Source organism: Periplaneta americana, chromosome 17, assembly GCF_040183065.1.
Source record: "Periplaneta americana isolate PAMFEO1 chromosome 17, P.americana_PAMFEO1_priV1, whole genome shotgun sequence".
NCBI classification, from domain to species: domain Eukaryota; kingdom Metazoa; phylum Arthropoda; class Insecta; order Blattodea; family Blattidae; genus Periplaneta; species Periplaneta americana.
Window position 1 is genome coordinate 5,598,767 of NC_091133.1, and position 72,089 is coordinate 5,670,855.

The window sequence follows — 72,089 nt, forward strand, 5'->3', positions numbered from 1 at the left end:
TCCCATAGGAGATGGAATCAGAGCTGGAATGAGAGGTGGCATCGGATCTATCATGGGAGCAGGGTTCGGATCTCCCATGGGAACTGATATGAGATGTGGTATGGGAGATGGCATTGGATCTCGCATTGAAATTGACATCGGACCTATCATGGGCGCTGGCATGAGGGGTGGGATGGAAGCTGGGATCGGATCTGCTATTGGAGATGGGCTTGGACCTGGTGTGAGAGGGGGCATGGAATCTGTCATCGGAGCTGGGTTCGGATTTCCCATGGGAGCAGATATGAGATGTGGCATGGAATCTGGCTTCGGATATCGCCTGGGAGCTAATATGAGATGTGGCATGGGGCATGGCATCGGATCTAGTATGGGAGCTAGTTTCAGATGTAGCATGAGAGTTCACATCGGCTCTCACATCGGATCTGGCATGGGAGCTGTCATCTATACTGGTATGGAAGTTTGCACTGGAGAAGGCTTCAAATCCGACATCGCCAGTGGCACCAGTGCAGGCTGCGAAGCTGCCATCGGAGACAGCATCGAAGATACCGGAACTGATATCGGAGTCTGTTTCTGACTGGAGCGGTAGGATAGGTGGCAATGCCCTGCAGATTTCTTCGAACTCTGCGAGAAACAAAATAAACTTGATCGTTAAGCATGTGCCATTGCATTCATAGGATTTCTGTGAATGGCATATTAATAGGGTGAGGATTCTTATGCAACTGTATATTTTTACTGTCCATTTACAAGTCGTAGAAAACCATTGTAAAGGCCTACCTGCATTGAATGACTGTAATGACGAATATTTAAAATTAATTGTATAGATTTCAGACGTTCCTGTACATAATCGACTATTGAGCATGTAATGTATTTTATGGCATAACGGGCCAAATTAGCATATTTTGTAAAAACAATAATATTCTAAATTGTTTCTCAGCACATAATTTTTTCTCTTAATTGTACTGTTTGGTAGAAAATTTCTTGCATATGCAGTGTGGGTGTGGGAAACCAAAACAACCACACTATGCTTTTCTTCCTTTATGCCACTGTCGGTAAGCACGTCTAGCCGCGAAACCAGGTGGCCCAGGTTCGATTCCCGGTCGGGGCAAGTTACCTGTTTGAGGTTTTTCCGGGGTTCTCCCTTAACCCAATATGAGCAAATGCTGAGTAACTTTCGGTGTTGGACCCCGGACTCATTTCACCGGCATTATCACCTTAATCTCATTCAGACGCTAAATAACCTAAGATGTTGATAAAGCGTCGTAAAATAACCAACTAAAATAAAAAAAAAATTATGCCACTGCACAAACTGCACAACAAGAAGCATTCCCAAACATCTCTACCTGCCTTACTTCTTCATCATCATGATCATCAAAGGAGTCTATACCTGTGGAGTAAAAATCAGCGCGTCTGACAAGGTGGCCCAGGTTCGAATCCCGGTCGGGACAAGTTACCTGGTTGAGGTTTTTGCCGGGGATTTCCCTCAATCGAATTCGAGCAAATGCTGGGCAACTTTCGGTGCTGGACCCCCCCGACTCATTTCACTGGCATTACCACCTTTCATTTCATTCAGACGCTAAACAACCTAGATGTTGATACAGGGTCGTAAAATAACCCAATAAAATAAAAATAAAATCAAAGGACGGAGCAGAGTGACTGTTCTTAAAAGTTTACTGATTATTTACTATAGTCTGTTTATGTTGAAGCAGAAACGGTGCCTCCAGAAGTACACAACTGGCGCGTATCTGCAATGTCCGTACAGTTGTATCAAAAGAATGCGTACACTGTGGTGTACATGACGGCTGTGAATTTGTACTCTTATAAAACACTGCATTGTACTTACGTGTAAAGTAAATACAACGTAGTCTGTGCATTGCAGTGGACATATGCGGAGATTGTCGAAAGTGAAAGTTCCGCGTCTCTCACTTAAACAAAAATTATATCGTGAAAAACTCCTTTCGACATCGCAAGACTAATAGGTGCATACGAATAATATATTATATCAGGAATATCAATATCAGTGTCTGATATATTTCTTTCACTGTTTGATCTGGAGGACTGTTCGTTTTTACAGCAACACATCTCGCTCACCACACATGATTGACAAACCATGATTTTTTGCTAACAAATTCTGAAGATTCTCGTTCACTTTTTTCGTAACTTCTCCGGCTTTGGTTTCCTTAACTTCGATAGATACTTCTTCCACTATTTTTATAGCCTTTGGCATGTGTAAATCAGAACAAAGTTATGGTTTTCGATAAGTGAGGCATTCAGAAGTCAACATGATTAACTCCACTTTTGGTTATTTCAGAGTTTCTAGGTTGGCAATGTATTAAATTGACCATATTTTCAGTGGTCCAAGTGATTAATTCCATATTTCAGTAAAAAGCCCACAGAATGCAATATTCTTCTTGACTACAACACAGAATCAATTGTGTGTATTCAACTTTAACCTTGAATATCTCAAAATCTTTGGAAAAGGAGTTAATCATGTTGACTTCTGAATGCCTCAAGTGAAAAAAAGCTATTCTGTATGAAATCTAAACTGCTCGCAAGATCGACTGAAATGAGAGATTTTGCTATTTCAATTGCATGTGCCTCTGTAGAATCTAAACTATTGATCACTTTCACAATTTGAACATATTATGTGGCATAATAGAAGGCAGCATGCAGCCAATACCCCATCTTGGTATTATGGGGTTTGGTGAAATGGGAAGGTGTTTTCAGAAACATTTACTTCACATTGCCTATAAAGCTATCGACATCACTATAAGAGCAATTACTTCCACCACCCTATGGAGTCCATGTGCTATGCATGTTAGGTGAACCAAATGTCCTTGGTCGCCGTTATCATATAGGGCGCAGCATCTGTGACTAAAAGAAGTACATTATTATACCTGATATCAGTAGGCCACAAAATATCCATGGCATTAGAAAATATAGTTATCATTGTTGTGTGGTTCATCTTTTCCATCGTCTCACATGTTAGTAAATACTGTATTTCTTTCCAGTAGAGTTAGGTATAAGTGTTCTTACAATTACATTCACGACGAACCTCCCTGTCACATCTGTTATTTGATCCATACTAACGTATATTTTGTTTCTAATTTTGTTCATAACATCCTTGTACAAAGAGGGAAATAATTTTTCCGTAATGTTGACTCGCTGGGAATATAGTCGCTTTGGTAGTGAATGGTTCTATTCCACAGAGAGCAAGTTTCGAGATAAAGTGATTTGAAATTTTTGTGCAATCAGAAAAACTACATTATTTAACATTGTGAGAGTAAATTTGAAATTGAAATGGATTTGATGTTCTCATACAATTAAGAAAAATGCTATACTATGTTTCATTTAATTAAAATATTTTAATATCAAACTTATATTTTATAATGTGGCTTAGAATCTTTCACCATATTTATTAATTAGGGATTATCTAACTTAAATTGATGAAATGACATAACCCAAATCTGATAATATGAGACAAAAGTATTGTAGATGATGCTAAAGACATGTATCTTATTTAAAATATTATCAATTACGGAAAAATCAGTGTATTTAATCCTTTCTAGCATCAATTTTTATTTGCAGCACAATGCAAAAAACCGTTCTAAGTGTTATTATTTAAGGGATCCTCAACCTCATTTAAGGCCCAAAAATAAATTAATGTCAAATATCTTCAGAAATGTTTCCAAATTAAGAATTTACACTTAAACTTACTATATTTTTTAAATTCGGATAAACTGCTTTTGAAAAAGTCATGTACACAGGCGTGAAAGGGTTAATACTACATTGAACAAATGATACAAAGCATTAATTATATATAAGTCATCTTCTTCTGATGACGTCACTGTATCTGAGCAGAGTATACTGTTATCACTAGTAAGAAAATCTGTTTCTCTTCGTTTAGGTATCTTTTGTCACTGTGATGGTTCGAAATTCTAGGTCACTCAATCTTTCTAGAAAAATATGCGGGTTGAATTTCCTTTTCTGCATTGCAACTATTTTACCTTCAACCAGTTTAGTGTATCTCCATCCTCATACTTGTTCTTATTAGTTATCAGTCCAGCAGAGAAGCTCTTAAAATCAAAGAAATCAGCGAAGTCCATTTCAACTACCCTAAAGAAAGGGTTTCATATTTTGGCTGTTCGTACCATCTATCTGGGGTAAAAATAACAGTCTTGTCTCTACCTTCAATGGCAGAATAGATACTATCACATTCCATTTCAGAATGACAGACTCCATAAATTATTGGTTAATCACGTTGATAGGTAACATTATTACAGCAAGCTGAAACATAGTCACATTTATATGGCTACGGTTCTGTCCTGATGCTGTGTCCAAATAGATAGTCGCTTCTTGTACTGCTGGATGAAGATTTCTTATTAAAGTTTCCCAAAGACACATTGCTATTTCTTAGGACCTTCATGCCACATAAAATTTACAGCCTCAGAGTTGCCCAAATTATATGTAGTGAAATTAAAAGTTTTCAATTTCTGTATGTAATATAGTTTTCCAATATTCAACGCTGGTGGTGTGACAAGAATTTCTTACACATACATTGTGAAACAGGAAATGAATTTTCAGATTTAACTCTTCTTTTATTAGCTGTTTTATATACACTTGCTTCCTGTTTCCTAGCCACATCCAGATCCATATTATTCTTGAAGTTCTTGTTATCCTGCCTCATCTTTGTTATTAAAAGCATACAGAAATCACATTGATCCTTTTTCGGCTTGTGGAAACCATAATTAAATACAGTGGTGATTTTTTTTATAATAACTGGCCTTCTCAGGAGTTATGCCAAGTCCTGCACAGTATTCTTTATAGTCACTGTATAGCCTGTTTTCGGATAAGCCAGAAGCAAGGTACTTCATTTTAGTAGAACTTCGACAGTAATGTGAATGATACTACTGGTAATGGCTATATTATGAGACCTTATTATGTTTTTCGCACTCTCTATTTTCCTGTATGGTAGGCGTTTCTTGCCCCTTTATCTGTCTCTACTGTACCAGTATTTGTAATTTATTTTGAACATTACATTTCCATTTTGTCGAATTTCGTTCCTTTTCTTAGTTAAATTGCTGTCCTCTGTTACATCTTCATTCCTCTCGCTTATCTGATTTTTCTCAACTTGTTCTGTTATCTTCTGTCCATCAGACTGTACTGGTGATTCTAAATTATCTTCAGAAGTTGTCTCTTCATCATCCCCTTCTGGATGGTATGGCCGATCATTGTCACTTATATCCCCAAATAATTCATCACTACTGTTTTCAAAGTCTGGATTTATGTCAGTTTTACTAGAAGTTGATTTTGATGGCTCAGTACACAAAAAATAATCAAACAATGGTGCCACAAGTCTAAATTCCTAAGCTTCCAGAAATTAAAAACAAGATAATTTAAGCATTTTATGTGGTTTAAGCCTCTTCACAATTCACAACCTTTCGAGCATCCCTGTTCAAATGAAATTGTGAGTGGATGTAAGACACTTGCAGGTGGATTAAGACCCTTCACAACCGTACAAACATTCCAGTTCCAATGGAACTGTGAATGGATTAAGACACTTAAGTCTATTCACAACTACGTAATTGTGGTATAGGGCTTTTCACAAAATTCAAATATCTCCTTATTTTTTAAATTAATCACATATTACCTTTAACAAATGTAAAATTTAGACTTCTTAGACTCCATAAATGGTTTTAAGTCGAAAATAAAAATTTTGTGGGTTAGGCCCCTTCACCACCAAAGCGACGATATGTTGCTTTGTATATTTACGTAGAAAGTCTAAAATAATGTGGATTGTCTAATTTTACAATGGAATATTTGCACCGATCATCATAGCATACAAGTCGTTGCAAAATGTCGCATTTAAATTTGCATCTGATGTCGATGGATTCTCTTGCATATATTCCCTGCGATATCTGCTGTTGCAGTGCCTTTCTAATTGCCATTTTTCGTAGCTCTTAACATCACTTTACATATATTACACGTAATTATTTCTCCTTCACTGCTGAAGATATTATCTCCGAACTGGTGTACAAGACGTTCACTTTTTTCACTTTGCGCATATTTTTCCTTAGGCATTCTGACAGTTTATACATAACAACACCAATACCACACACTTGTTTCTAACTGCTCTGTTTAACTATAGGCCCACTACTATGCGTAGTTCATCAGATACGTCGTATTTCCAAATAATAACTCCGCATTTGCTTTTACTAATAGTATCATATGCCACCTGTTTGCAAAGCGGAACGTTATGTTCCTACTACATACTGTATAATTCTTTACCCACTGTCTGTACCTAGGGAACAAGTGCCGAGGCTTTCTGCTCTGCATCAGTAACGTGAAGTCACGGAACCTGTTCACTCTGATCCGCCCTCTGATCATTGATCATCATCATCATCCATACATCCCTGAGTGGCGCAGTTGGTATAGCGCTGGCCTTCTGTGCCCGAGGTTGCGTGTTCGGTCTCAGCCCAGGTTGATGGCATTTAAGCGTGTTTAAATGCGACAGGCTCATGTCACTAGATTTAGTGGCATGTAAAAGAACTTCTGCGGGACAAAATTCCGGCACACCGGCGACTCTGATATAACCTCGGCAGTTGCGAGCGTCGTTAAATAAACCATAATTTTAAATTTTTAAATTTGCCATACAAGTATTAGGCCATGTAGCCTACTACGATCTCATAATAAAGAGGAATTTTCTCCCTAACTCTTTCCAGAACGTCCCAAAGATCTCTCCCCATGGAGTTGATACTGAAGCATGGCGTTTGAGATTCTGTGGGATCTCATACATCACAAATAACTCATCCAGTTGTCCTGATATTTCTGTTTGAAATGGAATACTGATTCCACACCGAGTTCTTTCATTACTTTATCGTTGCGTTTATGGTCCTATTTTGTACATAATGCTGTTCTTCGCCCTCGGTAACGTAGTTCGTATAGCGCTGGCCTCCTATGCTCGAGGTTGCGGGTTCGATCCTGGCCCACGTCGATGGCATTTAAGTTTGTTTAAATGCAATTTACTGGCATGTAAAAGAACTCCTGTGGGACAAAATTCTGGCACATAGGCGACGCTGATATAACCTCTGCAGTTGCGAGCATTAGATAAACTATAATAATAATAATAATAATAATAATAATAATAATAATAATAATTATATTATTATTATTATTATTATTATTATTATTATTATTATTATTATTATCATGCTGTTCTTCGCATAAACTCATTTAGTTGGCTCTTATTCTGCTTTCATCCATTTGCCTTAATGTCCATGCCGCACTCCTCCTACCATAACAGAGTACAAGGTTTGTGAAAGTCATATTCTAACACATTTCTGTATCAGGGAAGATTTAATTACCCAGTTTATTATTCTCATAGTTTTAGAAAATTTTACAATTTTGCTCATTATATCCAAATCATTATCAAATAACAATTTGTAGCTAAGATATGTAAAATAATTAACTCTTTCTAAAATTTTGCATTCTAAGCATATTTTATTAGGGACAGAGTATTTTTTCCAGAAGGTCCTAACTTTGTTTTTATTCCTGCATTTATTTTCATGTTATATATTTTTGCAACGATATTTAAATTATGTACTGGGTATTGTAGGCTAAATCATTTTCTATAGGTGCTATTAAAACTAGTTCATCTGCAAATATCAATGAACCTATTTTTAAATTTCTGTTTATCTACAACTGACCATGTTGCATTTGTCTCCATTCCTGAAGAATTTCATTCATATGCATTATAAAGAGAAGAAAGGAGAGACCGCAACCCTGTTTAAATCCTGTGTTAATTTAGAGCCATTCTGAGGTTCTATTATTAATTTTAACTTAAATTTAATCTGTCCTACCTGACTTAAAAATCTCATAACCATCTTTTCTCTGTTTCACTTATTCTCAGTTGGCATTTTTTTTTGTGAAGTTTATTTATAAACAATTTAATCTGGTCACATCACATGTGTAGGCAGTGGCGGCTCGTGAACTTGTGGATTGGGAGAGCTGCAGTAGATTTCGGTACATACAAATTTCACTTCTTGATACCATTACTAATAAATATAGGACAAAAATAAATGCACTACATATCGAAAAACCAAAACTTCCTGACTTAGTTGAGAGATGTCTATGGGACCATTTGCTAATCCCAAAGAAAAACTAATACCATCGATTTCAGTCTGAATTTCAGATCGGCAGACACTCGACTTACAATCTACCAGTTCATTCTGAATTGTCTTAGAATAACCTTAAACAGTGGCATGTTCCAAATGATTTTTGTGAGGCTCGTTTAGATTACTCACGAATTGTAGCAACCCACGAAACACATCAGGGTTCTTCGAATGGTTTTTTTTCATGTCCCCTAAGGGGAAGTTCATATTGGCCACAAAATTTGATACAATCAATTTTTTTAAATAATTTCACGATTTTTTATCACTTCTTGATTATGTTTGAAAATGTTTGTTCTGTTCGTTTCATTTAATACACAGCAGTATGAGTTGCGTAACATAGCCAATGAAACAACATTTTTCAGGTGAGACTGCGAAGATTCGTGCATTTTGCTTTTTAGGGGCAAATGTCCTAAATCTGTCACACCACTCCTAGTCCATGCAGTATCACCATCGAAGAGGAGGCAAGGAAAACAAAATACAGGTTTTTTTTGTTCACATCCACGTAACCACAAATGCTTAGCGTAGATTTCATTGTTATACATCCTAACATATATGCACTATTTCGGCTGGATGAGGCTTAAGTAAGATTTAAGTCGGGTAACGGACGACCCTTTAATTTCACTTCATTACATCAATATTCTCCGCAAGGGAAAAATAAAATTAATATTCTGTAAGTCACACACACTCATGCTTGCACATTTGCACAGGCTAAGGAGCGGTATTAAGACGTCACACCAAAGCAACACTCAGATATACTGATGGTCAACAATTTTCTAAAACTGGAAAAGCAGTCTCTTTCGTATTTTACGTGCTATATCAAAAGGATTCTACTCGTGCAATCATTTTGAGTTAAGGCAAATATTAGGTTCTGCTGGAGGCTGGATATATACGTAATAATAAGGTAAAAGAGAACATTAATTTCGTTATATTAACTCGATAATATTCTACAAAAATAAGTATGTGAAAAGAAAATAATAATTTTGTCATTAAGTTTCAAGGGAACAGAGAATCCATTGACACAGCATTACAATAGCGGTGTGGGAGGAGAGGAAAGATCCCTTGTTGCCTGGCTCTGCAAACACTGCAGCGAAATATGGGTTTTAAACAGCGGCAGTTTCCCTCTGCCTCACCTCCCTTCACCTCTCTACCCCCTGACCAAGCAAGACACACTCTCTATGAGCTAACCACCCTGCAGATCCCAGGACTACTTTGAATGCAGTGTCAATTCCAATACAGTCAACGCGCAAAAAGATTATGCATAAGATAATAGTACATATTCCCGGTCAGATGAAACATAAAGCAATTTACCAATAAAATCTGTAACAATTCTTCTAAAAATTAAAATAAATATTATTTTTATTTTCCTGTCAAAGCAGCGAGTGCTGCAGCTCCGCAGCTTTATAGACGAGCCGCCCCTGTGTGTAGGTTCTTAGGATATATCTGTAGGCCGTGGAGTTTTGTTCTGACTCTGTTTTATTGTCATGTGTTATAGATGGCTTATGCTAATGTAACTGATTTCGATTTTGTTCCAATGTTTATGGTATTGGTGACTAAGGAGTTCATGAATCATGGTATGTAAATTTTCAATGCAGCATGTGCTTTCTTGACTGAAGGATACCATGAAAAACCTCAATCACATTGGCAGACCACGGGTTTGAACCCGAGATCTTCCGAATACGAGTCTTAAATACTACTGTTTGAGCCAAGTCACTCGTCACTAAATCTTTCATCCAGTATTCACACGCGAAAATTTCGGTACACTGTACTGGAATGTGGCGCTTTTTAGATCGTAATAATGGTGAGGTTAAGCCTTGCTCCAAAACATGACTGCATTTCTTTCTGGAATTGGTAAACCCTCATAAACTCCCATCTTCTCCTCAACCCTTAGGCATGTGGCAGAAATACAATATAACAGTGACTTTAAGAATTTGCAATTGAGCTAAGTGTTTATCCCTTACTCGTTCTTGCAGTTAAATGGTGAAGAGAGTGAGGGAAGGCCGTCATGTTTTGGAGTAAAGTATAAATGTGGAGTGTCGTTTCAAATCGTATTAAATGCAGAAAAACAAATTTTACAGGAAACGTAAAAAAAGTTTCACGGCTAAGATAAGGGAAAAATTTTTAATATCTTAATGTCACATTTTAGACATTGTGAAATGACACCAAATGTGATAAACACTGACACTGATTGTTTAATCTAATGCATGATATTGCCAATTTAAGTTTGCACTTAATACGTTTTGCACCGACACTGTGTATTTAATACGTTTTGAAGCGATTTTGACACATAATACGATTTGCATCTATAAAACCACGCTGAATTGTGCCCTGTCATTTGTCAGTTTTTTCTGTGGTTCTTACAGCAGCATACTACGTAGGTCGATACATCAATAGTTTTTATTGCTTTCTGCTGGAAAATAATGATAAGGAACGGCGAGTTTCTTACTTGCAACCTTTCGAACGAAGCTGTCTAAAGAGACATACTTTGGTTCGTGCGGCCACCCAGGTCGATCTCTAACTCACATTGAATATAAATTTTAAATAATTATGGCATCTACAGAGTGAGCACAAAGTTCCGTTATCCCCTTAAATATCTGAAAAACCTCAAATATGCACACTATTGATGTAATTCTGGTCATAATTCAAACATGCAAACAAAATAACCACTGCACACTAATTGTGTATACCTAAGTATCTAAAGAGTCAGTATGTTCCCCATTATTCTCATGACATAAAATAATATGGAGTAATGGGACTTTTTGCCCATCCTGTATACTTTATTCTTCAATCCTTATACCGGTATATCAGTATTTTATTAAGCTCTATAACAAAATTATGAAATATGGTGTGAACACTTGTATTAATTACTGCAATATCTAAGTAAGCTTTAATATCAAAATTACAATATTACATATTTTTGTAAGCTTTATAATAAAATTATAAAAAATATGTTGTAAAGATTTGTATTAAAATACAGTATTACAATATTTAAAGTAAGTAAGCTTTGTAACAAAATTATGAAATGTGGCGTGAACACTGGAAAATGTATTAATCAATGCTTTAGATTGCACACACAATTTCATTAACATTTTAAATTCTACCTATACGTGATTCTTCATGCAAACAATCAGATTTTTCATTCTCATTGTTTTAACTTTCACTAATCTGATTTGTATTACTAAAATTATCATACAATTTCACTGAATCAACCTCTTTCCAATTTTCTCCGATTGTACTATTGAGTTGGTTTCGCAAATCAGATTTTTTGGCATTACTGACTGATCTCAAGGTGGTGACTTTCGGAGGTACTTTGACAAGATCCATGAACATACCACGTTTCATCACACAAGCACATGATTTAGATGGATCGTCACATCGGTATGTAGGTTCCATTTTGAAAGTGACATTCACTTTCCCATTCTTCTCGCATTTCTTTAGCATTATTCTTTTCACTTCTTTTATGCCACTGAAGTTATGAAATTCATTTGCCAAGAGCTTGAAACCCCTGACATGCCAATCTGTGCCTAAATATTTTACTGTCCCCACTGTTTCATATATCACCTTATACTCCTCAGGAGTAAGAATTTCATTCTTCTTACGCAAAATCTTTTCTAGTAGCCCAAAGACTCTGTTAGCTGATAGAAAAGAATGGCCTCTTACCGGAAAAACTAACAGATTTTCAGAAACCTGAGGACGTGGTTTTCTTTGGAGCCAAAGACCAAGAGCATGTACAAAATGCATGCTATTTTGTCCACCACATTCATCGGCGAACAGCCTAATACATTTGGTGAACTGTCGAAATTAAATTCACTGTTAAATGTAGTGGCACAAGATTCCACTTCAATAGCGCCCACCCAGCCTGTGCTTCATTTCATGTAAAGAAACTTAGCCTCTGTGAAGCTTTTTCAGTTACACATAGGATATAGAAAGCTGATTGTCTTGAATAATAAACTTCACTTATGCAGAGTTTCGAGAGTGGTTGCTGTTGCTGTAAGTCGAAACAAAATGACTGTGTCTCATTAGGTTCTGTTCTCATAATTTTATGGAACGTATTGGCACGAAGCTTATGTGCGCCTAAATCGACTACTCTTTTTCAGTGTATCATCGCAGTTTCTTATTGGGAGCAGCATGGGTGCGCAATAACTGCATTCACCATTGGCCGGTGTACAAAATCCTATAGCCTATTGAATTCTGTTCCGAGAAATATTTGGAAGAAAAAAAAAACAATCTTTTTACTCTTAAGTCTGGTATTAACACTTTAATTGTACATTTTGAAGAGCTGTGTAATATTTAATTCGGAAGCCAAATAAAGTCTCTGACTTTTACTTCTATTGTAATGTGAATCCCTTGCTCTTTCTTATAGTAGGTTATTTTACGACGCTCTATCAACTTCTGAGGTTATTTAGCGTCTGAATGAAGTAAAGGTGATAATGCCGGTGAAATGAGTCCGAGGTCCAGCACCGATAGTTATCCAGGATTTGCTCATATGGGGTTGAGGGGAAAACCCCGGAAAAAAACCTCAACTAAGTAACTTGCCCCGAACGGGAATCAAACCCGGGCAACCTGGTTTCGCGGCCAGACGTGCTCACCGTTACTCCACAAGTGTGGACCACTTGCTCTTAATTTAGAGATAAATTACACTACTTCCCTCTTCTTAGCTACATATAGTGCTCTCTTTCGGGTACCACCTCTCCTCTCTCTGATTCCCTTACTGCTCTTAATAGATATTGCTAGTGTACATACCTTGATAATCACAATGTCATAAAACAGTGGGAAACTCGATAATGGTAGGAAGATACAGCACGCTGGCCAAAGCTGTCCATTTAAGATTTTAACTAATGGAAGTTGTACATAAAACGATTTGATCCGACACATCATTGGAGTTGTACATAATACGATTTGATCCAACACATAATTTTCATCATAGAAAAAAGCCGGGAAAGAATACGAATTTCTCCAATATGAGATCAGGGTTTTAAAGAATACCGTCTCAGCTATGCGAAACCACTTCAAACTAAATTTCGACCGAGGATGTATTTAATACTATTTGAAACGACATGCCACAAATGTAAAGTTGTCGCCTTTACATGCACTGAAGATATTTGCGAGCAAAGGAGGTAGAACATCACGCCCAAATTTCCTCCCATAACTAGTGAGAAGAAAATAACTAGGGGATTGTAAATAGACAGAATAATTAAATAACATTACTTCATAATATGAATACACTACTTGAGGTTGTTCCACTAATTTATCTTCATAGACCTATAATAAAGTCAGGCCTTCTCTCTTTCTGCGATGCATAGTGGTCTGTACTGTATAAAATTCCTAATAATAAGTGTGCATTATGATAACTTGAAATTACAATATTAAAACTTTTGCTTATGGACATGCTTGTTCAGCTTCGTAGTAAACGTCATAAGCTTAACACATCGCAACTCCAGTAATCACACGTGCAGATACGTTGATATATCCAGTGGCGTCATTCTAATTTTTTAACAACCGGTTCTCTGCGCTAATGACCGCAAATTTAAAAATATTAAATAACATAACAATAAACAGCTAAAAATAAAGGCAAACTGCAATTCAACATGTTCTTGCATAACAAAACTGCGTGCATAATTTAAAATGCTGACTCACGTCACGAAGAAGGGGAGTAGACTTCTGACACTACATCTGTGCGCTCGGCCGACGTCAGAGCGGCAGAGAGTTGCCTCGCTACAACTCACTACAGAAATATATCATATCATTACAGCATCATACAGGAACATAATTTTATTTTTACTTCAATTTGTATTGTACCTGAGTTTTTTAATGTACTTCATTCCCACCCCCTCTATTAGTAAACTTCCAACCGTTATCAACATAGAACCAAGCGCATACAATCAAAGTCGCTTTACGGTCATAGTAAACACAAACAGTACTGAGTTAGTGAGTATAGTACGTTCCAGAAATATGTTCGCGTTTTCCAGTGACGAAAGAGCTTTCAATATTGAATCATATTTTCGCACAGGTACTGTCGTCCGTTTGCCTACGTCGCATCCCGGTTTCCCCCACCCACTTCTGCTCGCCCCTCTGTAGAGACTAGTGGCTGGGCTGTCTTAGCTATTTTCTGAAAACATTAATTTCTGTTAGGAATTGGACGTCTACGCAATATTGTACAACTATTTAAAATAACTTAAATAAAAGGGCCTCGTTAATTAATTAACTGTCACGTGATTTCCCTCCTTACTACGACCCTGCGACAACACCATTTGGACGGACAGTAAATAGTATGTCTGAGTAATGTTATCTTTTCTGATCGGGCAGAAGTGAAGATTGAATTTACAGTACGTTAGGTAGGGGAGATGGAGGCAGGTTGGCTATCGTCGAGGCACGTTGGCACAACAGTTTATTTAGGTAGTTATGCAATGGATTGCAGCACCACGCAGGCAATATGATCCCTGCTTTATAAAGCACATTCCACGGAAGCGTCAGACTTTTGTGGCAAGCGGTAGAAGAAGGAAGCTGTAAAGTTGTTTTTTCAGCAAGATAAATAAATTTTCACCATCTCGTGATTATTTTTTTACAGGTTACAAATGTAATATTAGGTGAACTTTAAATACATCGTTGGAAAGTACTTTTAATTTGTTCTGTTTCGTGCTAATTTCATTTCGATCATTCATTATTCTAATTCGTAATTTTTAACCCAAATCAAATATCTACACCAGTGGCAAGTTGGCACAGTTGTTAGGGGGCAGATTGTTACGGTGTTTAACCTACCCCGCTGTGTTACTTGAAATGATTATATAAATTATACAATAGATAATTTACTTATTCATACAATTTGTAATTATATAAGTTCAATTTAATTGATTGTAAATATAAAAAATATATGTTCATTGCAGTGAATGAGAAAATGAGGACTTTAAAAAAACTGACAGCGCAATTACTTCTACTGATAATGTGATGATGCCACGAGCTGTCAGTGCTGTAAAGTCAGAAAACGCTCGTATGAAAATTATAAAACTCGCTTGCGCTCGTTTCATAAACATACTCGCGTCTTAATTACTACCATTATAGGCTCGTTGCATTATGTACTATTAGTTTTGTCTTATAGCTGCGACGCCCAAAACATAGACCGATGATGCACCAGGGCGTCGCGACGCACAGTTTGAGAATCCCTGCCCTAAAAGATAAATGTCGCTTCCCTCTTGTTGTTTCTAGAAATTCACCCTACATAATTTTTATACATCCGAAACCTCTATAATTTTTAAGCAAAAACAAGTAACCTTAGAAACTGTAACAGGAACTATTAACAATATGCACATACAGTAGAGTATGTCAAAATATGATATGCGAATATACAAATGAAACAAAGTAGTTGTAGCCTATGCCAGAAAAAGTATATCTAAAAGGTTGTGTCAAATTAAAGTAGATGAAAAATAAATAAGCCAAATACTTGTATGCAGTGTTGCCACGACCTACTCACAAAAATCAGGAGAAAATCACCGAAAAAAACAGGAGATTACAGTAGATTAAATAAACATGAATTTCCTCTTTGTATTATATTAATTACAAAACAGTGTACTGTAAGAAAGATGATTCTGTTGTATTACTATATAGCACATCCCTAACCAATGAAATGGAACAATTTTGCTAAATGAGGGGGTCAGAAGCAAAGGAATATAAGTGCACTTAAGTTATTTGTGAGAAAATGTGGTTGAAAGTACTTAAGATTTCGTAAATTCCGTGAAATTTTTTATTTCAATTTTAGTGTGTGATGTGATTAAAACATATATCTCTTTGCCACTAAAATTGTAAATATTTTAGCTTGCCCTGGATGCACTTAACTCATGTTTTTAGAAATGTCACTTGTATACCTTTGCTTCTCACTATTCAATTTTGTTTTTACACAGCAATGTCTTACTGACAATGTTTCGCATTAAAATGTATTAATCAGGAATTTTTCGTGTATTTACAAAAGATTTTCAATACGACGAGATTTATTTTAAAGGTGATATTAAATACAGTACTGCATTAGCTGCCACTATAACAGATGAAAAATTATGCCCTTTCCTGCTTTTGCATAACTACCCTTTAAATTGTTCATCATTTTCCCACTCTGATTTATAATATTCTGGGTGTATTTACTTTTCTTTCTTGCTGGGACACTTTCACTCATTTTAAAAGATCACTGTGCAAGATATGTAACACAAAAATGCCATTACCTACACTTCGCTCTCTCACTGTTTCACGTGCACACAATCAGAAACAAACTTCACTGCTGAATACGTTTTGTTCTTCCTCTGTTCCCCGGGTCCCCAAAACAATAATGAAATAACTTAATTCTGTCGTCGCTTTGCAAAAGGGGATACGTCCAAAATAACAAAGTGCTGGAAAATCTCAACTAAATAATCATAACACACTTAAAATATTAAAATGTTCATGGATCCTGAATGTATGTATCCATAGTGATCTAATTAGAAAAAAAAATATTATATATATATATATATATATATAACTTAACTTATAGTTTTTGCGATTTTTCAACACTTTGTTATTTTCGACATGTCTCATTTTGCGAATTGACGACAGTTATCACATGCTTACGTTGCATGAAGATTATATACTTGTGTTTGTGTGCGTGCGTGCGTGCATCCTTTCGTGGTAAGGTTTCAAACATTCGTTCTCTATGATTCTGTAATATTATGGAGAGACCCATAACTCTGAGCCATGTGTATAGAACATGGTCTTTATCTGCTGTGTGCTGCTATCATAATCCGTCGCTGGACTCCAGGCGAGGGAGACGAAAACATAGACTTGTGTATAAGATGCAAAAATAAGACATGATGACAATATATGTGTACTAAAGTAATGAGTTGAAAATCTGGGCGTAGAACTAGGTGACTGCAGCATGCCAAAAGGCAGGAGAAATTCGGACTTTTGACAAAAAGTCAGTAGAGCAGTAGATTCAATGAAAAACAAGAAATCTTCTGCTAAATCAGTAGGTATGGCAACACTGCTTGTATGTGAAATAGGTTTTGTGTCAAATTACTTTATGTCAAATAAAAGTAGGTGAAGTGCAGTATGTCAATCCACCCGGAACCGAATGACACCACTGGATATTCGCTACCGATAAGAATTCAAGTCTCCGAACTTGTGCACAGTGTCTGTGGATATCCAGAGTACTGCAATCCTTTACGCCGGAAATGCCGACAAATCAGCTATTTTTATTCCAGCGCATGCTATTTGCCATATACAGATATATACGGAATGAATGTAGCCTAAATCATAATGAAATTCTTTTAATTTTAAGTGCCATGGACACTGACCTAAATTGAGTTTTACTTTAAATGTTCCTATCTCAAGCGTGTTGAAATGGAATACCAATTGCGGCCGAATAGTTGATTGCGCTACTCTGGATATCTACGGACTCTGCTTGTGCATAGCTGAAAGCGCCACTAGTTCAGAATGTAAACAATTACTTACCACTGTCAGTGAATTCTCTGTCTAGGAAGCAATGAAACAGGTAAGTCTCCAGGAACAACAGCTTCCTCCACTCCTCCGTGCGGACTAACTCATCTTCCCACTTGGCGAACCGTCTGCTGGTTTTCTTGAAGTAGTAGCTCTTTGTGGTCTGAGAGGCAGCGTCTACCAGATTCGGATTTCTATTTCGTCGCACTGAAAGGTAGTGTAATTCTGAGTTGAAATTTTCGTAATACACTGATTGCTAACTATGAAGAGTCTACGTCAAGATTAATTTTTTGGTCCTACAGAATTTATCTGTTATGATAACAATGATTGCTAGAGGAGAAAAATTTGCTCTGGCGTCGGGGATCGAATCCAGGTCCTTGGTTCTACATATCAAGTGGAAAAATCTTCGAATGTTCCTAGTCATACACTGTAATAAAATGTACACAGACATAGAATATGTTGAAAACCAAGCTCTCAGACTCATTACTGGTGGAATCAAAACAACTCCAATAGATTCTATGAGATTCCTCACTAATAATAACAGCATCAAAATGACAATAGAAGAAAAAGCACTGATTCAATATGAAAAACTTATCAGATTACCAGGAAACAATTGGCATTCATACAGTCCTCTCTGTAGATTGAAAACTCAAAAAAGTTTCATATCCATTGTTCAAGAATTAAAACAGAAAATCAATATCCCGAATTTAAAAGAAAACCTACAAATTAAACCAAACCCTTTAACTCTATTAAATATAGAATATAATCTAAATTTAACAGAAGAAATACTTAAATCCGAAGTAAACATTGAAATACTAAAACAATCGTCTTTAGAGACAATTAATATTAGGTACCCTCCACAAAACTGGCTTCATTTATATACCGACGGATCCTTGATCTCCAGAGAACAAGGTGCCAGTGCAGGTGTTACGTGCTGTCTCTTCTCACTTTATAGATCTCTTGGATATGGAACAACAAGTTTTGATGGTGAAATCATTGCTATAAGTGAATTTCTCAGGAACCTTCCATGCCACATTAATAAATTTAGGAATGCAGTTATATTGTCAGACTCCAAAGCAGCTATTCTATCAATCGTCTCTAAACACACTCCTTCATCTCAAACAGCAGATATAACTAAAATGCTCTCTCAATTAATATCACTCAATAAAAGAACTGTATTCCAATGGATACCATCCCATTGTGGAATCCTGGGGAACGAGAATGCAGATGCTTTAGCAAAGAAGGGCAGCACTGCTACTTACAGACCTGTTACTAAATCTACGTATTACTCTGTGAAGAGATTTATTAAACCTACATACTTAGACTTCAACAAACAAAATTTGATAACTCAATCCCAAGGGAAAAAATGGAACTCCCTGCATCAAAATCCACAGTTAATTCCCGATTTACCACGAAAATCGTCTGTAGCTGCATTTAGACTGGCAATAGGCCATGATTGTTTGGCCAAACACCTGCATAGAATTGGAATATATCAGTCCCCTAACTGCCCATTGTGCAACTCAAACCAAGAAATGGATTCGGAACACCTCAAAATCTGTGCTTCAGTGGCTGGTCATGATAATATCTTTGAAAAATATTGGAGCGCAAGAGGTCAAATGACTTTATTGCCAAACACCTGTCATTAGAAAACAACAACATAAAATGTACAGAGGAGAACAGTAAATTTTATATGTTGCTCATGTTTATTATTATTATATAGGATGCAGTAGCGGCTGGTGGTCAAAATAATAAGTGTGCTACAATCTCTATATCGGCCTACTGCACACACTTATATGTATTTATCTCAATTTGAGACTCGCCTAGTGACGAAATATGAAGTCCATGAGACGATCCTTCCTACTGCAGAACTTGTCAATTATCCTGGAGTTAAATTCCTCCATCTTGGACATCATACTCTTTTCTATTGACACTACTGCAAGAGCAGTGTGGCGATCCTGGGGCATAGTGTTCCTTAAAAACGTTTTTATGCGTTTTAAGCAAGAAAAACATCTTTCTGGCTCAGCAGTGGTCATTGGTTTTGTAACCAAAATATTTAATAATAATAATAATAATAATAATAATAATAATAATAATAATAATAATAATAGTGGTATATTTTAACTGGCAGAGTTAACAACTTCGTTACTTCACAGAATGGATCCTGTGAATTGTTGGAGGCTATGTTATGTATTGTAACAATTGAACAGCTGCATCTATATTTCGGAAGTCGGGTCTTCCATATAGAACTCCTAGTTGTATCTTTAACACTCTTTTGTTCAGTACAGTATAGCTATTGACAGCAACTTCAAGTTCGCGTTCAGGAAAATTATGCGAAAAATTGTCAAAAAATTTGCTGTTTAACAATTTTGTTGCATCTAGGTAGGTTAAAGACTGAAACGATAAGTAGTTTGCTGAATTATATTGTCACATAATTCCTTGGCTTCAATTTTCTGGACCGACTGATTCAGGAGGAACCTCAAAAACCAGGTAGATGGCAGCAGCGGTCGGACACTTGAATTGCCAAACACATTGTACATAGTTCCGAGTTCTTCCATAAACAAGCATTCTTTCATGCAAATCTAGTCTTACAGGTGAAGCTCCCTGTAAAGCAGATTTGAATAATTTCAAGGGAAAAATTGTTCCGGAACAATTTTTCCCTTGAAATTATTCAAATCTGCTTTACAGGGAGCTTCACCTGAAAGACTATACATTACTGTGTACGTTAACAGAAAACCACAATTCCAAGTCACACAGAGATTGTGTGCACTCGTTGTGGGTCTCTGGCGTTTCGTCAGCCCACGCGAGTTGTGTGGATATAAAGGGAATGGTTGAGATGGTGTCGGGTAGAGTTCCCGGGTAGCTCAGTGGTAGAGCGCTGGTACGTTCAACCAGAGGTCCCGGGATCGATACCCGGCCCCGGAACAATTTTTCCCTTGAAATTATTCAAGCATTCTTTCGTTACGCTTTACTTTTGTAATCTCCAAGCTGTGTTGTGCTGAAGCTGACTACAGCATTTCCCCGCGTAAAAATAGCCAATAAGAGCAGTGATTTCAGCTTCGCACATGCGCATTTGTTGTCTACATTCTCATGTAGACCTTTGAGTAGCACAACGTATCCCCTGAGGCACCAAAGAGCGAAGAGTGAAGACTAAACACTCTATAACGCGTCGTGAACATAACCACTGGAAATTGTCAAATGGCAGATCAAATACTATGGTATTGTAAATACATTATTTGAGCAAAAATTATCATTGTACTGTAGCACATGAGGACGGGCCGCCACTGATAGAATGTTTCCGAGGTGATGTTACAAACTTTGTTGCGAAGGGCACATGTATCAATTTGAGATAAGGAACCATGGTCCGGAAATGACTGAGTCGAAAGTTATAAGCAAAAATAGTTGTGTGGAAATGGAATTGTAATTTGGCACCACGTGTCCTCCTGCCTTTCACCTTTGGAACAATCGTGGAAAGATGGTATGGGCAGGATGTCTCCTACGTGGGTACTTGTCCCGATACTATCTGTGAGCTTGTCTACTGTTCTCATAGGCTCATCCGTATTCGAAAATCAGGTCTGCTTATTCCGCTCTCGTGTACTCCATTTCCCTAGGACTGATCGACTGGACACTGCAACTTGTACACATACACTGCTGTCTACAGACGTGCATATCAGGACCGACCATGTCCGTTACACATTATGCTATCTGCATTGCTTTAGTGTAGTTTCCTGTCCCAATTCGCTCAGACAGGGCACTGAATGAAATACTGTAAGTAGACAAAGTAAATAACGTTGAATAGTGAAAAAGGGTTAAGAGAAGTGAACAAGTGACAACATGAAATTAGTACTAACTTTTGAACGTTAGAACAGTAAATGAATATGAGAGAAAGATAGGAGAAAAGGCCAAAGAACAAATAGGACAAATAATTCAATGTGATAATTTATAGAGAAAAACTGAAATTGAGATTTTAGTGAATAGTAGTTAGAGAAAAAGGGGGTTTGAAAGACGTATATAATATTGGATATATTAGGATTAATGAACAAAAAGAGAATAGCAAATGAAATGTAGGGGAAATACTGAAGGGGAGATTGAACAAGTAATGAAAAAGATACATTGTGTAATTGGGAGAATTTGTGTAGACGCATACTGCAAATAATGTGTTTCTGTAATATGTTAATGATGACACCGGATACAGAAATGTGAGGTACACCATTACATGTAAAGAAGTGCTGTGACGAAATATATCATATCATATCATAAACAACGTTGTATGTGTAAGATGTACAGATAAATACATATAAATAAGGTGTGCAGAGGAATAGAATTATTTCATTTTCACACAACTATTTTTGCTTGTAACTTTCGACTCGGTCACTTACGGACCAGGGTTCCTTATCTCAAATTGATACATGTGCCCTTCGCCATCATCCCTGAAAGTTTGTAACACCACTTCGGAAACGCTCTGTATATATGCTATAAAATTACGTGTTTCAATCTACCATAATATTATCAACATGTTGTTCCAGCCAGATCTAGCAGATCTGACAGTACGGTACCTCTGTACTGAAAGCGGAATTTGTTGGCACTGAAATCGGGTCGCTTAGCCACGTGCAATTTCCTAAGTTTCGAGCTTTGTTTATTGTTTTAAACCATGAATTTAAATACAAAAAAAGCTCATTCTTCCTTCCTTTCATACACTTCATTTTCATCTGAATTTACTTAGAAAATGTGGGAGAGAGTACCGGTATTTCGGTTTAATGAATAGGAAATTTGAAATAAAAATATTAAAATTTTGCCCTGAAGGTACTATTGGTAGCCGTAACTGAATGTTTACGATAAATATAGTTGACTTACTATCATAGGCGGCTCCTCAGGGCAGGCAGGGTAGGCTAAGCCTACCTCAACACATTTAGAAAAACCTAAAAGTGGATATTTATTAACTACCCCAACACATTTGGAAAACCTGATATAATTATATACTCTTGTCTAGGTGCTTAGATATTCTTCAATTAACTATGAATGGGATTTTTTGAGGGTTAGTTGGACGTTGCTTACTACTGGCAGTTCGATTTATGCGACAAGAATACACTGGACAGATCACGATGCGTCAGAAGGTAGGCAGAAGCGAAGTTAGCCGACCTTCCACGTAACTTCAAAGCTGGCCCTGGAGTAAGCATTAAAAGAGATCGCTATTCTAAATGCTTTCTTAGCGCATGCGTTCTATGCTTAAGCCAGCGCGCTAGAATTCTGCCTGCCCTAACGAGAACCCACGAGCATTATCGAACATCTACGATTTGCGAAATTTCTGTTTGAAAGTTTCACGAGTTGGAACGTAGATTGTTACGAGTAGTATAACAGTTTTTAAACAGTGTGTTTTAAAAGATGTTTTTTTTTTGACAGTGTATTTTAGAAAATGTGTTTTTTGCACGTACGTACTGTATATTAATGTTACGTATATTTGGTGATTTATAGTTAATGTAAGTGATAACAATAATATTATATTATGACTGATATAATAAGTAAACTGTTACGTTGTCCGTTTTCGCGTCGTAATGACATTGAAAAGAGAAGTATTTTGGACAATGGACGACCCACTCCTGCATTAAGCTCTATTGTTCATAAAGTCAGTGCTAAAGGTGCAAGAAAATTTAATCCTTCATGGTATGAAACACTATGAAATGGAAATATAAAAATTGGAGGTTTATCTTTCGAAAAGGTGGAAAAATTCAAATATCTTGGAGCAACAGTAACAAATATAAATGATACTCGGGAGGAAATTAAACACAGAATAAATATGGGAAATGCCTGTTATTATTCGGTTGAGAAGCTTTTGTCATCCAGTCTGCTGTCAAAAAATCAGAAAGTTAGAATTTATAAAACAGTTATATTACCGGTTGTTCTGTATGGTAGTGAAACTTGGACTCTCACTTTGAGACAGGAACATAGGTTAAAGGTGTTTGAGAATAAGGTTCTTAGGAAAATATTTGGGGCTAAGAGGGATGAAGTTACAGGAGAATGGAGAAAGTTACATAACGCAGAACTGCACGCATTGTATTCTTCACCTGACATAATTAGGAACATTAAATCCAGACGTTTGAAATGGGCAGGGCATGTAGCACATATGGGCGAATCCAGAAATGCATATAGTGTGTTAGTTGGGAGGCCGGAGGAAAAAAGACATTTGGGGAGGTCGAGACGTAGATGGGAGGATAATATTAATATGGATTTGAGGGAGGTGGGGTATGATGATAGAGACTGGATTAATCTTGCACAGTGTAGGGACCGATGGCGGGCTTACGTGAGGGCGGCAATAAACCTGCGGATTCTTTAAAAGCCATTTGTAAGTAAGTAAGTATGGTATGAAATACATAAATGGCTAACAGGAAGTGAAGTTAAAGCTAAGCTGTAGGTGATCACGTTTGTTATTGTAATCTAAAGAAGGTACTTGGAATCAGATCATATTTGTAACTCGGCAAGTCTAAAGAGACTTGAAAAGAATTTGAATCCAATTTCGGAAATGTTGTCTGAACAACAAGGGTTGCAAGACAACAGTATAACAATAAACTAGAAAAAACCGACAAATTATGAGACGGCTCATTGATGTAACAGTATTGTTATGTAAGCAAGAGTTAAGTTTTCGGGGGGCATGATGAAAGCGAGCTGTCATTGAATCGCGGGAATTACATAAAAATGTTCTGTAAATTTTGCCTATTCTGTACATTTGACTACGAGCCGCCACTGCTTACTATAGTCACTGTGAACAGAGCTCAACTCTTCACTATTATTCGGAATATTACCTTCATCATCTCTACGAGCATCTATGACGGCGTTCCTGTACATGATCTTCGCCCTCTCCAGAGCCATCTTGATGTCAAGCTGGCTCTTGTTCGGCATAATTCCTGTCAAGCAATGCAAACATTGAACAACATAACTAAATTGCACACTTTGAAGTTTGTTTTCTCAAACATCTTACTTTGTTCGTATTACTTTGACCTTATAAGACATTTTAAAATCCACCCGTAGCCAGTAGCCAAGCCTATATAAATCATGAATGTTTATTTAATTGACTTACAAATCAGTGCATTGTGATGGAGGATATATTTTTTTATAATTACCGTATTTACTCATCTAATTTCCTCCCCTCGTAATTCCCCCCTCTAGATTTTTCATATATAATATTATAAGATAAAATATATTTCTCGCGCAATTTTCCCCTCTGATACAATGTGAATTACCTAGGCCTACAATTTTTGGACACCCTTATGAAGATTTCAGATACAGCACAACGGAATTCGTGGAAAACCCATGGTCGAATCCATCTCCTTTTACAGACCCCTAATGGTACCTCAATTTCCGTCACCTGCGCATCTGTCGATATTTGGTCAGTCAGTCAGACTACGGTTAGGTATCATTGTGCATAGGTTACAATGTTATTGTGTCACAGCTCCAGTGTAGTTAATCTCAACTATGGGGAGAAAGTTGTCAGGGATGAGTCCGAAGTCGGCCACAAGATGCCGGCAATGTAACCAAGACACAGCTTACAGGACGAAAAAATCGCAAAACTTTAATAATTCGTTTAATTAATTACCAAAATTGTCACTGATTACAGTTATTCAGTACTAAAATTATTTAAGCTTATTACATTAGACCAGGCCTGCACAAACAGCGCTCAACGAGCGGGAGCGGGAGAGTCGTGTTTACCGCTCGCCGAAACGGAGAGGAAGATAGGCTACGTCAGAATGACATAGACTTGCTATAGGTAGAAGAGAGGGAAACGACCACTCAGTTATCTTGTGGAGTGCAGTGTGTAGGCCTATTCTCGGTAACTGTTTCACGTTGCTTACCTACTGCTACAGTACAGTATGGAGGAATCTAAAAGACGGAACATAACATTTAACGATTTACAGCTCGAACTTATTGATCTTCAATGTGACCTAAGGGCTAAAGATCGTTTGAATAATATTACTAGCCTTTTGATTTTACAAGACTAAACATTAACAATAATATCCACGACTACACAGGCTGGCTGTGAAAATGATTGCTATTTGCGGCTCAATATTTATATATTTTGTGAGCAACTGTTTTCTATAATCAACTTTAATAAAGGCAGGCATCGAACATCTGTAACTGATGTTTCATTACGATCAGTAGGCTACTATTCCTTTCAGCTGCCAATAGCATAAAACCTCGTTTTGATGTACTGATAAATAAAAATATAACAAAATGATATTGTACATTTAAGTAGCTATAAAATTTATATTATTTCTGTAAAATAAATATTTCTTTATTAATTAATAATAGTCCAAGATAGTTTTGCAAACACTGAACGGGAATTCATTTCATAAGCACTGGTAACAGTACTTCCTTTTCTGTATATCTTGTACGAGATCACCACTTCTTCCAGTCCACTCTTACACAGAGCGCAGCTAATATCTGCATTCCACTCATTAGCTGTGAGCCGGCTCGGAGAGCCCAAACGTTGTGCAGGCCTGCATTAGACTTTCAACAGTGCACTATTTGTTTGATGTTATTTATGACCAGTTTACCCCTAATATTTTTATAGTCATCGCATAACTTCCCCCTCCCCCGAATTTTCACTCCTAAGCCTTGAAAAAAAAAAGGGAGAAATTACGCGAGTAAATATGGTATTTATAATTAGGGCTCGGAAGATAATGGCCTAAAAATCACAGGAAAATGGCTTATAAAATGACCTTAACTTAGTGAAAATGTGACATCAAAATTTAAGAAAACAACCAAGATTTTAATAATAATAGTAATAATAGTAATAATAATAATGATAATAATGATAACAATAACAATAATAATAGCAATAATAATGGTACGTAGAATCTAGGGTTTGAAGGATCGCCGGTTTTCTTGAAAATTAAAAAACTCCTCTCTACTTCAACTGACGTCATGGGCATATACTTGAAGTGACCAAAGTCCGCTGGTGAAAAATATTCATCAAAAACACTGAAGTCAATGTTTTTACCTTGCAGAACTTTCTCGACTTTAGACATTGACTGGTATCCAATGTTGTTTTCCAATACTTTTTTTTCATTTTCTCTCTAACTTCTTGTCAAATTTTTCTTACTCACTGTTGCAAGTGTTCTTCAAAGCCTTTAATCTTTTTAACAGCTGAATGAATGCTCCCATCTCTTTTCTCTAGCCATGGTAATGTTTTTGCTAAAATTGAAAAGTTACCATTGATTTATGACACATCCCTTAATTTGAGGATCAGCCAGCAAGTCTTGAGAAACTTCTATAGAAACAGCACTTTCTCTATCAATGCTGTCTTCACTTGTAAGATACAAAATGCTGACTGCGAGCACTGCAGCTGCAGTACTTGTACTGTTGCGTTGAATCGGGGCAATCACGTTACACATACCATCAGGAGTTAAGATTTTTCCTGCATGGTGCAATCTGCATTAGGTTTTGGAATGTAGGCTATGATTACATCGTAAAAAAAAGTCCGTTCAAAAGAACAAATATAACAAAAAGTAGAACATTTCCTATAAAATGACCTATAAACAATAATATACCAAAAAAATGCAAATAAACTCAAAATGAAATTATGCTATATTGGTTTGTGTTGGAGTGAAATGAATTTATATTGCATCCTTCATTGTCTGTGATATCTCAGAAAAAATATATTTCATCAATTTCTGAGCCCTATTTATCACTCATCAACTCACCACTATTTTCCCACCTCACTTCTGATATTCCCATCACATCCACTCTGTTTTTTCTCATTGCTTCCTTCATGTTTTCCAACTTACCTGGCAGCGGTGTAGTATCCAGATAACTCGGTGCAGTATTCGGTCTTCTCTCCCACGTTGCAGTCGTCGATCTTCTTTCCAACGGTGCGCTCTTCAATCTTCCTTTCTTCTCTGTGTTGTGATACGTCATGACATGACCTTGCCCAGTATCCCCCACCCGGACATCCGATTGGGGGGATAGTTTACGTCCGGAATTTTTCACCAGACAAGATCTCATCATGCAATTCTTTTATCTTATTCTTCTTGGGATGTAGAAAATGCGGAAGCTTCCCATTGCTTTCCGCACACCACTCTCTCTTTCGCATCTTAAAAGATCCCAGGGGGCCCCAGCGTGGCGGTGAGGAGAGTGGATTTGACTAATTAGGCCCACCGGACTTCACCGAAATTCACCACAAGGGTTAAATATCAGTTTCATCAGGGTTTTTGACCCGATCAGAGACTGGGAAATCCCAATTAGCCTTTGCCCCCCTTACTGAGTCTAAAGCATTATAAAGTTCATCAATGTAAAAAGATAACTAAGATACTTATCGAGCATGACACAAGAAAGTTAGTCTTCCAGGATGATTAAAGATTAAAGTTGTCATTAAAATACTATATATGTAAAATTAACGTTATAGGAGAATGAGAGAACTAATGGCTTCATTGTCAAAGCCAAGCATTTGATAACAACAACAACAACAACATTATTAGTAGACTGCGGGAGTGCGGGCCCTAAAACGGCGATTACAGTTGACTATGCAGACGGGTATAGAGTATGACGTAGGTAAGTCTCTCTCGCCTTTCGTCGTACTGTTCCGTGCATCGAATCCGAAACATTCAGAGTGTGTTTAGCAGTCATACTAAAGAATTGCTTGTGTGAAATGACACATATTGATGGCCCAGAACCAGACTGTTCCAAGTCCATTTTACTATTTTTTTTTTCAGGAGAGTTATTTTAAGCTCCTGACATTCAAAGCTTCATGAGACAATTTGGAATAGCTTCATAGCAACCTTATGGAGAGGAATATTTACAATTTTGTTCGATTCATATATGCAGACAAAGAACACGATGCCTTAGAAGGCAAACATTGAACAAATCTAATCTTTCAGGTAAGGCTCCCTGTAAAGCAGATTTGAGTAATTTCAAGGGAAAAATTGTTCCGGGGCCGGGTATCGATCCCGGGACCTCTGGTTGAACGTACCAGCGCTCTGCCAACTGAGCTACCCGGAAACTCCACCCGACATCGTCTCAACTTTTCCCTTTATATCCACACAACTCGCGTGGGCTGACAAAATGCCAGAGACCCACATCGAGTGCACACAAACTCTGTGTGACTGAAATTGTGGCTTTCTGTTAACGTACACAAGCATTGACTTTACAGGAAGCTTTACCTGAAAGATTAGATTTGCATAATATATACGTCACTGTGTACGTTAAAATAAATTAAATAAATTAAATAAATAAATCAATATGTAATTAAGTAAATAAATAAATTACATAAATAAAATAATATATACATAAATAAGTAATTGAATGAATATATAAATAAATTAATTAATAAATTAGCAAATTAGTAAATAAATAAATTATAAACAAATAAAAAATAAGTAAATAAATAAATTAAAAATTTAATAAAATATATATAAATATATAAATGAATAAATAAGTTAGTAAATAAATAAGAAATAAATAAATAAATAATTTAATTAATTAAAATTAAATAAATAAATACTTAAATAAGTAAATAAAAATATAAATAAATAAATAAATAACAAAGTAAATACATACACAAGTAAATGAATAAATGAAAATTAATAAATATATAGAAATAGATAAATAAATAAATAAATAAATGCACTCTTAATGAGATGGTCGTCGTTCCTCACCCCCGTATTCACCAGATTTGGCCACCAGCGACTTTTTTTTTTTGTTTCCGAAGATGAAATTGAAGCTACACGGTCACCGTTTTAGCACTGTGGAGGAGATCCAACGCGAATCGCAGAAGGTGCTTGACAGGCTTCAAGAACGCGACTTCCAGGAGGCATTCCAAAAATGGCAGGCACGCTGGGATCAGTATATGTTGCTGCCCAAGAGGACTACCTTGAAGGTGATGGCAGCCACATTAAATGAGGTAGTTTTATTTCCACTTATGGGACAGGTCTCGGAATTTAATGATTATACCTCTTATCACCGTTAATGTAGGCAGACTGCTTGTTGGAGTACAACTTACTGGCAGCAGGCAGCTCTTCTTTCAGTCATTATTGTCCTCACTCGATTTATAATGATACTTGGAGAAAAGTAGTTCCCTGCTGCATTGAAGTGAACAGGTCAGACAGCTTAAAAAATATATGAGGCCTAATATTTCTCATCAGTTTAATAATACAACTCCCGTGTTACTGAGATATCATACACGACTTTGCGAAAACCAAATGATAATAACTAAATATTTTCTTATAATTACTTACTTACTTACGGCTTTTAAGGAACCCGAAGGTTCATTGCCGCCCTCACATAAGCCCGCCAGCGGTCCCTGTCCTGTGCAAGATTAATCCAGTCTCTATCATCATACCCCACCTCCCTCAAATCCATTTTAATATTATCCTCCCATCTACGTCTCGGCCTCCCTAAAGGTCTTTTTCCCTCCGGTCTCCCAACTAACACTCTATATGCATTTCTGGATTCGCCCATACGTGCTACATGCCCTGCCCATCTCAAACGTCTGGATTTAATGTTCCTAATTATGTCAGGTGAACAATACAATGCGTGCAGTTCTGTGTTGTGTAACTTTCTCCATTCTCCTGTAACTTCATCCCTCTTAGCCCCAAATATTTTCCTAAGAACCTTATTCTCAAACACCCTTAACCTATGTTCCTCTCTCAAAGTGAGAGTCCAAGTTTCACAACCATACAGAACAACCGGTAATATAACTGTTTTATAAATTCTAACTTTCAGATTTTTGGACAGCAGACTGGATGATAAGAGCTTCTCAACCGAATAATAACAGGCATTTCCCATATTTATTCTGCGTTTAATTTCCTCCCGAGTGTCATTTATATTTGTTACTGTTGCTCCAAGATATTTCAATTTTTCCACCCCTTCGAAGGATAAATCTCCAATTTTTATATTTCCATTTCGTACAATATTCTGGTCACGAGACATAATCATATACTTATTCTTTTCGGGACTTACTTCCAAACCGATCGCTTTACTTGCTTCAAGTAAAATTTCCGTGTTTTCCCTAATCGTTTGTGTATTTTCTCCTAACATATTCACGTCATCCGCATAGACAAGAAGCTGATGTAACCCGTTCAATTCCAAACCCTGCCTGTTATCCTGAACTTTCCTAACGGCATATTCTAGAGCGAAGTTAAAAAGTAAAGGAGATAGTGCAGTGAATTGGAAAAGCATCAGATAGAAACTGACCTATATGGACTCTGCTGTATGTTTCACTGAGACACATTTTAATTAATCGAACTAGTTTCTTGGGAATACCAAATTCAATAAGAAAATCATATAATACTTATAATTATTAACTATAAAAGCGGATTATTTTATAAGTAGTCTTTAGGTCTACAGCGGATTGAGACATTGCCACACATAAAAAATACAGTTCAAACTTGACGCCATTGTGAAAATTTAGAAACGTTATTACTGTGAAATTATATAAATTGTTAAATATAAGAAGTTAGAGTTTATACAAATTATACTACATTAACTTTTTAAAATCAAAGTGTATTGATTAAATAGTGTATATTAAATTGTTTAATTTCTTTATTACTAGTTTCACAATCGAAGTTTCATCACTGCGTATTGGAGCAGTAATAAACTGTTCATATTTTCCTACACACATCTTGTTTAATTGGTACGTTTATTTAAATTAAACGTGGCATTAGCAAACAAAAAGTGAACATATGTTTATTATTGTACCGTAATCTTAAAAAGGATGTTTGATAAATGTATTTCTGTAACACTGAGTAAGAATTAAGTACCAACTAATTGGTTATGCACCGTAACTCTGCAGTGCTCGGGAAAAGTGACACGAGTCAGTTTTCACAAACCTTTGATAATTTATTGACAACTTACGGAACATCTGCTAGCTTGGAAAAAATATATATAAGTATTTCTCCCATTACAATAATTCATACAGAAAAAAATCAAATCGACATAAACCAGTGTAACTTGTCAATAAAGTATCAGAAAAGGTTTGTGGAAACTGACTTATGTCACTTTTCCCAAGCACTGCAGAACTGATGAAGTAACTATTAATTCACAAACTAATAACTAAGTAATAAAACTGGTTACTAACTACAAACTTTACAGTTTATAGCATGTAGATGAAATGTCCAGATCTACGACAATGGCAGTGTCCTAGGTAAGCCAGCTATTGTCTATTACTAAAGATGTTTTATCAGTAGTGTTATTGAACTTTGGCTCTTATGTTAGTGCTAACGTTCTCAATAGGCCTATACAACAACAACAACAACAACAATAATAATAATAATAATAATAATAATAATAATAATAATAATAATGGATTTATTTAATCTGGCAGAGTTAAGGCCATAAGGCCTTCTCTTACACTCAACCAGGATTAAAACTTGCTTACCTAATTGAACATAAAACTGGATCAGAATTAAGTAATTACATACTGATACAATTTAGGTACATAATGAGATCAAAAGAGATAGTTACATAAAAATTTACCTCATAAAATAAAAATAAACATAGTGGAATACATATTAATGTTGTTAGAATCAAATACGAATCACATAAAAACAGAAGCCGATAATTCAATAAAAAATGTACACATAGAAATAAAAATAAGTTGATGGTCATATGTACAGTGAAAGGTGTGTCGTCGAACTGAGGTATCCCATGTTGTGACATTAATTAAATTTACTCACCGAATGGTACATTTCCACGGTCCAGAGAAGGAAGTTGGGGTGCTTGTGGCCACACTTGATGGACATAGCCATTCCCAACTCACAGATGTATAGATGTGAGTGAAAACTGAGAAAGTGTGCACTGTTAATCTCAGTTTCAGACGAAAGCAAATTGTCAACATCACACTCCCACCACTTGGAGGTCCGGCGTTCGAACACTGAAGTCCGCTATCCTGCCAGAGATTCACATTGTCTTCATTTCTACAAGGTAAATAAATGCTTGGCTATAACTTTAAAATAGAACACGACCGCTTTCTTCCAAAGTCTCTCCTATTCACATAACAATTTTACACATTTTGTTAAAAATGAGGATAGGATTAGTTCCACCCTTGTGACAGTTACAGAAGCTGACATTTCTATATTTAATAACGCTTTTAACGTACAAGTGTAATATACAATTGGATAGCTCACAAGCAAACGTTCTGATGGGGGCAGATAAAAAAGTAATGTTTTTCTTCCACCATGTTAACAATGTCAAAAGAAGTGCTTATACAAAATTTGGGCACTCGACCGCAATTACGAGTCCGTCCAGAAAGTGATTTTCCCTAGGGCAGTTTATAGAAAAAAAAGCACAATTGTCTGGAAATATTTATTAAAACAGATAGAGCTATTGTTGCGCTATTTGTTAACACATCCCCCAGTGGAACTGAGACATTTGTCATACCATAGGATCAATTTTTGTGTTGTAGAAGTCAGCCGCCTCAGATCGGAACCAGCGTTTGACTGCGTCTGCACCTCTCTCTGTCGATCCCATGATATGAGAAATGTCTCAATTCCGATGGAAAATATGTTGAAAAATAGCTAAACAACTGCTGTGTCTGTTTCAATAAATTTGTCCATGAAATTGTGTTTTTTTTCTGTTAACGACCCTTGGCGAACTTATTTTTACGGCCCTCGTAATTGCGGTCTAGTGGCCAAAATTTGTATAAGCACTTCTTTTGACATTATTAACATGGCTGAAGAAAAAACTAATAATTTTTTTATATGCCCCCATCAGAACGTTTGCTTGTCAGCGGTAAAATGTTGCAAAAGATATTTTTATATCCTATTGCAACGTTTTAATATAAACTCTGTTGGTGAAAAATGGAAGTACAACCTTCAATACAGCTTGCAGAATCTAGGAGGTTTATAGGTTATGAGAAAACGTCACAACGCTAAGCATCAACAGCGTTGCCAATTTAGCCCTTTTCGGGCTAGATCTAGACTTTTGTACTGCGCTTTTGGTCGTGCGATTATTTAATTAAATTTATTAGTTCTCTGTCAGTCCATTCTCAAACTTCCTCACTGAAGTAGGCAGATAGAACCGATATTTAGTGTATTGAATGTAGCGAAAAACAAACCAAGAAATAGAATGCATCTTCCTTTGCTATTTCCATTTCTCTCAACACGGTATGGATTAAAAAGAAGTGACAGCAATTGTTACACATATAATTAAGTTACCAGATAATGTTATTGACCGCATAGGAACGAGTGTTGTGTATCAAAGTGGCGATAAAGACTGTGAAAGTGGATCCTCAAGACAGATTGAAACAGTAGACGAAGAGGAGGAAGACAACTGCTTGGCGATATAAACATTTTGGGTGGAATGACACGGTTAGAGAAGCATTAATTGAAGCTATATTATTACTTTTAGTAGCTTATTTTACGACGCTTTATCAACATCTTAGGTTATTTAACTTCTGAATGAGATGAAGATGATAATGCCGGTGAAATGAGTCCGGGGTCCAGCACTGAAAGTTACCTAGCATTTGCTCATATTTGGTTGAAAAAAACCTCAACCAGGTAACTTGCTCCGACCGGGAATCGAACCCGGGCCACCTGGTTTCGCGGCCAAACGCGCTAACAGTTACTCCACAGGTGTGGACTATATATATGTACAATGAATTCAAACTTTATTTATGTCCCCTTGAGAAATCCACTCGCTTTCTATCATATTAACACGAACGTTTTGTTCAATAGTAATATTGTGAAGTCACACACAGTTTAAGGGCAACGAAACTGACGCAGAAAAACATACAGGCGACTCCACGAAATGCAATGTTAGCAGATGAACACACAAGACGCTTCCCGATTGTCAACGCACGCACGCACACACACGCACGTGTATGTGGTGCAGCGAGCGTGAGAAAGATAGACAAGAACAGATTTCTCTTTCCATGTGCAGGTCCATCTAGCTTCATTTCCTTACATTGCGAATTTTATTTTCCAACCCCAATTCAGTCTTTACTTTCTTGAAGGATGACTGAAAATCACATTTTCTGTTTCTGCTTTTTACTAATTCAACACTTGTTCTCTACGTCTTGTCTCTAATATAAGGTATATGTACACCTTTACATACAAAAATGTTTGTTTTGTAAACTTTTGCTCTGTAAAATTTTTATACAATTGAGAATGGTACCAGAAAGAGAATGAAGTGAACAGATCCCTTGAAATTATGTCTAAATTGTTTTTAAAAATTATTTTGTTTATGCTTTTGACATGCAACTTGAAACATGATAGCTCATGCAGTTTTTAAGATAGAGCCACAGTTTTTTTTCACTGTTTTATAGCTAAAAGTATTCTTTAGTGCCTGACATAGAGCTATTTTTTATTTTTATTTACATTAATTAAATATTACCATATATGTAATTTACAATAATATTTTATGTTCCATAAATCATGTAAAAATCCATAGATAATTATTAATTATATTAATGTTATTTTACTCATTGTCAGGCACTAGGGGACATTTCAAGCTTGCAAATGACACCAATATCTTCTTGGTATCAGCATATTTGGCTGAGATATCATGTTTGAAAGAATTAAATATTCTAAAATTACTATTTACAGGAAATGAGTCACAAACTTTGAGAGCCTAGAAGACTCCATCTCGTTTTTCCAGAAATTGTTAAAGTTATATTTCTTAAAATTTTCACTAATCTCCCAACTATTATACATATGTGCAGTATGTGGATAAGCTTAATACAGTCTGCAAAAATGTATGGTGGGGTTTCATGGGATTACTCCAATATGCTTTTATTTAATTCAGTAAGTCGGTCTCGGTAGCGCAGTTGGTATAGCGCTGGCCTTATGTGCTTGAGGTTGCGGGTTCGATCCCGGCCCAGATCGATGGCTTATGTTAGTAGATTTACTTGCATGTAAAAGAACTCCCCTGGGACAAAATTCCGGCACACCGACGACGCTGATATAATCTCGGCAGTTGCGAACGTCGTTAAATAACATACTTTTGTTTTAAATTTAGTAACTCAGAAAGATTGCCTTCTTCTGTTGTTCGCTCTGTCAGTATAGTAAATTGATTACTTCTCTTGCTTTTGCCTTGCTAATTCACAAACTAAAAACGATTGTGTTCATGTATTTCTATCTAATACCATTGTTGTTGTTGTCGTTGTCATAATAAAGCCATTGTAGTTAAATTAATCATTTTTACTTAGAAGGAACGGGAGTACCTCGAGAAAACCCCTCTGCAACGTCTGCTTTGTCCACCACAAATTCTATCATGATCTCCCGGGGGTCGAACACAGGTCGCTAGGATGGAAGACCAGTCCGCTGGTGGCGTAGGCGCGGCGATTGACAAGGGAGCACACTCTACCTGAAATTTTGGAGATGCTGAGATACATAAAAAATAAAGATAACCTGTAAATATTATCTACAAATTTCAACTGAAATACTTACGGAAACAAGTTGTGTAAAATATCGCTGATTGAAGTTGAGGAGCCTTCTTTCCAGGGCTACGACTCCACTCTAGCTCCGCCTTCTGTTCGTCTCGACCCTCGTACAGCTTGAAGTTAAACCAGCTGCAAATTTGTTATTGTGAGAGATGTAGTCGTAAAAAAATTAATACTAAGCCTCTTCACGAAAAGTGTATTATGAATATAATAAATAAATAAATATTATTATTATTATTATTATTATTATTATTATTACTACTACTACTATTATTATTTGTTAGTGATTTACTAATCCATACTTACACTAAGTCGAGTAAGACAATTTAATATTTTCATTCATTCAGCCTTTCATAGTTGTCTGCGCAAAGACAGGTCTTTCACCCCAAATCCAGCTTCCTTCAGTCTTTCCTATTTTCTGCCTTCCTCTTCTCTCCGCATATGATCCACATAATATCTTAATGTCGTCTATCATCTGATATCTTCTTCTGCCCCGAAATTTTCTCCCGTTCACCATTCCTTCCAGTACATCCTTCAGTAGTCAGTTTCTTTTCAGCCAGTGACCCAGTCAATTCCTTTTTCTCTTCCTGATCAGTTTCAGCATCATTTTTTCTTCACTCACTCTTTCCAACACAGCTTTATTTCTTATTCTGTCTGTCCATTTCATACGCTCTATTCTCTCCATATCCAAATTTCAAGTGTTTCTAGTCGGTTCTCTTCACTTCCTCGTAATGTCCATGCTTCTGCCTCATACAATGCCACACTTCATACAAACACTTCACTAATCTCTTCCTTAGTTCTTTTTCCAGAGGTCTGCAGAAGATGGTCCTTTTTCTATTAAAAGCTTCCTTTGCCATTGCTGTTCTCGTTTTCACTTCCTGGCAGCTCATGTTACTGTTTATAGTACACCCCAAGTATTTGAAGCTGCCCACTTGCTCTACTGCCTCATTGAGAATTCGCAAGATTACCTTCTTTATTTTTCTTCCAATGACCATGCTCTTCGTCTTATTTGCATTAATCTTCATTCCATTCTGCTCACAGCTGTCATTTACCTTCAGTAGCATATCCCTTAGTATCAGCTCCTCTTCTGCTAAAAATGCTGTATCATCAGTAAATCTTACGCACTTTATTCATCTTCCTCCTACTATCACTCCTCCCATGTTCTGAAAACAGTTCTTCACTAAATCCTCCAGTATATGTTGAACAGGGTAGGTGATAAAGAGCATCCTTGATGTACTCCTCTCCCTATTTCACTTCTTTCAATTACTATTTTAAGAAGTAAAAATAAAGAAACAGGGCGCTCACAGGTTGCAGAGAAAAGTACCGGGGCGGCGCTTCATCGCACCCTGACTGCGCCCCTGCAGTTATTGTATAACGTTGTTACACTTGTATTGTGGTTGGTAAATCACGGAGTGGTTGAAACACAAATTAATCGTGCACCAAGCACACCGAATTAAGGCATTTCAACACTCTTCTCGCCCACAATGCTTACACTGCTTGTTAGAACAAAATTCTGTGGGGATTTGAAACACCGTTCGTTGCTCTGGTAGCCTATGTGTTTTGTTCACCGGCAAAAATCCTGTAAATCGCTTTCCATAATCGGACACACGACCGACCTGTTTGTAGCATCGTCAAATCCGTCTCGAAAACTGTACCTGCAATGACGGAAGAGTTTTGCCGTTCCCTTGGGTCACACACGCCTCTTTCAACATAGTGCTTCTATATACATTGTGGCTTTTTGCTAAGTTCTATTCTCTGTTTTTAAGTTATATTATAGTTTTAACTTCTGTTTTTAACTTTATATGCCAAGTGTTCACTTATTATAACATGTTCTATTCGACCTACACGACCTGAAGATGCCAATCAAAATTGGCGAAAACGTTTGTTTTTAAATCTGTTTAAATGTTGTTATAACTTGTTTTATTGTGTTTTCATGTTAAGTATTGACTGAATAGAACTCATTTATCATTTAACATTGAACTTAACCAATATGCCTTTGAAATTATTTATTGCGCTTACGTCCAAGTTAAGTCTGAAATATTTAGTTAATAAGTCTAACACAACGAAACAAGTGCCACTTCCATTTTCATAATTTTCCTCTTCCACACCATAGAAAACAATTTTATTTCTTCTGCTTTCAATTTCCCATCTTTTCACTATTGCTTTTAACACAACCTGCTCTTGAATAACCTCTTTTAACTTATTTTCCACTTCATTATACCTATTAACTAGTGTATCTAAGTCATTTGAAACTTTTTTTAGTAGGACACTTGCTTTCTGTCTGTCTTCTCTCGTTTCCTTCATGTAGTTTATACATCCTCTTTGAAACACTTCATCACTGTTGTCTCTTCCTTCCCTAGAGCCTGGCCCAGGGTTTAACTCCACATTTCCAATAATTAATAGGATTGATAAAACAGACGCGCTCAGAAATATATTGTATCTATCTATCACTACAGCGTTTTCACATTTTGTATGCCTGTGGTAATGCCCTGCATTATAGCCTCTCATCCGCGCTCTGTAGGAAACTAGGTCGTCACCCATAACTTCTTCACACACGCTAACCTACTTATAGACACTGTTTACCACTCGACCGCTCTCTACGACTGCACTTTGTGAACTGGCATTCGAATATAAGACTATTTCTTTTTTTCAATGAGGTGTTTCATGAGCATCCCTTGCCCATTTTATTAATACGGCAGTTGATTTGTTAATTCTTTTCAATGGAAAAGCCCGGTCAAAAATATATGTAACAATGTTTATAAATGTGTCTGCCTTTTTCTCAATGTCACTTTCGTTTAATACTTCATTCCAATTATCCTTAGATAATAAGAAGTTAAATTGTTCAATATTTTCAGCATTATAAATCCTTTCCATATGCAAATTTTTTCATTTAGATTATTTTTGTTTGTTTTGGTATAGTTACATGTAACAGGACTGCATTATGGTGAGATAATCCTAGATCTATGTTCTCTGTGTTAAATCGATTTATTACTAAATAAAAAGAAAGAAATGGCGAAAGAAGAGATGCAGCTCTTTGCTTGTTTCATTCTTGAACTGAAACAACCCAGAACTCACCACGTGGAGGTGGCTGCATGTCGAGTTCCGCCCTGCCCATCCCAACCTCCCTACCTTGTGGGCAAGTCAATTTCATTATTCATTCTTTGTTCTTTCAATTATGTTCATACTCTTCGACTTGAATCAGTATTTAGATTTCCACTTCATATCTTTTTTGTCTCAATTTATGAAAATCACATTATTAAGATATTCCAGTACAATATAATCAATTACTGTATATCAGTGCAACAAGATATATGAAAAAATGCTCGATGTCATTCTTGTCGTCTGTCATTTTTTTCCCTTTTAGCTAAAGTGTAGGATAACTTTCGGTATGATGAATAATATTTTGTGACAAGAATTTAGTAACTTCTATTTCTTGTTTCTCTATTTTATGGCTTTCTCTCTTTCTTCCATTTCTTCTCAATTTTTTTATACGTATTGAAGTTTCTCTCTTTCTGCTCTTGAAATACTGTAAATAAATAACATTTTAATTGGAAATTGTAAAGAAATATGGAAACAAACATGTCAGTATCCACTGTCAATATTTCTAGCAATTTTTTTTCCATTTCAATAACGATTTATTCTCATAGGACGTCAAGTGTGTATCCGGGTAGGAGAGGATCAATGGTTGCCAGCAGCAAGTCTCTCAAATTCCTTTGCCAACGATCCGCCTACTGGACTAGGATCTATACCTTTCCCATCGAAGGCAACTGCTGAAAGTAGGACGCCGTTAAACGTAAAGTAAAGTATTATTTCGAAATGGTGAATTTTCCACCACACCTGAAGAGACGTTGAAGCACCTCCACATTTTCTGCGAATTTTTCAGCAAATTCTTTTCTCGGCATGTGTCTTAACTATCTGAATTTTGAAGACTTCCCAAAATATATGCTTCCCTTCACATGCTGAAGTTATTACATTTATATGATATATAATTTTATAGATTTCTTCCGTCTGCCTTAGAGGTGTACATTTTTACTATTTATTTTTGTTACATTTCAAACATGATATTTTCTTTCATTTAAAGGAAGCTTTACGTTATTTAATGTTCTCGGACATTGTCTTAATACACTTTATTGTCCTTTTTCACACCACTGTTGTTCTTATTACTGATCCAGGTCTTCGTACTGTACAAGATGGCCCTCATCATAATAATATCAGGAGTTATTTTCAGAGTCTGTTATATTGAGGCGATGACGATGTCTTTCCACGCTGTTCTCACTATTTGAGGATATGAATAAGGCGACTGAGTCTCTTCTTGTTTTACGACTAACTTCCATCCAGAGTTCACTTGCCCTCTCTGTTAAGTCACATTTTAGTTGCACATCATTGCAGTGTAGTCCAGCTTCGGTTTTGTTACACGTTTAATAAAGTATTGTGAATTTTTTGTTTCAGCACAAGAATCGCAATTTTCAATTGCAAACATAAAAATTCGAACGATTATTCAGTGATAGATGTTCTTTCTTAAATAACTGGAATGATGCAAATTTTCGAAAATTAATATTCTGATGTATATTTTGTATCTAAAATTTTTACATTATTGTAATGTAAAAGGCTATTGAATATTGTAGACGATATAACAAAATTTATTGTTATTTTAAAAATTACGATTTTATCCTTCATCATGGTGTTGCAATATCAAAGTTTAAAGTTTTCTTTGCGATGGTGTATGCCAAGAAATGATGAACTATTTTCAACGTTGTATATATTGTGAAGTGTATGTCTTTGTAGGGTACAATTTTAATTCTGTTTCATACTTTAATTTCCGTTATTACATCCATATAATATTTCTTCAGTAAAATAAATGCTCTCGAATACGAGATTATTAAATTTGTATAATATGTAATGAGATTTCTTCAAATCATTGCTCAAAATTTAGAGAAACAAATGTTTTATGTTATAAAATTGTAGTGACAGATGTTCTACTATTCGGTGAAATAATTTAGAGAACCAAATTGTAGACCATTATTTGAAGTTAGCTGTGCATTTTACTATGGATTATCCATGTGAAAATGAAAGGATTAGATCATGTTCTTTATCGATAATACAGTCGCATCCAAAGAAACTACAGACTATACCGAATTCGACGATTTAATTTTAATTTAATAACATCTTATCATTAAGTACATATGGTAAAATTAAATAGTACATACTACAACTGACGTATTAAATTTGAATATATATACAGAATACAGAAATATAATTACAACAGTAGAAATAGAAATGTAGCTAATATAGATGTAAATGTAACGCATGCGTAATAGGTACCAACTACTTCTAATCTAACGATCTCTATCGGTCAAGATATTCCGAGAGTGTTATACCAGGTGGCCCATCTGCGCCGTTTTAGAAACTATTATTGAAAACCCATCAAACAGAAGAGCACGAAACGAGTTTTGCATTACAGGAGCAATGTCTTCATGAAATCAATGTGATGGCGATTGTCGCTGGTTTCTATCCATGGCTAAATATACTGAAAGGGATTTATAGCTTGTAATTATTGTTATTATTATTATTGTTATTATTATTACTATTATTATTATTATTATTATTATTATTATTATTATTATTATTAACATCACTTTCAAATCACTGCCAGTAAACCCTACGAGCTACAGCTGCATTTTGCAGTGTTTCACCAAAGAGTAAAACAATGTCTGTGTACCAGGAATACTGCAGTTATCATTCATTAGTAGCAAAACAGGAACAAAGTAAATGAAGCGGTTTCATAACCCTGTTATTACTGTAGTTGTGCTTGATGTTTCAAACAGTGGACACTCGAGTCAAACACTTGCATTTGTTTTGGGATCCGTTCTCTAAGCCTCTAGGCAACTATTTAGCGTTTAATACCCGAAGGGAAGTGTAGCTCAGCAAAAGACGGCGCAGATGGATCACCTGGTAGCTATGCCACACTAGCGTTGAAATGAACAATGCTGTACATACGAAATTAGCCAAAATTGAAGTCAAGTGGTCACTTAAACAAACTTACATTGCAAGACACTTCTTTCGACGTCGCAAAAAGTGTTAGAAGCTTAAGAATAACATGAAATGTCAGTGATGATTTTACATGATGAATTAGTCTGAAGTGTCGATCGAAAGGTAGAAATGAAATAATCCACCATAACTATGAATTGTACAGTTGGCTGACAAATAAATATCACATCACATCGCATCACATCACCATGATAAATAAATAAATAAAGAAGCGAACAAACAAACAAACACACAAAAAACCAAACAAACAAATTAATAAATAGATTAATATATAAATTAATTAATTTAATAATACATAAATTAATAAATTATTACATTAATATAAATAAATAAATTAATGAATGAATTAATTAATCAGTATGTATATTAATAAATTAATAATATAATAAATAATTTAATAAATTAAAAAAATAATCAAATAATAAATAAATAAATAAAAAATTAATTAATATAAATATATATATATATATTAGTAAATAAATAAATAAATAAAATAGTAAATTAATAAATGAAATTATTAATTAAAAAATTTCGAAATGGATAATTAAATAAATAAATAATTTAATAAATTAATAAATTAATTAATAAGTAAATTAATAACAAAAAATATAAAGTAAATAAATAAATAAAATAAATAAATATATTCATTAATAAATTTATAAATTACTAAATAAATAAATAGATTAATAAAGTAATAAGTTAATAAATAAGTAAACAAATAAATTCATAAATAAATTAATAAATAGCTAAATAAATTAATATATATATATATAAATAAATCTAATAATATAAGTAAATAAATAAATAAATAAGCAAATTAAATAATTAATTAATTAATTAATTAACAAATAAATAAATCAACAAATATATATATATATATGTAAAGAAATATATTAATTAATTCATAAATCAATACATAAATAAATTAATAAATTATTCAATAAGTAAATAAATAATTCCGTAAGTAAATAAATAAATAAAAAATTAATTAAATAAGTAATTAATTAATTAAATATATAAATATGTAGGTAAATAAATATGTAAATAAATAAGTAAATAAGTAAATAAAAACATAAGTAAATAAATAAAGGAATAATTTAATAAATTCTTATAAATATTAATAAATATATATATTAGTAAATAGATAAATAAATAAGTAAGTAAATAAATAAATAAGGATGTAAATAAATAAATTATAAAATATAAATAAATAAAAAGATAATTAATAAATTAATTAACAAAACGTTAATAAATGAATAAATATGTAAATAAATAAATAAGTAAATAAATAAATAAGTAAATAAATAAATGAAAGTATATAAATAAATACATATGTATATAAATAAATATATAAATAAGTGAATAAATAAATAAATAATTTAATTAATTAATAGAGTAAAAAATTAATAAATGCATTAATACATTAATAAATAGATAAATAAGTAAATAAATCTAGTAATAAATAAATAAATTAATTAATTAATACATTAAGAAGTAAATAAATAAATAAGAAAGTAAATAAATAAATAAGAAATTAATAAGTATATAAATAAAATATAAATTAAGAAATAAATAAATTAATTAAGGAATAATTGAAGAAATCAATCATTAAATATACATAAATAAATAAGGAAATAAATAAATATTAAAAAATATATAAATATAAATATATGAATCAATAAATAAATTAATAAATTAATAAATTAATAAATAGATAGATAAATTTATAAATACATAAATTAGTAAATAAATAAATTAATAAATGAATAAGTGAATACATTAATAAGTAAATAAATAAATAGATAAAGAAACAAATATCTAAATAAATAAATACATAAAAAATTAATTAATTAATTAATTCATAAATAAATTAATTCATAAATTAATAAGGATATAATTAAGTAAACAGATAAAGAGATAAAAAATAAATAAATAAATAAATAAATAAATAAATAAGTAAATTAATATGAAAATAAGTAAATAAATAAAGAAATAATTTAATAAATAATTAAATATATCAATTCATAAATATATAAAGTAGTAAATCAATAAATAAATAATTAAATAAATAAATAAGGTAGTAAATAGATTAATTAAAACATAAATTAATTAATTAATTAATTAAATGTTAATAAATACATAAATAAATAAGGAAATATATGAAAATAAATAAATATATCAAAATAAATAATGAAATATATAAATAAATAAACAATTTAATTAAGTAATCAATTAATAAAATAATAAATTAATAAATACAATAATAAACTATTAAATAGTTAAGTAAACAAATTAATAAATTTTTAAATTAATATATTGAGAAGTATATAAATAATCAAATAAATAAATAAATGAATAAATGCACAAATAAATAAATAAAGAAATTAATAAAGATATTTAAAAAATAATTAAGTAAATATAAATACATATATAAAATAAATATAAATATATAACTATATAAATTAATTAACTAATAAATTAGTTAATATATTGATAACTTAATAAATAGATAAATAAATAAATACAAAATTTGTAAATAAATTAATTAATAACTTAATAAATGATTAAATTAATAAATCAATGTGTAAGTAAAATAAATAAATAAGGAAACAAATAAGAAAATAAATAAATAAATAATTAAGTAAATAAATAAATATTAAATAAGTAAATAAATAAATATTAAATAAGTATATAAATATAAATATATAAACAAATTAATAAATAAATTAATAATTTAATTAATAAAATAATTAATAACTTAATAAATGCATGGGTAAATTTATAAATAAATAGTTAAATATATTAGTAAATAAATAAATGAATAAATGAATAAATTAACTAATAAATAAGTAAGTGAATAATGAAATAGTTAATAAATAAAAATAAATAAATAAACAAATAATTAAATAAATAAATAAATAAATATATCAATAAATAAACTAATCAATTGATTCATAAATAAATAAATTAATTAATAAATAAGGAAAAAATAAGGAAACAAATAAGTAAATAAATAAATAGACAGAAATAAATAAATAAATGAAATAGATAAATAAGTAAATAAATTGTAAAGAAATAAAAAATAATTTAATGAATAAGTATATAAATAAATACATATATATTTAAATTAGTAAATAAATAACTAAAAAATAAGGAAGTAATTAAATTATTTAAAAACATAAATAAATAAATTGATTAATAATGTAATAAAAATTGATAAATAGATATATAAATGTGTAAATAAATAATAAATATATGAAAATAAATAAATATAAATGAATAAGTAAATAAATTCATTAATTAAGCAATAAATTAATAAAATAATACATTAATAAATACATTAATAAATTAATGAATAGATAAGAATATAAATTAATTAATAAATAAATTAATTAATACATTAAGAAGAAATACATAAATAATCAAATGAATAAATAAATGATAACAGTGAATAAATCCATAAATAAATAAATAACAAATAAATAAATTAAGACATTTGTAAATAATATTAAAAAGTATATACAAATATATATAAGTAAATAAATAAATATAAAATAAATAAATAAATATATAATTATACAAAATAATTAAGTAATCAAATAAGTAAAAAAGTAGATCAAAAAGAAATAAAATACATAAGTAAATATGTATATATGAATAAATAAAGAAACAAATGTGTAAATAAATTATTATATAAATTAATAAATACTTAAATAAACACATAATAAAATAATTATGTAATTAATATATAACTAAATAAATAAATTAATTTGTAAATAAATAAAGAAGTAAATAAGTACATAAATAAGTATGTAAATAAATAAATAAGTAATAAGTAAATAAAGAAATCAAAAAAATTAATTAATTAATTAATATTTATATAAATTAATAAATTATAGAATTAAGAAATAAATAAATAAATTCATAAATATATTAATAAATAAATACTTAAGTAAAGCAATAAATAAATATAAAATAAATTAATTAATTAATTTATTGCTATAAATAAATAAATAAGTAAATAAATCAGTAAATAAAGAATTAGTAAATAGAACAAGAAATCAGTTAATAAATAAATAAATATATACATATATATAAAAATATATAAATTAGTAAATAAAAATAAATAAGTTAGTAAATAAATAAATAAGGAAGTAAATAAATAAATTAAAAAACATAATAAATAAATAAGTAAATTAAGAAGTTAATAAATTATTAAATATATAAACAAATAAGAAAATAAATAATTAAGTAAATAAATAAATGAGTATATATATAAATGAATATATAAATAAGTAAATATATAAGTAAATAAATAAATAATTTAATTAATTCATTAAGTAATAAATTAATAAATGCATTAATACATGAATAAATAGATAAATAAGTAAATGAATCAATTAATCAAGATCAACTCATTTTGAAACATTACAAACAATTCAAAACATTCATACAATCAATTGACTTTAACACATTATAAACACGAATACAAATAAGTACAACACATTGTATACATGAATCCAAACAAGCATACAATTATAAGATTTTAAATTGTGGATCTGTGATGTACAATTCAAATATGACTCCGTCTATTGCAATAGTGTATTGTTAAATGACTGTGAACATGTATGTAACGTAAAAATAGCATATAAATATATTAAAACACATGTACAACATTGTCTTGTAATGTATGTAAGCATAAGCCTTATATTTGGCTAGCTTATCAGCCATTGTACAGAGTAGAAAATTTTATTTAAATTTGTGATTTGTAATGTATAATATTTTAATTGTGAATTTGTAAGGTGCAATTTAAATTGTGGATTTGTAATGTATAATATTTTAAATTGTGAATTTGTAAGGTACAATTTAAATTGTGGATTTGTAATGCATATTTTGAAATTTTGGATTTGTAATGAATAATATTTTAAATTGTGACTTTGTAAGGTACAATTTAAATTGTGGATTTGTAATGCATATTTTTAAATTTTGGATTTGTAATGTATATTTTAAATTATGAATTGTAGGGTACAATTCAAATTGTGGATTTGTAATGTATAATATTTAAATTGTGAAATTCTAAGGTACAATTTAAATTGTGGATTTGTAATACATATTTTTAAATTAGTTGATTTGTAATGTATAAATTAAATTGTGGATTTGTAATGCATATTTTAAATTTGTGGATTTGTAATGTATAATATTTTAAATTGTGAATTTGTAAGGTACAATTTAAATTGTGGATTTGTAATACATATGTTAATTTTTGGATTTGTAAGGTATAATTTAAATTTGACTCTATCTATTACAATAGTGTATTGCTAGATAACTATGAACTATTCTACGTATATCAAATTCGATTAATAATATAAACATAGTATGTAATATTGCAACACTGGTACAAAATTTTTCTTATAATGCATTTAGGCATAAGCTTTGTAAACGGCGAGCGGATTGATTCTATATAGTACATGGATAATTTAATTGTGGATTTGTAATGTGTATTTGTAATGTATTAATTAATTGTGGATTTGTAATGTACTTAAGCATAAAACTTATAATTGGCTAGATGATCATATATTGTGTAGAGAAGATAATTTTTATTTATTTTAATTTTTGTATTGTAATATCTATTTTAACCGACTCTGTATATTGCAATAATGTACTGCTATATGAGTATCAACTATGAACTATAAAATATGTAACATAAACATAGCATGTATTATTGAAAATCTTGCATGCAATGGAACATGCTGTTTTAGCACAATAAAGGGAAAAATAAATAAGTATATAAAGAAATGAAAATAAATAAATATACAGGTACATGATTATGTAAATAAGTAAATAAATAAATAATTTAATTAATTAATTAATAAAGTAACAAATTAATAAATGCATTAAAACATTAATAAATACATAGATAAATAAGTAAATAAATCAATTAATAAATCAATTAATAATATAGTAAGAAGAAAATAAATAAATAAATAAATAGTAAATAAATAAATAAAAAATCAATAAGTACATAAATAAAACATTAATTAATTAATTAATTAAGAAATTAGTAAATAAATTAAGGAATAAATAAATATATAAATAAATCCATAAATATACATAAATAGGTAAATATTAACAAATATATAAATATACATATATAAATAAATTAATTAATTAATAATTTAATAAAAAAAATTAATAACATTATAAATATATAGATAAATAAATAAATAAATAAATAAATAAATTAGTAAATAAATTAATAACATAATAAATATATAGATAAATAAATAAATATATAAATAAATAAATATATAAATAAGTAAATAAATAAATAAATTAGTAAATAAATTAATAAATGAATAAGTGAATACATTAATAAATAAATAAGTGAATAGATAAAAAATGAATAAATAAGTAAATAAACATAATAAAATAAATAAATATATAACAATTAAATTAATTAATTCATTCATTGATAAATAAATAAATAAATAAATTAATTAATTAATAAAGAAGGAAATAAGTAAATAAATAAATAGATAAAAAATAAATAAATAAAATACATATATAAGTAAATAAATACAAAAATAAGTAAATAAATAAGAAATAATTTGACAAATAAATAAATAAATAAATATACAAATAAATACATAAATATATAAATTATTAAATAAATAAATGAATAACTAAATAAATAAATAAGGAAGTAAATAAGTTAATTAAATTCATAAATAAAATAATTAATAAAAAGTTAATAAATACATATATAAATTTATAAATTAATAAATAATTAAATATATGAAAATAAATAAATATATCAAAATCAATATATATATAAATAAATAATTTAATTAAGTAATAAATTAATAAAGTAATAAATCAATAAATACATTAATAAGTTAATAAATAGATAAATAAATTAATTAATAAATAAATTAATTAATCCATTAAGAAGTAAATAAATAATTAATCAAGTGAATAAATAAATGAGAAGATGTATAAATACATAAATAAATAAATACATAAATAAATACATAAGTAAATAAATAAATAAACTAATAAACAAAGAAATTAAAAAAAATAAATAAGTATATATAAATATGTTTATATACACAAAAATGAATAATTAAATAAATAAATATATATAAACATATAATTATATAAATTAATTAATTAATCAATTAATAAATAAATTAATAACTAAATTGATAACTTAATAAATAGATAAATAAATACATAATTTAGTAAATAAATTAAGGCATTAAGAAGTGAATAAATTAAGAAATTAATAAGTAAGTAAATAAGTAGGTAGAAAATAAATAAATAAAATACCTGAGTAAATATATATAAATAAAGAAATCCATATGTAAAAAAATAAATAAATATATACTCAAATAAAGTAATTAATTAATTAATTAATTAATATGAAACTAAATAAATAAATAAATAAATAAATTAGTAAAGAATTAAAGACATAAATAAATACATAATGAGTAAGTAAATAAATAAATAAATAAGTAAAGAAAATAAAATGAAATAAATAAATAAATTAATTAATAATTATATTAATTAATAAATGTTTAAATTAAGAAATGAATAAAGACATAAGTAAAGAAATAAATAAATAACTAATGAATAAATGTATATATAATAGAAAAATAAATATGTAAATAAAATAAATATATAAATAAATATATCATTAAATAAATATTGGAATAAATAATTTAATTAGGTAATTAAGTAATCAATTAATTAATTATTTCTTAATACATTAAGAAATAAATAATCAAGTAAATAAATAAATGAAAAAATGAATAAATACATAAATAAATAAGAAATTAATCAATTAAGACATTATAAATAAATTTAAAAAATATGTAAATATTAATATGTAAATGTATATAAACAAATAAGTAAATAAATAAATGAATATTAAATAAATATATATAATTATATAATTAATTAATTAATCAAATAATATATATAAATTGATAACTAAATAAATAGATAAATAAATACATAAATGAGTAAATAAATAAATTAATAATTTAATAAGTGAATAAATTATTAAATATATAATTAAGTAAATATGTAAATAAAAGATAAATAAAATACAGAAATAAATATATATATGAATAAATAAAGAAATAAATATGTAAACAAATTATTAAATAAATAAATACATAGATAGTTAAATAAGTAAATCAATAAATAAATAAATATAATAAGTAAAAAAAAAATCAAATAAATAAATCAATTAATAATTATATAAATTAATAAATTATTAAATTAAGAAATAAAAAAAATAAATATAAAATAAATAAATATTTAAATCAAAAACTAAATAAATATATATGAATATGTAAATAAATAAATAAATTAAGTAAATAAAAACATAAGAAAATAAATAAGTAAATAAATAAAAATGTAAGTAAATAAATAAAGAACTAATTTAATAAAAAAATTTTATATATAAATATAAATACATTAATATACAAATTAGGAAATGGATAAATAAATAAATAAGTTAGTATATAAATAAATAAATAAATAAGTTAGTATATAAATAAATAAGGAAGTAAATAAATAAATTAAAAAACATAAATATATAAATTAATTAATAAATTAATTAAAAAAGTTAATAAATAAACTGATAATAATAAATAAATAAATATAAATATCACAGCATGTAATATTGCAAATTATTGTATGCAATAGAACATGCTGCTTTAGCACAATAAAATAAAAAAAAATTAATAGTTAGTTAAATAAATAAATACATATGAGTAAATAAATAAATCAATATGAACATATATAAATATATAAATAAGTACATATATATAAATAAATAATTAAATTAATTAATTAATTATTTAATTAATTAATAACTTAATAAAGTAATAAATTTTAAATCAATAAATTAATAAATAAATTCATTCATTCATTATGAAGTAAATAAATAGATAAATAAATAAGGAAGTAAATAAATTGCTTAATTAGTTAAGAATAAAGGAATAAATGTATATAAATCAATGTCAATAAATAATTAAATAAATATATCTATTAATATGTAAATATATAAATAAATTAATGAATAAATTAATAAATAAAGTGATAAATAAATTAATTAATGACTTCATAAATATAAATAAAGAAATAAATAAATAAATACATAAATAAATTAGTAAATAAATAAATTAATATATTAACAAGTGAATAAATAAATAAATAAATAAGGAAGTGTTTAATAAATAAATAAATAAATCTAATTAATCAATTCATTAATCAAATAATGAGTAAATAATGAAATAATAAATTAATTAATTAATAATAAATAATTAAATTAATTCATAATTAACACATAAATTAATTAATAAATAAGTACGTAAATAAATAATTAATTTTGTAATTATATAAAGATTAATTAATTATTTAATAAATAAATAAATATTTAAATAAATAAATAAGTAAATAAATAAAAAAAGAAGTAAACAAATAAAGAATTAATTTAATAAATGAATATATAAATAAACACATAAATATGTGATTTAGTATATAAATAAATAATAAATAAAAAAGTTGGTAAATAAATAATGAAGTAAATAAATAAATTAAGAACCTAAATAAATAAATAAGTATATAAATAAATAATTAAATATATATATGTAAATATATAAAAAATAATTTAATTAATTCATTAAGAAATTAATAAAGTAATAAAATAATAAATGTATTAATAAATTAATACATAGATAATTAAGTTAATTAATTAATTGATATATTAAGAATTAAATAATTAAATAAGGAAGTAAATAAATAAATTAAAAATGAATAAATACATAAATTAATAAATTTATTAATTAATTACGTAATTAATAATTAAATTAAAGAATTAATAAATTAATACATATAAATAAAGAGGTAAATAAATAATTATTAAATAAATATATAAATTAAATAAATAAATGAATTAATTAATTAATAACTTAATAAATAGATAGATAAATAAATTAGTATATAAATTATTTAGTAAATTATTAAGTGAATAAATAAATAAATAAGTAAATAAATAATTAAGTAAGTAAATAAATAAATAACAAAATGAATAAATAAATAAATAAACAAATATGTAAATAAATAAATAAATTAATTAATCAATTCATTCAGTCACACATAAATAAATAAATGAATAACTTAATAAAGAAAGAAATAAATAAGTCAGTAAATAAATAGTTAAAAAATTAATCAATTAATTAAATACTTGAAGAAATATATATATATATATATATATATATATATATATATGTAAATAAATAATGAAATAAATATATACATAAATGAATAAATAAATAAATAAAGAATTAAATAAATTAAGTAATTAATTAGTAAATAAATAAATACATAAAGAAGTAAATAAATAATTTAATTAATTAATTAAGAAGTATATAAATTAATAAATTATTAAATTAAGAAATTAATTAATTAATACATTAATAAATAAATAAGGCAATACATATAAAATAAATATGGACATGGACGCAGTAGAAGTGCCTGACTGAAATAGATACACATATTAACCGATGCGTGTAAGTACTTATTAATTAATCTGTGCATTGTGACATTGTAATATCTGGAGCATTGTGAGATAATAGTTCCAATTGAGGAGAGTCTCCCACTATAATAAATAGCCTCACACAATTTCGAAGTGACCAATGGAGGTTAAGTAGATAGGATTCGCTTGGAGTGTTATTTGTGCCCATAGTCCGGCTCTGTATATTGCAATATTGTACTGCTATATAAATATCAACTTCGAACTATCAAATATGTAACATAAGCATAGCATGAGTATTGCAAAGCTTGTATGCAATGGAACATGCTGTTTTAGCACAATAAAGAAAAAAAAATGAATAAATGAATAAAGAAATAAATACCCATATATATAAATGAATAAGTAAATAAATAAATAAATGAAAACTAAGTAAATAAAGCATTAATTTAATAAATAAATAAACATATAAATAAATAAGTATATAAATTAGTAAATAAATAAATAAGTTAGTAGATAAATAAATAAGGAAGTAAATACATTAATTAAAAATTAATTAATTAATTAATTAAAGTTAATAAATAAATTGATAATAGTAAGCTAATAATTGATAATAATAAATAAATAAATAAAAATATCATAGCATGTAGTATTGCAAATTATTGTATGCAATAGAACATGCTGTTTTAGCACAATAAATTAAAAAAATAAATAAATAATTAAATAAATAAATACATAAATCAGTAAATAAATAAATCAAAATAAATATATATGTATATAAATATGTAAATAAGTATATATATAAATAAATAACTAAATTAATTACTTAATTATGTAATTAATTAATAACTTAATAAAGTAATAAATTTTAAATAAATAAATAAATTCATTCATTAAGAAGTAAATAAATAGATAAATAAATAAGGAAGTAAATAAATTTATTAATTAATTAAAAAAATTAATTAATTAATTACGAAATTATTAAGTAAATTAAAGATTAAATAAATAAATGTATACAAATAAATAAGTAAATAAATAAATATTAAATAAATATATCTATTAATATGTAAATATAAAAATAAATTAATGAATAAATTAATAAATGAAGTGATAAATAAATTAATTAATGACTTCATAAATATATATAAATAAATAAATAAGTAAACAAATAAATTAATAAATTAACAAGTGAATAAATAAATAAATAAATAAGGAAGTAAGTGTATAATAAAAAAATAAATCTAATTAATCAATTCATTAATCAATTAATGAGTAAATAAATAAATAATAAATATATAAATTAATTAATAATAAATAATGAAATTAATTCATAAATAACACATAAATAAATTAATAAACTACGTAAATAAACTATTAATTTAGTAAATAAATAAAGATTAGTTAATTATTTAATAAACAAATTAATATTAAAATAAATAAATATGTAAATAAATAAAAAAAAGAAATAAACAAATAAGGAATTAATTTAATAAATGAATATATAAATAAACACATAAATATGTGATTTAGTATATAAATAAATAATAAATAAATAAGTTGGTAAATAAATAAATAACGAAGTAATAAAATAAATTAAGAACCTAAATAAATAAATAAGTATATAAATAAGTAATTAATTAAATATATATATGTAAATATGTAAATAAATAAATATTTTAATTAATTCATTAAGAAATTAATAAAGTAATAAACTAATAAATACATTAAGAAATTAATAAATAGATAATTAAATTACTTAATTAATTGATATATTAAAAATTAAATAAATAAATAAGGAAGTAAGTAAATAAAGTATAAATGAATACATAAATAAATAAATTTATTAATTAATTACGAAATCAATAATTAAATTAAAGAAGTAATAAATTAATAAATATAAATAAATAAGTAAACAAATACGTATTAAATAAATATATAAATTGAATAAATAAATGAATGAATTAATTAATAACTTAATAAATAGATAGATAAATAAATTAGTATACAAATTATTTAATAAAATATTAAGTGAATAAATAAATAAATAAATAAATAAATAAATAAATAAATAAATAAGGAAATAAATAATTAAGTAAATAAATAAATAACAAAATGAATAATAAATAAATAAACAAATATGTAAATAAATAAATTAAATAATTAATCAATTCATTCATTCATTCATTCATAAATAAATAAATGAATAACTTAATAAAGAAGGAAATAAATAAGTCAGTAAATAAATAGTTCAAAAATTAATCAATTAATTAAATACATGAAGAAATATATATATATGTAAATAAATAATGAAATAAATATATACATAAATGAATAAATAAATAAAGAATTAAATAAATTAAGTAATTAATTAGTAAATAAATAAATACATAAATAAATAAATAAATAATTTAATGAATGAATTAATTAAGAAGTATATAAATTAATAAATTATTAAATTAAGAAATAAATAATTAAATTAATTAATATATTAATAAATAAATAATGCAATAAATATAAAATAAATATGGATGTGCAAGATGACGGACGAGGCTAACTCGCTTCTCGAAAGTGCACTAATACACCTAGAGAATATCGCTGATGAAGGCGGATATATGAAGAAATGATCAAAGGAAGCCATGCACAAAGATGTGACATTAGAAACAGTTTTAATGAATTACAATTCGCCCTAGATGATAGAACTAAGGCTCAGAAGAGGCCTCACAATGAGGTTGGAATAGATAAAGCAACAACTACGGAGGGAGACGAGAATCGACCTAAGGGACAAATAGCGACATCTGCCGGCCCCTGCGCAGGAAGCTGCCAGCGGAAACCAGTCACTACCGACGCCTACCGGACAGCAACGTAATCACGTCAGCCAGGAGACTGGGGATGAAAAGGACTTCCCCCACCAGACGACACCTATAGAACAGACCCACATAGCATACTCAGTCACCGAAATGGAACACAAATCACTAAAAACATAACACAGATGCTAAAAAACATGATGGATAGCTTCACGAGTAATATCTGAAACGTGATAAGAGAAGAAGTTACAAACAAAACAAACCCAAAACTGACGGCTGATAAAAAAAATCGTTCAGATGCAAACACCTCAAGAGCAACCACAGAGAGACAAAGAACTATGGACAACTGTAGTCACTAAACCCTTAACGCCCAAGGAAAACAGCGCGAAAATGAAGGCCACAACAACCGTGGGTACAAGAAAACCCGAAAATGAGAATGATAACCAACAATCGCAACCAGGACAACTGCAAGCCGCAGAACGCAGAGCCTGGTTATACATAGGGAAACTACACCACAGTACAACCGAGGAAGCAGTTAAAAGACATCTCACAAATTTACATGTAACCAACGTAATGGAATGCGAAGAACTCCAATCAAGAGGCACACTTAAGGCATACAAAGTGGTGATCCCTCTGACAGATGTAACAAAAGTCAACACACCGGAGGCGTGGCCAGAGGGAGTCGTCATAAGACGCTATTGGCTTTTTCGGCCACAGGGAGCAGGAGCCAGACTACCAGTTTAGTCTACTTCTGTGGAATGTAGAAGGGATAAAGAGCGCCCTAGCACTAACACTAATAACTTTCTGCACACACATGACATAATAGTCCTCGCAGAAACTCTGGCAACTAAAACATTAGAAATAAACGGATTCTACTCACAACACATACCTGGAACGCAAGGTCCAAGACGACGGCCAAAGCGAGGAACCTCCTGTTTCTTCAAACCTCAAATGGGAAAATTACTAAGCACGCATCAGGATCAAGACACACTAGTGATGAATTTCGAAAACCTCTCCGTAATAGCCATATACACAGAGCCACTAACCCCAATAGAAGACATAATAGAAACCATCATGACCGCCTTAAGGCACGTTGCGCCAGGGCAAAACATCATCATAGCCAGGGACCTGAACTGCAGACTAGACGTCGCCAGTCACAGAGCAAACGAACTGCTAGACATGGTGACGGAAGAAGGTTTCACCCTTGCCAACAAAGCAGACGAACGAACATACTTCGCACACTCCGGATGTAGCACCATAGACCTAATCTTCTTCAAAGGACCCAACATCTCGCTTACAAAGTTTGTTACACAGAAGATGAAACACCCCTAAAGAAACACTGCCCGGTCGTGGCCAACTTCCGCATCCCAAAAGTGGAGAACAGAGTAAAAATCACAGCTACCAAAACCTCACGACAGCTAAATAACCAACTACTAAGCCAGAAGACAAGTGAATGGAGAGAATTTGAAAACCACATAAAAGAAAACGATATTGAATTGGCAGCCATCACACTGGAAAAAAACCATTCAGTCTGCTATGGTATACAACCTCGAAAGAAGAGCACAGAAATGGTTCGACAAAGAATGCTATGGAAAAAGAAGATCCAGTAGAAGCCCAGAAGACCTCAGATACTACAGCCAAAACAGGAAAGAATACAAAGACCTCCTGAAGGCCAAACGCAAGTACATGGAACAGGAAGAAACTAAGATGGTGGAGGAAGCCAAAAAGGACCCGTACATAGCATTGAGGCCGCGAAGAGCTCAGAGCAGCGGAAAAATGGACATAAGAATCTGGGAAGAACACTTTAGCAGCATTCTCAACATAGAATAAACCACCTCAGCATATGAACCGATCACTGCGGGGATACACCTAGCGGAACGAACCCCTTCACGATGGAAGAGGTGTACGAGACAATAATGTCTCTGAAAAAGAAAAAGACTCCAGACCCAGATCGGATATGTAACGAGCATATCAAAGACTCAAACCTAATACCACAAGCAATCACAGACATGTTAAGTCTATGCCTAAAAAAGGGCAACATACCAGATATATGGAGGCTCTCGACAATAAAAATGTTATTCAAAGGGAGAGGCGACCAAATGGACCCGAATTCCTACAGAGGCATCGCCCTGGAGAAAAGCATACTGAAAATACTCACAAGCATCATCACAAAACGCATCTCCAAGGAAGTAGAACACAAGATACCGGAAGAGCAATTCGGATTCCGAAAAGGCCGGAGCACACTACATGCCATCAAGAACCTGCTAGATGACACTAAGACACCCCTGAAGAAAATTCCACGCAGTCTTCGTAGATTATACGAAGGCCTTTGATGAATTAAACAGACGCCTTCTAGTATCGAAGCTGGAACAAATAAAAGGAAAAGATAAACTCACAGTGCTGATCCATAATATGCTGACAGCCAACGTCATCCAGATCACAGACGACGTAACCACATCGAAAACAATAAGGCAAACCAACGGCGTATTGCAGGGGGACCCATTAAGCCCCCTACTCTTTAACATTGCCACATAGGATGTTGTTCAGATGATTAAACAAGAGACGGAGGAAGTCAAAGTCTACATATACGCAGATGACATGGTCATCGGATCGAACTCCACACCCACCCTGCAAAGAGCAACCAACCAACTTGAGAAGTGGGCATGGGAAAACAAAATGGAAATTAACATGGAGAAAACGGTACAGATGACATTCCGCAACGGAGGCCGAGAAGCTAAGGAGGACAGAATCTACATAGGATCAGAACCTCTCAGGACAGTTAACAGCTTCAAATACCTGGGTCTAACTCTGCAAACCACCGCCAGGTCATTTAGAATACACATAAAATCCCGAGCAGCAGCAACCACAAAAGCCATGTTCGACATCCAGGCGATATCCAGAATATCACTCAAAACCGCAATGGCCTTGTTCAACGCAAAAATTGTTCCCATCGCAACCTACGGAATAGACCTCATCTGGGAAAAGCTGAGCCTAAAAGACTTAATGACTCTGCAAGCAGTGAAGTCACGATTTCTGAAAGCCACCTTGGGTATCTCCAAATACACAAAGTCGAGGCTAGCATACGAACTCGCCAGGGAACCCTTCTTCATAGAAGACCTATGTATGAGGCTCCCATCTACCGACAACTCAAAGAAACTTCTACACGAAAGGGAGAAAAAGAGAAGGCACATATGGTTGGATTTTTATACAACAGAAGCCATGACAAACAGATCCTGGACCGAAGCAAATCAAGATCTCCGACACCTAGTGAACTCAATAGCGGTGCATGGATACCACCACAAAATATGCAAGACTAAGTGCTTCCACGAACCTGGGAACAACGAATAAATTAATTAATAAACTAATATGCTAGTAAACTAATTATCAAACAAACAATGAAACAAACAAACAAACAAACAAATCAATAAATAAAGAAATCAATCAATAAATACAATTATCATATTGTACTGTACCTTACCCTAACCTACCATACCATACCACACCATACCATGCCATGCCATATCGTATCATCATATAATACCATATCATACCATACCATACTATACCTTACCATACCATACTATACCATACCATACCATATCATATTATAGAAACATTGGAGTATTGAATACTGAACACTGAATGAATGCAAGAGTAAAATTCTGAGAAAAGGTCAGTAAAAAGTAGAGCAAATAATGTAATATTGCAATGTAAATGAAAAAGTGGAATATAGATAATTACCGTCAACCGGATATACTTTACACAAGGGGGTAACTTTACACATTTCTAGAAAAAATGTTTAGATGGCAGCAAATTACAGACAATGTGTAGCAACTCCGTGGAACTGATTCTGTGTGACAACAGCACATGTGTGTAGTAGTCTGAAGTGTGTGCCATTATTAAAGCTGTTATACACCATTGTTGCTGGTGAATTTCACGAGGCAAGTATTTTTACTCTTTTTTTATGTGTAAAAACTTTGTGTTGCACTGAACAGTTCAGTTCACACATTCAATGTTGACTAGTATTGTATGAAATTATGAAGCTTTCGGACTGCCTGACCAGTTTTTCGTTACATGTGCTATCCTGCGAGAGGGAAAACAAGAATGATAATAACCTAATGTACCTCTGAACGGGGCAACTTTACACAGATGTGAAGTGTTTATGGACACTTATTAAAAATAAAAATTCTTTTTAATATGATATATAATGTCACTATTAATGGTAGTAGGATCGATTCCCGTCAATGATAGGGGAAAATAAATGACTTTCAAAACAGACAAGGTTGTTACTTGTAGATTATTATTATCATTACTATTATCATTATTATTATTTTACATAATCCGTGGCACGTCAGCTCTGAAGGATCAATGCCAGTTGGATCGGTTACTGCATCTAGTAGGTAGCAGTATAGTCATGTGGTTAGCATAACGCTATCCCTCAACCGTTGGACCGTCACCAGGTTCTGAAAGGCTTCCCACAGCACCTTCCCAGGAAAATCACAATGTAGCAGCGCATTAATGAACAGCATATAACCATTTATTGTACTGTTATTACATTTCTTTACTTTTATATAAAATATTTCATTTTCAGGAATTTACCTATACATTTTGTTCCCACTGTGCTAACTGTAGTGGGCTAATAAATTGCGAAACACGTCATGTTCAGAAATGTTTTACCTTTCCAATCCCAGTACTTAAAACAGTGCAATGATGGACCATATAGGACAGAATACTCGATTATAAGGCAAAGTAAATATGTGTGTAAAGTAACCCTGTAAACGGGGCATCTTTACACACGTGATTATTTATTTACAAGTGTGTCATAATGCATATGTACAACCACTAGATTTTCAAATTTACTCAAATTAACCAGGAACATTCACATAAAAATTAATTTGTGTATCTAACTTTGTAATCTTCAATTATTTTAACGAATAAGAAAAAAAAAAGTGTAAAGTAACCCCAGTTGACGGTAGTGAATATTAGTCAGAGATATAAAAGCTTGAATATAGACAGAAAATTAGGGACAATAGTAATGAAATGTAGCAATAAATAGTAGAGGAGGATTAGTTAGATTGTAGCCGAGAATGTTTTAAACAAGAGCAATGTATACAAGTATTGCTGCAGTAGAGGGAAGATAGAGGAGTACTGCCACTACCATCACTGCTGCTGCTACTGTAAATTCTTGTTGCTTTCTATTAGTTTTTACAATGAAACGACTTAGGAGCCATAATCAGATAGATGACCCTTTTCAATTTTCGAAAATAAATATAAAATAATTGTTATTAAAATAATACATTTTCCTATACTCATATTAACGTTTAAGTGCGCTTTGATATCCGAAAAGTTTGCACAACCAACTGTGTGTTTAATAATATATATATTTTTAATTTCTACTTTTGAGTAGTGACTCTCATCTCCCCCCCCCCGGAACGAAATCACAGCCCTATTGTCACAGAATCAGTTATACTGGCCTGAATATTTAATAATTTAATTCACTAAATGGAACGGCATTTCTTTATGACCTACACATAAACCGATACACACCCTTCCCCATCCCTACACAAGGCATACACAGATACACAATCTGTCAGTGACCTGCTTATACTATTTAAGATACATGTAGACCTTATTCTTAAGGGTATGGATTGTATAATTTGAACTTTTTCCTATTTGATGGTCATTTTTAATTTTTTGTTTGGACTCTCACTTTGAGGAAAAAACAGTGATTGAAGCTGTTTGAGAATACTGTTCTTAGCAAAATGTTTGGGGATAAGAGGGATGAAGTTACAGGAGAATGGAGAAAGTTAAACAACACAGAACTGCACGCATTGTATTCTTCACCTGACATAATTAGGAACATTAAATCCAGACGTTTGGGATAGGCAGGGCAAGTAGCACATATGGGCGAATCCAGAAATGCATACAGTGTTAGTTGGGAGACGGGAGGAAAAAAGACATTTGACGAGGACGAGACGTAGATGGGAGATTAATATTAAAATGGATTTGAGGGAGGTGGGACATGATGATAGAGACTGGAGTAATCTTGTACAGGATAGGGTCTGATGGGGTGCTTATGTGAGGGCGGCAATGAACCTGCTGGTTCCTTAAAAACCATTTGTAAGTATGTAAGTAAGAAATATCGTTGCTGCAACAATTTAAATTTAAGATTAGTAAAAGAAATGGGTCAGAAATCTTGGAAAAAAGTATCAGGGCACTTCAGTTCACCACAGAAATTCGAGAGTTTGAGGGAGCTATGACTTATCAAACAGTTGTTTGTTCTGTTGTTTATTAGGCCTACAAGAAATCTATAGGTATCAGCGATTTATTTTGTTTTATTTTTTAGTAGTTTATTTTACGACGCTGTATCAACATCTTAGGTTACTTAGCGTCTGAATGAGATGAAGGTCATAATGTCGGTGAAATGAGTTCGGGGTCCAGCACCGATAATTACTCAGCATTTCCTCATATTGGGTTGAGGGAAAACCCCGGAAAAACCTCAACCACGTAAATTGTCCCGACCGGGATTCGAACCCAGGCCACCTGATTTCGCGGTAGATACTTCATTTTTTGTATTATAATTGACGATAACTGTTTCAATATTTTCTGTGAATATTCGGATGTGCATTATGAATTTTGTGTGTAATTCAAGATTTTTGTGATGTCTTCTGATACGTCCCTAGTTACGGATAAACAACAGTACTCAGAAAATGATATTGACATCGTTGAATCAGTATTTGTAATGATTAATTTAAGGGGAGGAGATCGTATTTTTTGTAAAAATGAATAAATAAAAAAAATCTTTAAAATGCTCTGTTATATGTGTGGAATACATTGCATAAATTTTGTGGGTATTTTTGCCCTTATTGGATGTTGAGATGCCATTTTTAAACTTCCTGCACTCTGGATTTTTAAATCACATGCCCCCTTTGATTGTTGTTTCCGCCAACTTCATTTTTTTTGCTACATTGCCAGACAAAAATGGATATAATTTCTAAACTATTAAAGATACGTGCATAAAATAGAACACATATTCCCTAGACTATTAGGAAAATTTTTCTGTAACAGAATTTTGGTAATTGTTTTCATTTCAAAAATATGTCTGTCTGTTTGCAAAAATGGAAATCAAAAAAGGGTTATTCAATTTTAATTGTTTATTTTACAAATGTAAAGACTAATATCAACATTCTGTGACAGACAGTTTGCACAGCATGCTTTTACAAGTGAAATGGAAAAAAAACTGTTGAATTTATCTTTAAAAATGGCTTAGATATATCGGTTTTAGTAAAATCCTACATTGAGTACATATTTTTTTTCCAATCTGAGTCCCAAAATATATATATATATATTTTTTTTTTTTTTTCAAAATATTTATATTTGGTTGAGTTTCTATAGCCATGAGCTCTCTACATACAAAAAACAATATTTTACACCAAATAGAGAAAATGTTTTAACAAATACCGTCTCTCCCCTTAATAACTGTGACTCTCATTCTCAGACTGCGTGCATTCACTGTGGAAAATTATTCAAATTCGCTAAAGGTGTTAATATTCATGTCACAAAAGTGCATCCAGAGCTACATCGTACATGGTTAGTGAACAGACAGATAAATGACCCATCTAATAATTCTGTTATTTCTAAATCACAAGTGACTTTATTGTTACCCCTTGAACAGGAAGCCAGTAATGGAGTTAAGTCTAACAATAATAGTCAACAACAAAATTCAGAATATAAGCAAATGGTAATGTAGAGAAGTAAATTAAATAATGATATCGATGATAATACGTTTTTCTCATTAGTAGACGAGTTTGTAGCTCTTCTTAGCTAAAGTCATTGACAGACTTTTTTCAGATAAGTTACTAATAAATTAATTGTTTAGGTTTACTGTTCAGTCTAAACTTACCACTATCCAATATCCACCTACAACTATCATTGTATTTTAATTATTTTACCTGGCATATAAGACATATATCATGTGCATAATATTGTATATTTCTGGTCTTCCATATTGAACAATAATATGCAAATGCCTCATAAATTACATATGCATTCTGACATGCTCCTAAGCAAATCACCGGTATTTCTAGTCTTCATCACAATGTTGTAATTCATGCATATTATATGTTGTTAACCAGATGCTTTATAATGTGTTTCTGTTATGATCATGAAACCTGGTGATGCTGGAAGGCGAAAGTGCTCGTCATATAATAAAATAAAATATATTTACATACAATGATATAATTCATTGTGTAAAAGTGATAAGTTTTAACTGAACAGTAACCCAATATAATCAAATTAAAGCCATTGATTTTCTGCCTGCATCTAAACATCCAGTGAAAAAATTTGAGGCACGTCAAAGGAAAATTAACGTTACTACAGAGAGATCATATGCACATAATTCAAATCCTGGTTAAATCTAATGATAGGTTGCCAAGTGTCATGGCGGACGAGCGCAAGGCTACTACGTCATTCAAAATTATGCACGTATGCATTGCAGCCAACACTACACTATTTAGCGATGAAAGAAAGCCTGCAATCATGTATTTGAAAAGCCAACAAGTTGTGACTATGAAATCGTGGACGTAGTTTATAGACACAACACCAGAGTCACATTGATACGATGCATCCAGCACAGTAAACCCGTGCGGTACAGCAAGTGTTGATCCAACACATTAATACCCGGGATCGATTCCAGTATAGAAGTAATTCTTTGGGAAATGTATGAGAGAATTGCAAATTATCGTAAAATTAGGAAATTATACATCCAATGACAGGACAGGGAAAGGACTGACAAGACGGAGACTAGACTGAGAGCACATAGAGCGCACTGGGAAGATATAGAGTAGACTGAGAGGAGATAGAGTGGACTGAAAGGACATAGATTGGGCTGAAAACATATAGAGTGCACAGAGAACACATAGAGTGTAATGAGAAGATATAGAGTAGACTGAGAGGAGATAGAGTAGACTGAAAGGACATAGATTGGACTGAAAACATATAGAGTGCATTGAGAGTACATAGAGTGTACTGAGAGGACATAGAGTGGACTGAGAAGATATACAGTAGTCTGAGAGGAGATAGAGTTGACTGAGAGGACATAGAGTGAACTGAGTGGACATAGAGTGGACTGAGAGGACAAAGAGTGGACTGAGAGGACATAGAGTGGACTGACAGGACATAGAGTGGACTGAGAAGATATAGAGAAGAGTGAGAGGACATAGAGTGGACTGAGAGGACATAGTGTGGACTGAGAGGACATAGAGTGGACTGAGAAGATATAGAGTAGACTGAGAGGACATAGAGTGGACTGAGAGTACATAGAGTGGACAGAGAGGACATTGAGTGGACTGAGAAGATATAGAGTAGATTGAGAGGAGATACTGTGGACTGAGAGGATATAGAGTGAACTGAGAGGACATAGAGTGGACTGAGAATATATAGAGAGGACTGACAGGAAATAGAGTGGGCTGAAAGTACATAGAGTGGACTGAACAGAAGTAGAGTGGACTGAGAGGAAATAGAGTGGCCTGAGAAGATAGAGAGTGGACTGAGAGGACATAGAGAGGGATGAAAGGACATAGAGTGGACTGAGAAGAATAGAGTGGACTGAGAGGACATAGAGTGGACTGAGAAGATATAGAGTGAACTGAGAGAACATAAAGTTGACTGAGAAGATATAGAGTGGACTGATAGAACATAGAGTGGACTGAGAGGATGTAGAGTGGACTGAGAGGACATAGAGTGGAATGAGAAGACAGAAAGTGGACTGAGAGGACACAGAGTGTACTGACAGGACGTAGAATGGAATGAGAGGAGATAGAGTGGACTGAGAGGACAGAAAGTGAACTGAGAGGACAAAGAGTGTACTGAGAGGACGTAGAATGGACTGAGAGGAGATAGAGTGGACTGAGAGGACACAGTGTCCTGAGAGGACATAGAGTGGACTGAGAGAACATAAAGTGGACTAAGAGGACAGAAAGTGGACTGAGAGGACACAAAGAGTACTGAGAGGACATAGAGTGGACTGAGAAGATATAGAGTGGACTGAGAGGACTTAAAGTAGACTGAGAAGATATAGAGTGGACTGAGAGAACATAGAGTGGACTGAGAGGATGTAGAGTGGACTGAGAGGATGTAGAGTGGAGTGAGAGGACAGAAGGTGGACTGAGAGGCTACAGAGTGTACTGAGAGGACATAGAGTGGACTGAGAGGAGATAGAGTGGACTGAGAGGACAGAAAGTGGACAGAGAGGACACAGAGTGTACTGAGAGGACATAGAATGGACTTAAAGGAGATAGAGTGGACTGAGAGGATAGAAAGTGGACTGAGAGGACACAGAGTGTACTGAGAGGACGTAGGGTGGACTGATAGAACATAGAGTGGACTGAAAGGACAGAAAGTGGACTCACAGGACACAGAGAGTACTGAGAGGACATAGAGTGAACTGAGAGCACAGAGAGGAGACAGAGTGGACTGAGAGGACAGAAAGTGGACTGAGAGGAAACAGAGGGTACTGAGAGGACATAGAGTGGACTGAGAGGACATAAAGTGGACTGAGAGAATAGCAAGTGGACTGAGAGTACATACATTGGCCTGAGAGGACAAAATGTGGACTGAGAGGACACAGAGTGTATTGTGAGGAGATAGAGTGGACTGAGAAAACAGAAAATGGACTGAGAGGACACAGAGTGAACTGAGAGGACATAGAGTGGACTGAGAGGTCTCAGATTGGACTTCGAGTAGAAAGTGGACTGAGAGGACATACAGTGGACTGAGAGGACAAAAAGTGGACTGAGAGGACAGAGTGTACTGAGAGGACATAGAGTGGACTGAGAGGACATAAAGTGGACTGAGAAGATATAGAGTGGATTGAGAGAACATAGAGTTGAGTGAGAGAATAAAAATTGGACTAAGAGGACACAGTGTACTGAGAGTACATAGAGTTGACTGAGAGAATAGAAATTGGACAGAGAGGACATAGAGTGGACTCAGATGACAGAGTCTACACTATCTTCTCTCAGTCCACTCTATGTCCTTACAGACCACTCTATCTCCTCTCAGTCCTCTCTATGTCCTCTCGGTCGAATGTATGTCCTCTCAGTCCATTCTATCTATTCTCAGTCCAGTCTATGTCCTCTCAGCCAACTCTATGTCATCTCAGTCCACTCTGTCATCACAGTCCACTCTATGTCCTCTCAGTCCACTCTAACTCCTCTCAGTACACTGTATGTCATCAGAGTCCACTCCCTGTCTTCTCAGTCTACTCTATGTCGTCTCAGACCACTCTGTGCTCTCAGTCCACTCTATTTCCTCTCATTCTACTCTATGTCCTCTCAGTCCACTCTATCTCCTCTCAGTACACTGTATGTCATCAGAGTCCACTCCCTGTCTTCTCAGTCTACTCTATGTCGTCTCAGACCACTCTGTGCTCTCAGTCCACTCTATTTCCTCTCATTCTACTCTATGTCCTCTCAGTCAACTCTATCTCCTCTCAGTCCACTCTATGTCCTCTCAGTCGAATCTATGTCCTCTCAGTCGAATCTATGTCCTCTCAGTCGAATCTATGTCCTCTCAGTCCAGTCTATCTATTCTCAGTCCAGTGTATCTCATCTGAGTCCACTCTATGACCTCTCAGTCCACTCTATGTCCTCTCAGTCCACTCTATGTACTCTCACTCCTGTCTATCTCCTCTCAGTCCACTCTATCTCCTGTGAGTCTACTCTATCTCCTCTCAGTCCACCCTATGTCTCCTCAGTCCACTCTATGTCCTCTCAGTCCAATCTATGTCCTCTCAGTCCTCTCTGTGTCCTCTCAGTCCACTCTATATCCTCTATGTCCACTCTATGTCCTCTCAGTCCACTCTGTGTGCTATCAGTCCAATCTTTGTCCTGTCACTACACTCTCTGTCCTAGCAGTTCAATCTTTTGCCTCTCAGTCTTATCTCTGTGCTGTAACTACACTGTCCGTCCTACCAGTCCATTGTCTGTCCTCGTAGTTCGCTCTATGACCTCAGTGCATTACCTTTCCTGTCATTGGGGCATTATATATCCTAGTATTACGATTATTTGCATATCTGTGTTGCTTATAGGTTACATGTTTAACGGAATTACATTTATACGGGGATCGAACCCGGGTAATAATTTGTTTGGTCAACAGTTTCTTTGCCGTACGGTTTTCCTGAGCTGGAAGCATCGTGTCAATGCGACTCTGGTGTTCTGTCTGTAAACTACGTCCATGATTTCATACAGTTACAACATATTGGCTATGGAAATACATGATAGCAGCTCTTCTCTCATCGCTAAGGAGTGTAGTGTTGGCTGCCATGCATACATGCTTAATTCGATTTACGTAGTAACCTTGCGCGCGTCCGCCATGACACTTCGCTTCGGCAACCTAAAGGTGGATTTAACCATTATATTATATGCATTCTGACATGATCCTAAGCAAATCACCGGTATTTCTAGTCTTCATCACAATGTTGTAATTCATGCATATTATATGTTGTTAACCAGATGCTTTATAATGTGTTTCTGTTATGATCATGAAACCTGGTGATGCTGTAAGGCGAAAGCGCTCGTCATATAATAAAATAAAATATATTTACATACAATGATATAATTCATTGTGTAAAAGTGATAAGTTTTAACTGAACAGTAACCCAATATAATCAATTTAAAGCCATTGATTTTCTGCCTGCATCTAAACAACCAGTAAAAAATTTGAGGCATGTCAAAGGAAAATTAACGTTATTACAGAGAGATCATATGCACATAATTCAAATCCTCAAAAAGCAACTAAAAGAAATAGAGAGAAAAGGAGAGATAAATACTTTTATCAACTAACGAAATACCAATTTTATAATCAGCGTAGAAAAGCTATTAGAACAGTTCTTAACGATAAGAGTGACAGATGTCAGATACATATAAGACATGTCTAATGTGCATAATATTGTATATTTCTGGTTCTTCCATATTGAACAATAATATGCACTGCCTCATAAATTATATATGCATTCTGACATGCTCCTAAGCAAATCACCGGTATTTCTAGTCTTCATCACAATGTTATAATTCATGCATAATATATGTTGTTAACCAGATGCTTTATAATGTATTTCTGTTATGATCATGAAACCTGGTGATGCCATAAGGCGAAAGCGCTCGTCATATAATAAAATAAAATATATTTACATTCAATGGTATAATTCATTGTGTAAAAGTGATAAGTTTGAACCGAACATTAATCCAATATAATTAATTTAAAGCCATTGATTTTCTGTCTGCATCTAAACATCCAACGAAAAATTTTGAGGCACGTCAAAGGAAAATTAACGTTAGTAGAGAGAGATCATATGCACATAATTCAAATCCTCAAAGAGAAACTAAAAGAAATAGAGAGAAAGGGAGAGGTAAATACTTTCATCAACTAACGAAATACCAATTTTATAATCAGCGTAGAAAAGCTATTAGAACAATTCTTAACGATAAGAGTGACAGATGTCAGATATATTCGCAGAAAATTTTTAGATATTTTGACGACCTTCTAGGGCAACTGAACAATTTAGAAAGAGACCATTATTCCACTGCAACATGGGAAGTTAAATCAGCTGTTGAAAAAGGTATCTTTAATCCCATTGTTACTAAGCAAGAAGTACAACAGGCCACACAAAAAATTGCAGTTGACACTTCACCGGGTTCAGAACATGTCATTGTATGCACCATAAAGTGTGATATCGCTTCAGATAATAATAGGACTGATTGCTACTCGCATGTTACAAACAGGAATAATACCAGTATGTCTTAAGAAATTAAGAGCAGTACTTATATTCAAGGGTTATGCTAGAGATGACATTGCTAATTGGTGACCTATTACGATCTATTCTGTTTTTCGGAGGGAATCGAAAGGGTTTTGGATAACTCCTTAGAGAATACATAACCTTTAATCCTCAGCAACAGGGATTTACATCATCTGCAATTGCAAATATAAATACTTCTACCCTTGCCTCAGCATTACAGTCTGCTAGAATACAGAAATCAGATGTTACTGTAATATTCCTAGATGTCAGAAAAGCTTTTGACAGCATTGGACATAATCATCTAGGTGAAACTTTAAAAACAGCAGGAATTCCTTAAAAAAAACTGACTGAATTAATAATAAATCTACAAACTGATAACTTACTCGAATAGAAACAAGCAGTGAGAAAACTGCTGATTTATATATCAGAAGAACTGTTATGCAAGACTCGCCCCTTTCACCTATTCTGTATAATTTGTCAACAGATCATATTTTAGATGAACTAACTGAAGATGCAATAACTTCTAACTACATGTTTTCTCTGGTACCCAATCTGGCGCCTTTAACAATAATTGGATTTGTTGACTATCTGGTTTTAATAGAGAATAATCAAAAGTTAGCTCTGGAACTCTCAAAAATCATCACAAAAAGATTCCAGCAAATAGGATTTTCTATAAATCCGAAAAAATCCACAGCAATTTATATTGAGCAGAGGAAATTGAATGAAGACCCTTTTGTATTTCGGAATATTGAAATTACAACTTTGCTACATGGAGAAGCAATTTGTTACTTGGGTGTAAATTTTTCCAATGAAATTACTTTTAAACCAGTTCAAGGACTGCAAAATAAAATAGAAAAACTTGCTTCTTCTCCATTATTACAGACAGACCAAAAATTCATTGTAATTAATACCGTCATTTGTCCTGGACTAACTTATCCATTCCAAACCACCAAGCTACAAAAAATTCCTAAGAAGAATAACTGATACTGATATTTTGATAAGAAGTGCCCTTAAAGAAATAATTCAGATACCTGCAGACATTCCTAATGGAATGGTGTATGCGGAAAGAAAGAATAAAAGTTTGGGACTCTTCTGTGCTAAATGGGAAGCGTATCTCCAACATATTAAAATATGAAGCGTGTAGTTGCAAAATCAGATACATCACTTTTTTTTTTTTTAATGAGTTAATGTTATACAGGGTATATCAAGAGATCAGGTCAGTCCTTAAGGAGGTGATTCAGGACCTTACTTGCAACAAAAAATCCTAATACACTTTTTCAATATTCATCCCCGTTTCCGAGTTACACGAATATCACGTACCGTATCTATCCCCATTTGATTCCACACCTAATGAACCTGTCTGATTGAGAGAAGGTAGGCTAATTGTCAGTTGTCTAGAGCAGATGCTCAAAATGTCCCATTCTCGCACGACAGCACGCCGTCTGAACTCTCGCTGCCCATTATCCAATCCGGGCTGGTGTATCTCCATTGCATCCGTGTTAATCTTTGCAACGAGCTCTTCCCTACTTACTATCTCAGTTTGGTACTCTTTCTCCTTCATGCAGGCCCAGAGAAAGAAGTTCAATGGTGTTAGGTCTGGGGACCGAATTGGCCACGCAATTGGACCACTCCTTCCAATCCATCTACCTGGAAAATGGTGAACTAACCATTGGCGTACTGGAAGTCTAAAATATGCTGGAGCACAGTTTAGTTGATACCATAGTGGTCTGACCAGCCCGGTCCCCAGACCTAACACTATTGGACTTCTTTCTCTGGGGTTGCATGAAGGAGAAAGTGTACTAAACGGAGATAGTAAGCAGGGAAGAGCTCGTTGCAAAGATTAACACGGCTGCAATGGAGATACACCAGCATGGAAAGGATAATGTGCAGCGAGAGGTCAGACGGCGTGCTGAAGCATGTGTTCGTGCGAGAGAGGGAAATTTTGAGCATCTACTCTAGACAACTAACAATTAGCCCACCTTCTCTCAAGCAGACAGGTCAATTAGGTGTGGAATCAAATGGAGATTAGATACGGTACATGATATTCGTGTAACTCGGAAACGGGGATGAATATTGAAAAAAGTATATTAGGATTTTTTTATGCAAATAAGGTCCTGAATCACCTCCTTAAGGATTGACTTGACCTTTTGATACATACTGTATTTTATATCTTCATATGATTCTACAACTGCTATAGCACTATTATGCTCCAAAACCAGATACATCACATGGATTTGTATGATGAAAGAATAGTATTGGTTGTAAATCCTTGGTTCCTTGCAAACACTTTTCCTTCATACTGAAAATTATGTTTTAGTGATGTATCTGATTTTGCAACTAAACGCCTCATATGTAAAGTGTTAACCGTCTCAAGTAATGATTATATATACGCCACAAAAAACCTGGAAAAATAAATATCTCTATCACTACAATCACGATGATCTTAAAATCCTCACTTCCATATTATCGATGCAAGGAAAGTGATAACGAAGCTAAGAACAAGGGCCCTCCAAGAGTAGAGTAATTTGCAGCATAGACCTAAAGGGAAATTCGTATGTCTATACAAGGAGAATACACCCACTAACTCATGAATCTGAGACCATCGTGGCTTGTCAAGCAGTAAATGGCGAGAGACTCTCAAGATGACAGAAAATTGTTTCTGCAGTTAGATCTGTACTGGGACGATCTCAAACCGATTATCTTTGTAGGCACTGCCGCAGAGGTAGAAACCCTTGCGCATGTTTAGGGATCCTGCTCTCACAGTGATTTATTAAGGAATACGCGTTCTCATAACATTTGCTCCATTATAGCTGGAGCACTAAGAGATAATGACTTCAAGGTTTTCGAAAGAAGTCCACGGCCTAGCAGAAAATGGAAGCCGCAGAAGAATCATTGTAATTGCCTTTAAAAACAAAAGTGA